This window comes from Sorex araneus, chromosome 2, assembly GCF_027595985.1.
Source record: "Sorex araneus isolate mSorAra2 chromosome 2, mSorAra2.pri, whole genome shotgun sequence".
NCBI lineage: Eukaryota > Metazoa > Chordata > Mammalia > Eulipotyphla > Soricidae > Sorex > Sorex araneus.
In genome coordinates this window covers 329,829,789-329,901,877 of record NC_073303.1, presented here as the reverse complement: position 1 = coordinate 329,901,877, position 72,089 = coordinate 329,829,789, and the positions used below count along the sequence as shown (strand labels likewise).

Here is a 72,089-nt window from a genome sequence, read left to right as displayed (position 1 = left end):
CAAAGAAACAATAAGGTTTGACAAAATATTAGTTCCAATCTAACTAGTCTTCTATGTAAACTTCTTACTACTATATCATTTGGATCCAGCCTTTTTAAAAATATATTTATTATAAAAATTGAACAATATTGGTTAAAAAATTACATCAGACAAATTAAACATTAAATATGGGATGTTGGGTAAAGTATGAGAGGGGCCTGGCCACCAGCACATACATCCCAGGTCCCTAATTCTTGTGCTTTGCCAAGAACAATTTCATAGAAAGCAATAATAATTTAAGGCAAGCACTGGGACCAAAGAGATAGTACAATGCTTACCATGCACGCAGCCAACTCAGGTTCAATCCCCAACACCACATATGGTCCCCCCAGCACTGCCAGGAGTAATCCCTGGACATAGAGCCAGAAGTAGGCCCTGAGCACTGCTGGTTTTGCCAAACAAAACCAAAAGCAAAACAAAATCGAAAGCAAACATTTATTTCCAGAGGTAGAGCAAACAAGTGTCCAGTAGGGTGGAAGTAAAGTGTTTATTTGAAAGAAAAGAGAAAGTAGCACAGACACTGGGGCAAGAAAGGAAAGGGAATGGGGGTCTCAGTGGGGGAGCTGCAACAATGTTTCTTTGTTTCACATCTTTTCATGGTTTTCCAAATGGGGGGAATATCTGAAATCTGAGGACCTGACCTTGTTTGACCACTTCCAAGGGTTCATTAATATACATTTATGAATATTTACATTTTATAGTTTGGAGTTATTATGAAAAATTCTGTCTTGAAATTTTAAATACATTTTTCCTTATGTAGTTATAGACTGTCATAGCAGCACTGGGTAGGGTTTTGTATTGAAATTTTTCCATTTTTGACAAAACGGATGGAACTCAAGGGAATTATACAAAGGAAAATTAGTCAGAGATAAACTACATATGAAATATACAGATATAAGATTGATGAAGAGACAAAAAAGACAAACAGGTGGATGCTGATAGTAGAACTAAGGTTACCTAAGAAGGGAGTAGGGGATAATAAGGTGGGGGAAGGAGAAGGCATTTCATGCCAATAAAATAAAAGAACTTGCATCATCTGCAAAAATTTCCCTCATACCAGTTTGTAGTCATTCCTTGGTTCCAACTAGTCTGAGGCAATACAGTCCTGTTACTGTCTCAATAGTTGTGCATTTTCTAGAAATTTCATGTAAGTATAATCATATAATACTTAGTTTGGGAGAGTCTGGGTTCTTTCACTGATCAACGTGTTTCTGAGATCCATCCATGCTGCACATGATTAAGCAGCATGATTCAGCAATTTGCTTCTTTTTATTACCGAGAAGTATTTCATTGGAAAATACAACATGTCTTGCTTATACATTAATGAATGGATATTTATATTTCAGTAGTTTGAGGCTATTATGAAAAAATTCTATCTAGAAATTTTAAATACATTTTTCATCTATATATTTTGCATTTTGGGTCACACGGCAATGCGCAGGGGTTACACCTGGCTCTGCACTCAGGAATTACTCCTGGCAGTGCTCAGGGACCATATGGGATGCTGGGAATTAAACCCGGGTCGGCTGCATGCAACGCAAATGCCCTACCCACTGTGCTATCTCTCCGGCCCCGGTAATTATTAAAATTTCATATGACAGATAAAATAAGCATCAAGACACAGATTAAGAATGACTGACATCTTGGGGTATGGTGCTGCCATCAGGTCAACCTATACCTGCTGGGCGAATGCATCAGCAGTATGATGCTGGCTTTCAGAATTCCAGATACCCCAAAATTGCCACTGTGACTTTGGCAGAACCCCACAACTTGGCGCCAAGTTTACCAAGAAATTAAATGGCCAAGAATTAGGTGTGTGGGAGCCACACCCACAAATCACCTCTGGCTCAGCTATCCAAGCTCATTTATTGGCCTTAGTCAGAGGCCCATATACCTTGAAAGAGATCAACTGCAGATAGGGCCAGAGGCATGGCACAATTCGGACGAGCAGTGGGCGCACCCTGCAGGGCATATACCAATAGTCTATTTCTTTGGAAAAGATGGGAACAAGGGCCATGATCCAGAGAGACACAAAAGAATCTCTGAACCGAGCAGCTCATTGCAGAGATGCCTCCGGACTTTAAGCCAAGCTGAGTTCATCAGGGTGCAGGTGTCATCCTTCCACCTGCCCCCTAAAAACCCTGGCAGCCGCCAACATCCAGAACCCAATAAGATGTGCCGGTATATGGCAAACTCCAGGCCTCAAGGGATAGGGCATGGGCCGGTCCTTCTCATCCCCCAGCCCCATGGGACCCTGGAGGTCATGCCCACAAACTGCCTCTGGCTGCTGTTTGAGCTTCTTAGCTGCCATGATCCAGAAACACACAAAGGAATCTTCGAACCAAACAGCTCGCTGCAGAGATTTCTCCAGACCCTAATTACCTAAAATTTTAGAATTCCAGGAGCACATGGCTGCTCCTGAGGCCACATGACATCTTATGCTATTCATAACAAGCAATACAAAAGAGAATATGGGGGAGATTGTCTGTCATAGAGGCAGGGGAGAGGTAGGATTAGGAGGGATACTAGGGACCTTGGTGGTGGGAGATATGCACTGGTGGAAGGTTGGGTGATTCATCATTGTAAGACTGAAATTCAAACAGGAAAGCTTTGTAACTGGATCTCACAGTGATTAGAAACTAGTAATAAAAAATAATAAAATAAAATTAATGTTCTGAATAAAAATAAAAAGTAATGCGAAGTTCATGCCAAATTCAATCAGCTTAATCAGTGGCTGAATAAATAGCAGTACTCTTACATTAAAAAAAATGACTGATATCTAATAAATAGTACTTGCCAATTGTCAGATAGTACTATGCTTATATGCATTATCTTTATTGCTCATAACAATAGGTGGTATTATTATTATTATTATACTTTTCCCACTGATTTTACATGAGAAAAATCTGATATGCTGAGAAATACAATAGGATAAAATTAGATACACAACTAAAAAGTATTAGACTGGGATTCAAAATCAGATAACCCAGAATCAGAGAGCATATCATTAACTGTTCAACAATACTCATGCATAATTAAATCATTTCTGGTTTGGAGAGTTGGGCAGAGGAACTGCTCCTAACACTGTTCAGGGGACCATGTGGTGCCAGTGACTGATCCTGGAGCAATGGATGGACTCCAGTACTTTGAGCTATCTCCTTCATCCCTACAAATCATCTCTGGTAAAATTCCATAACTTCCCTCAACTCTATTAATATTGTAAGAAACATTTTAATATCTAAGGAACACATATATCTCTAAGTATTCATTTGACAGTATTTGTTTCCTTTTTTTTCTCTTTATACTCTGGACGGACTGGAGCAATAGCACAGTGGGTAGGGCATTTGCCTTGCATGTAGACAACCCAGATTCTATTTCTCCATCCCTCTCGAAGAGCCCGGCAAGCTACCGAGAGTATCCCACCCCCATGTCAGGGCCTGGCAAGCTACCATGGCTTGTTAGGTATGCCCAAAACAGTAACAAGTCTCACAATGGAGATGTTACTGGTGCCCGCTTGAGGAAATCGATGAACAATGAGCTGATGGTGCTACAGACAGTGCTATATTCTGGACATCCTTTCTTCTTTCCCAGTCCACAATGAGGCAGGAAAAAAATGTTGAAAAAAACAAAATAAACCTTCAGACTTGGCAGTTTCAGATATAAACTTACAGAGCTAGTTTTCTCCATTCTGCTCAGTAGAAAAGCTCGAGCTAGAAAAGAGAAAAGTTTCAAAAAGCAAAGGGATAGGGTTTCTTATACTAGAAAGAAAAAGAACTTTGGAGAAGATCAAGGCAGTAGAAAGAAATGCAGGGAATAACATATTCAAAAATGAATTCAACTTTGAAAACATTAAGCTAAATGAAGTAAGTTTATCACAAAGGACCCGCACTCTGTGTATCACTGTTACAGTATCACTATCATCCTGTTGTTCATTGATTTGCTCGAGCGGGCACCAGTAACATCTCCATTGTGAAACTTGCTGTTATTGTTTTTGGCATATCAAATTCGCCACGGGTAGCTTGCCAGGCTCTGCCGTGTGGGCGAGATACTCTCAGTAGCTTGCCGGGCTCTCCAAGAGGGTCGGAGGGATTAAACCCAGGTCGGCTGCATGCAAGGCAAATGCCCTACTCGCTGTGCTATCGCTCCAGCCCTCTGTGATTTCATCATATTTGAATCCTAAGTCACATTCACAGAAAGTAGAATGAAAGTAGAAAGAAACCAAAATAGGTTTATTGCTAGTCATAAAGAAGACAAATCTCACTGACAATGAAAAGATTTCCACAGAGGAAATTTATTCAGGATTGCCAAAATGGGAAAACAGAATTTATAGTTGGGGGGCGGGGGGGAAGGAGTTACCCTGAGTGTAAAGGTATAAAGGGCTTTTTAGAGATGTGAAAGTTGTGAAGAAGTCCAGGTGTTCCCCATAAAACCTCTTTTGAGCCACCTTCCCTGATGAGCTCATTCTTGTTTACTTGATTCACTCTCATCAAACCAAATCCCTGATGTTATCAGTTCCTGATTCTGGGAACAAAGACTCAAAAGATTAAAAGTCAGGCCACCAGTGAATTGATAATAACAGGGGTGCTGTTTTAAGTAAAAGGTTAACTAGTTTAGGAGAAAAGAATGTGGCTTTCTCAAGGTTCAGGGAGGAACAAAAAAAGTGTTGTTAATGACAAGCTCTACCACCACTAATTTCTAAGATTTTCTGACCAGCAGTTGCCAGAGGTTGGGGAGGTTGGAGAAGTAAGTGGGGAAAATAAAGAATTACTATTTAATGAGAAGAACTTTTTGGTTGAGAATGATAACAAAGTTTTCAATATGGATGGTAGTAACCATACAACAGTGTAAATGTGCTATGTACCTTGGAACTGTGCATTAAAAATGGTCAATGGTTTAGCTGGAAGGCTTGGGAGATCGTTCAAAGGACTGGAATGCATATTGCAGGAGCCCGGAATACAATCCCCAGTACAAGCATGCTTCCCCGAGGGTCCCTAAGCACTACACTGGAAGAAGCCCTCCATGCACCACCAGCGTGGCCCCAAAACAAAACAAAAATTACATAAGACAGAAATTTTATCTTATGTATATTTCACTACAAGGTTTAAAAAATGAACTTCTGCTCAGTCATGACCATTTTATATGGACGACTGGCCACCTGGCAGTACTGGGACACTGCAATGTCTACCCTTATTTATGACAGATAGGTGGCCTAACCATCTTGTGTAGAAACAGGAGCATGAAAAGAGGACCAGGTTCCTCCCAAGGGGGAACTCAATAATCCCGGCAGTTGGGAATCTCTCAAGAGGGCAGCCTGCACGTACCATGGTTATACAGTTCTCTGCAACAAGCCTGCGCCATATTCTACCATGTTTGTAGATAATCCTATAAATAATCTTTTTCATCATCAATAGCAAGCAGTGAATAAACTATATTAATGCACTATCTCAAGTTTTTATTTTTCATTAATAGCATATTTATATATACAGATATAAAAGGGCAAAGGGACGACCTGATGAATTCTGGAACAAAGAGCAAGAGAAGACTACCTGTCCCCATGGGCGACAGTAAGGGCTGGAGGCTCCCTGTGGAGAAACGTTGAGGAAGATAAGTGGCGATGCCTCCTGTCTCCAGGCAGTTACTGACTCTGGAGGTGCTGTGTTGAGGGACAGAGGGGTCACAGGGGGGCCCAGCAGTTGATTCAGAGGGCCAGAGCCAGCTTAAACCTCTGGAAAAACTTAGCATTCAAGGTGGCTCCAAGGCTCCCCAGAAAGTCCCAAGTAAGGAGATCTGGGTTACCTCCAGCATAGCTCCTCCTACGCTGATCCAGAAGATGGAGGGAAAGGGCCAGGCCTCGAAGAGAGAATATGGCACCTTCTGGTTTCTTGGGAAATCTGAAACCTAGTGGCACTCAGCTTGGCTGAACTATCCCTGAAAAGACAGCTCTGAGACCAGGAGTATTTGGGAGGAAACTTCCAGGAGCCATTTGGAGATGCTTCCTGAGGAAGGCTTCTCAGTAGGCTGTATGCTTGGAAAGGACTGTAAGTATCACCAGATTCCAACAGTGGGATAAGTTCAGGAGTCTCACCTACCCTCCTGCCCAGGGCCACAGTGGAGCCAGGTGTCCATCAGTGGAAGGCAGAGGTGTGGGTAGCTTCACAGAATTCTTCCTAGGAGCCCACTAGTATTCTGCATGCATTTTTTGTTTCCAGGCTCCAAAGGTTCAGGGAGCAAGCTGTGAATTTCTTACACCCAAGATACCTTCGGTAAGTAGGTGACTGCATCCAGATGTGCAACCACATGGAGTGTCAGGAAGTAGGTGCCTCTGCACTCAATGGTTATGATGGGGAGTGGCTGTTGTGGATGACTGACCTCCTGGCTCATCTGGGTTGGGTTGCTGCTCCCCCAGAACTCCAGTATGAGAAGTCTCCATCAGCCTTCAGGTCACACAGGATGGTGTTACCAGAGTAAAAGGAGATCACAAGTGTGCAGGCTTGATGCAAGTGAAGATGGAGAATCCCATGATGTCATGTGAAAGGTACAGAAGTAGTTTGATTTCCAGTGCCATAACTCCCAGTGCTGACAGTCCCATTGGCCAGTTGGAGCGGGCCAGGTGCTGGGAAGTTGGACTGAAAACAAAGTCACATTCTGCACTCCCTTGACCTTACAGAATATGACTTAACACACTCAGGTTGTACCCCACACTATCTGGGGGGGGGGGGAGTCAATACTGAAGTCTGGAATCTTCTATCTGTGGATGTAGGCTCCACAGTATTCACTGTTGCTGACCATGGCTACTGCCAATTCCAGTTCCCCAGAAGTCAAAAAGGCAAAGGTGGGTTTCTCATCCAGAGCACCAACTTCTTGATCAGGATGATCTTTCTTCGGGATCCAGAGTGTGAGTGTCTGGGTTTGCCTGGGAGTGAAGGAATGAATCTGTGGTTCCAGCATCTTCCTTGCTGTCAGACAGAACATAGTTGAAGCCATTGTCATTGGTGACACTGAAATCTGAAAATTTCCCAGACTCCCTGCCCTGAGAGTGACACCACAAAAAGGTCTGAAAAGCGAAAGAAACTGTGTGGCGGGGACCAGGCTATGCTAGGTACCAGTCACAGTCTTTTCACCCAGAAAGTTGGTTAAAAGCCCTTGGGAGTTAGACCTGAGTATTGCAGATTGTCTGACTAACTTCAGATTCTTGTGGACAGTATGAAGGTTAAAAGCATATTATATACCAGTTTATATAATTATGAATCGTCAGGAACCAGGGCGATAGTACAGTGGGTAGGGCATTTGCCTTACATGCAGTTGATCCAGGTTTGATCCCTGGCACCCCATAGGGTCCCCCAAACCTGTCAGAGTCTTCCTTGAGTACAGAGTCAGGAATAAACCTTGGGCATTTTGGATTGCCAAAAATGACAAAAACAAAATTATATGCCTTCAATGTTACAATTTTTATTTTAGAGCTCATGTAGGTATATCTCTACAGTCTGACCTTGAATTTAATTCTCAGCAGCTGCAGTAACAGGAATCCAACAACAGCAACCTCCACATCCCAGATTGTAAAAGCCCCCTAAATGTGACCGGAACTTATGCAGGTAATATAACTATCCCCACCCTTTGCAATCTGATCAGTTATGTCTATGTAAGAGCTCGTGAAACTGAGTAAGCAGGTCAAATATGCCCTAAGCAAAATAAGAGTTTACAAGACAACCTACCTGGCCCTCTTCCTCTTCATTTTCTCTGTATGGGCAAGGCCTTTCATCTCAGCGCAATCCGAGGGGCTGGAGAGCCTTCATCCTCTCCTCTCCGAGCCCAGAAGCGAACTCATCCATGGCATCCTCATTGTCACCCTCCACATCCTCATTCCCACACCAGGTAGCAGCATCACACGCTGTCTTGCGCTGCATACTGACCAGTTCCGGGTCTTCTTTACTGTCATCCTCACGGTTCTACGGGAAGGAGAGCTGCTCCAGCACCCAGCACCCAGCTGCTCCAGCACCCACCCACCCAACATGGCTCTTCACTGCAATCCTTTGGATCTGTGCCTGTTTCCCCAGCAGCAAGACCCTGCAACTGAACCTCATATCTTCCCCTCCCCTCTAGGGCCCTGTCTTAGCCCCAGGGACTCTAGAGAGAGGCAAAGCAGGAACCACTTGTCCAAGAGCGTCCACGGAGCCCAGCTCTTCCAGGCTGCCACCCCACCTCCACATCCGCAGGCTGTTCTCCCCGGGCACCTCCAGGGCTGGGTCATGGGAGGCTTATTCCACAAATCTGCTTTCTTCCTCCCCTGGCTCAGGTATCTCCCAAACTTTAATTTACTATACTTGATAGTTTCCTGTTTCCGTTCACACTCGAACATCGCTGAATCCGACTCTGCCCTCTTCTTTCCCCTGGAGCAGAGAAAGCCACGCCGGCCTTCAGCCAGGTGCGCGCCGCCTCCCGGCAGGCCGCTCGGCTTTGAAGCACGCCCTCTAGCGCTGGGTAAAGGTTCCCGCGCCGCATTCCTCACTGGGCCTGGGGCTGCCCTAGACAGCGCCAAACTTTTTGGTCCCCTCCAGGGTCGTGGTAGGGGCAGAAGGAGCCAGAAGGTGGAAGCAACAAGTCCGATCACTACTGGACCACGGAGTCCTCTCGAGCTAACTCTTATTTTAGCTTTTCTTTTTTTACCTAGTCTTAAATGTTAGGCACATGAATATTTCCATTTATTCTCTAAGACCAAACGTCAGAAGGGTCATGAGCAGCTTCATTTTGAACTCAGTCCTTACGTCACATCTCTGTGTGTTCCCTGGACAGGCTTTTTAACTTCGCTGGTTGTGGTTTTTGTAGTTTCAGGAAGGAGTGGAACTGGGTGAGTGGTTTCTTCCTGGATACACATTAGACTCATCTGAGTAGCTTTTAAACCCTAATTATGCTCAGGCCATATTCTAGGGCAGCTAACTCAGAATCTGGGGATGGGGCATGAATGCTTTTAAAAGCTTCTAGATGATTCTAGTGTGCATAAAAAAATAATTTCTTTCAGTCCTAAAATAACAAAAGCTTCTAATGAGTTATAAATATTTTGTACAAATAGAAATTTATCTTTTCAATTACCTCCTTGAGAAGCATTTCCCCCAGTAAAAGGCTATGAACTGAGGAATATGTTGTGTAAGATTGCTATTTGGAACAATTAGATGTGGGCTATTTTTTTTTTTAATTTTTATTAAATCACCATGTGGAAAGTTACAAAGTTCTCAGGTTTATATGTCAGTTATACAATATTCAAACACCCATCCCTTCACCAGTGCCCATATTCCACCACCAGAAACCCCAGTATACCCCCCGCCCCCATCCCCTACCCCCTACTGTTTAACTAATGAATTTCACTTCATTTTTTCTTTACCTTGATTACATTCCATAATTCAACACAAAACTCACTATAGTTGACATAACTCTCTCTCTCTCTCTTTTTTTTTTCTCTTTTTCCTTTTCCCTTTTTTTTTTTCTTTTTCCCCCTCATCCCCCTTCCTGTGCCTCATAGTATGGTGTACGCCACGCCACGTCGGCCAGCGTGGGGCTTTTGCTTAGTTCACAGTCCAGAGGTGGCTGCTACATTAAAAACCTTCAATATTTTCAACAAAAACTTACTGTTATTATTTGGAGTTTCCCCCCCAAGTCAGACCTGTTCAAATGGAACCGATTCACATTGCTGAACAATTATAAATGTTAAGTCGCGAGGACGCAGCAGCGTCCGCGCGGTTTTGGATTTCTGTATAAAGTCCAGGGAGAATTCTGCCAGAAATTACATAGCCCAGCTCACAGTCCCAGTGCATTGCTGTAAGAAGTCTCTGAATTCAAAGTCTTTAGGCGCAGAGGGTCCGATTCGCGCTCATCGGCTCCGGGTTTATCTGGGCCGAGGGCGTGCCGGTTATGCCCCCTTCCCATGAGTTCCTGGGAGCCCCCAAAGTAAAATCCGAATACCTGTGGGTCTGGAATCAGAAGATGGCGCCTGCCACATGGTGCCGCCAGCCCGCCGCTTTCCATGCAGGAAGACAGGGTGGGGAGGAAAAAAAAAATCCACCCCCAGCAGCACCGAGTTGTAGCCCAGTTTGGTGTCCCAATGCATTGCTCTCGGGTGCTGCGCTGGATGCCCGAATGTGTTACATCTTTGGAGTCAAAGTCTTTTTTTTTTTTTTTTTTAATTTATTTATTTTTAATTAGAGAATCACCGTGAGGGTACAGTTACAGATTTATACACTTTTGTGCTTATACTTCCCTCATACAAAGTTTGGAACCCATCCCTTCACCAGTGCCCATTCTCCACCACCCGTAAACCCAGTGTCCCTCCCACCCTCCCCAATCCCATCTCCCCCCCACCCCACCCTGCCACTGTGGCAAGGCATTCCCTTCTGTTTTCTCTCTCTAATTAGCTGTTGTGGTTTGCAATAAAGGTGTTGAGTGGCCGCTGTGCTCAGCCTCTAGCCCTCATTCAGCCCGCAACTCCCTTCCCCCACATGGCCTTCGACTACAATGTAGTTGGTGATCGCTTCTCTGAGTTGACCTTTCCCCGGAACGTGAGGCCAGCCTCGAAGCCATGGAGTCAACCTCCTGGTACTTATTTCTACAGTTCTTGAGTGTTAGTTGGAGTCAAAGTCTTTAAGCGCCGCAGAGGGTCCGATTCGCGCTCAGCGGCTCCGGGTTTATCTGGGCCGAGGGCGTGCCGGTTACGTGTGGGCTATTTTTTAATGCATTTAAGGAATTATTTATGAAATTCAATGGTTTCTTTTGAAGGTTCACTAACGCTTATTCCACCCACCCCCCAGCCCTCTTTTGACTGATTTTGCATGGAGATGGATTATTTTTTCTTGCAATAATTAGTGATTCTCTTAATATAATACAACCAATTATAAAAATAAAACCAGCTGCTATCAGACTGGAAGTACAATATAGAGGTTAGGGTACTTTGCACCCTGCTTGCCCATCTGATCCTGGCACAACATATGATCCCCTGAGCACCATCAGGTTTGACTCCTGAGCATAGAGCCTGAAATAATCCCTGAACATGGAGACCATGGCCCCAAAACACCCCATCCCCAAATCCCCACTGTTCGTTCAGACCTGCTGTGTACTAAATACTCTATTAGTGTTTACACATATTATTTAAATTTTAAAAAATCTATAAAGCAGTTATCATTCCCAAGTTATAAATGAAAAAAAAAAGGTTTCTAAGAGTAGTATTAGACAAGTTACACAGAGCTGGGATTTGAAACCAACACTTAAGCTCCATTCTATTTACTGGACAGATAATGCCAGCCCAGTCACATCTTCCGATAGTCTATAACATGTAATTCCTGCTCTTTGAGAAACTTTGGTATATCTACACAACAGAATACTACGCAGCTGTTAGAAAAGATGAAACCATGAAATTTGCATGTAAGTGGATCAACATGCAGAGGATCATGATAAGTGAAATGAATCATAAAAAGACGCAGAATGACTGCACCCATTTGTGAAATATAAAGTAACATAATAGGAGAATAACACTTACGGACAGTAGAGATAAGGGTCAGGAGGATCGCCCCACGTGTTGGAAGCCGACCTCATGTGATGAGGGAAAAGGCAGGTGGGAGGGAGAAGAGACTACTAAGTGAATGATGGTTGGAGGGATTGCTCGTGATGGTAGATGCATGCTGAAAGTAGACTATATGTCTGCTTAATGCCTACATTAAAACCATAACACCCAAAAGGTTACCCAAAAGAGTAAGAGGGAATGTGTCACAGAGGCAGGGGGAGGGGAGGGGTAGGACTGGTGGGAGGGATACTGGGAACGTTGGTGATGGAAAAAGAGAACTGGTGGAAGGATAGGTGTAAAAAACTAAAGCTCGCCGAGGGGCGCGTGCACTCGCGGGCTCTCTGGGCAGCTCTGTCTCACCACCTACGTTCGGTACTCTGGAACCGCAGTGTTTGGACTGGATCAGGACGGCCGTTGGCCAAGGACCGGCGAGGGAAGAACGAGGACCAAGCTGGTTGCTGATTAGTTACCGCTTATTCAATCTTCCATCTTTCTTATCTCCCGCACTCACAGCTCCATCCTCTCTCTGGATCAACTGCTGCCTCTCTCCATCTCTCTCCCATTCCAAAGCCCTTCCCGACTGCCAGTAGGCAAAATACCTCTTAAGGGTTTTTTCTCCTCTCCCCATTCCAATTCCAAACACTCATTAACATCTTAATACTAGTTATTTTTTGCATGGACATAGCAAGAGATACATTGAGGTTTGCAAGGCAGCTCTCCTGACAACATCTTGCCACAGGCTCAGACCACAGCACTCAGGCCAGATTAATCACTCCTAACCCTAGCAGGGTCCAAATCTAGTTATCACTGTTTGGATCATGACAACATTTGTCCATGATCAAGCTCTTAACTTATAGTTAAGCATTAAGTACTTTGGCCAGGCCCACCTCCATGCCAGGGTAGCACACAACTAACCGCTAGCCCTGGGTCCATCTCGTCCCTCGTCAGGACCCTGCTTTTGGGGGTGCTAGGAAGTAAGGGCAGCTGAGGCTTAGGTCTAGATAACAGATGCCCAGGAGGAAAATATCATGTATTCAAATATCAAATGACTCCCAGGTTACAAAAGCATAGCATTTGCTAAGTCTTCCTGTGTCCATACAAAAAGGACATTGCTCTGAATAAACTATGCAAAGGACTCAAGGAGAAGAGAAAAACAATATTTGCAAGTCAACAGAACACTAAGAAAGGAGCTACAAATAAACAAAGAGAAACGGGAGCACTGTGACAGGAGTAACCAAATAAACCTAAATTACCTGAAGCTATGTTATCCTACAGATAGGTACTCATACATTGTTTGATTGAAACGTAATCACAAAAATTTGTAAGTCTGCAACTGTGTCTCAAGGTGATTCACACAAAAAAAATTTAAAAATCAATAAATTTTTAAAAATTTTAAAAATTGGAAAAAAAAAAGAATGATTAGACTCTGGTGTGATAGAAAGAATCATAATATGAGACTAACACCGAAGAACAGTAGAAACAGGAGGTCAACCTACCTCAAGTGCTGGGTTGAAGGCAATTAGGATAGAGAAGGGACCACTATGACAAAGATAGTTGGACATGATCACTCTGGATAAGAATTCTGTGCTGAAAATAGGTAAAGGAACAAACAGGATAACCTCTCAGTGTCTGTATTGCAAACCATAATGACCTAAGGTGTGTGTGTGGGGGGGGGGGCGGGGGGAGGGGGGTGGGGAGAGACAGACAGAGACAGAGGCAGAGGAGAGGTGCCTGCCTTAGAGGAAGGCTGGGTGCAGGGGAGTTGGAGGGTGGTGGGGTGGTGGGAGGAAAACTGGTGACAGTGATGCTGGGAAATGTACCTGGGGAAGGGATGAGTGTAGGAACATTGTATGACTGCATCCCAATCATGAACAGCTTTGTAATAATCTATCTCACGATAATTCAATAAAAAGCTTTTTTAAAAATATATATATTAAATCATTCTTTCTTGCAAAACTGCAAAAAAATAATAAAATAGTATAAACCATCTCACCACAGTAGTTGGCAATGGAGATGCTTATGAATACCTGCTGCTTGAATATATGAAAGATACGCAAGCCAACTATCTTACACTATAGGAAGAAAAGGAAATTGTTACTCTCTTTCAAGCTTAGAGGAAAAGAGACTGATCTATACCACTAATATGGGTTAACGGTTTCTGTTAAGAAGACAGTATGAGCCTGGCTCTGTGTGTGCGCCCTTCAGGACACTAGCACAACTCCAACAACTGCCGACACCCCTCAACCATTTGGAGTTTGAGCTGTCTGTCACTCAGAACCCTTATTAAATTGATGACTTCCCACGATTCACGCTATAAGATTCAGGTTCAATTGGATTGGACACGATATGTACCCAGTAATTTGTATTTTTAATGAGTATCCCACGTGATTCTTATCATCGAAGAAGTCTGAAGAATCAACCATTGTTTCTGTCCTGTTCTACAATCAGGGCAGTTATTTTCTGGTAATTTTAATTTCAAAAAAGCTTAACTTATTGGGTATATTGCACCGCAGTCTTACTATTCATTTTCCTCTGGATGACTCAAATATGAGCTGCTGTTGGAAAGGCGAGGACAGGGCCATCCCCAATTTCAGGGGAGTTCTGACCACGTTAGTCACTGAACTTTAGCACCAGGATGAGTGTTGGTGGGGCAAACTCAGTCCCGTCAGCGCGAAGGTCAGAGTTCAGGTAACCAGCACCAGTCACCAGCCTTTGGAAGGGAATGAATCAGGGAGGCTTCCTTTAACAAAGGTCTATTGTTAACGGCCATTTTAGGTAAAAGACGCTAAGGAAAAAAAAAAATAGGCTCTACTGTTGGGTGGGTGAGGGTGGGGCAAGATTTAGTAAGGTTTTGTTGCAGTTTGCCCGTTTCCCTGCTCTTCTGAATAGAAATCAGGCTCTCTTTGAAGGCAGGGTCAAGAGGGCTTGGTGGAAAAACAGGAAGCGCTTCCAGAGGGAAACTTGTCGGCCTCCCGGGACTTTATCAAAGCCATCTGAGGCTCACAAAGAGGTAGCGGCTGCTCGGCCGGGGGCTCGCACTGGGCACTCCCCTTGCGTACACAGCCAGCAAAAGGTGGGCACCGCGGCCCGCGGCCCTCCCCAGAGCTGCCACGCCCAGCCCGAGCTCGCGGGAGGCGTCGGCGCCGGCGCCGGGGCAGGGGGCGGGGCGCGGCCGTCGCCGCGATTCCCTTACAAGGCGTTTGAGCGAGCCGGCGCCGCCCTGCCCGCGCCCCGGCACGTCGGGCCCGTACCCCGGGCGGGCCCAACCATCTGCCGGCCGGAGAGGGGGGCGCGCGGCTCGGGGGGTGGGGTGCGGAGAGCACGGGCCGCGGTCCTGGGGCGCAGAGGCCCGCGCAACACTCCCCTGCGCCCCAGTGTTCCCCTGTCCGGCTGCGCCCCTGCGCACGCGGCCCACCTGGCGCCCCTCGGCCACGGCCGCGCCGCCGCCTCCCCCGTGGCCGCCCGGAGGCGGGGCCCGCGCGCGGCGGGGAACGGGCCGCCGCCGCTTCCTTCCGCTGGGCCCCGGGAGGCCGGAAGTGCTGTGTCCAGGGCGGACGGCAGCGGCTCGGGCGGCTCCCAGGACGACTCTCAGGGGCTCGGCTTCTCGCGACTGTGCCGGTGAGTGCTGCTCGGGCTCGGGCATCCGCGGGCCCGGGAGAGCGGGCGGGAGGCCCAGCCGCCTCCCCGGGTCGGAGCCCGCCGTCGGAAACGGGGCGCCCGGGCGCCGGAGGCCGGGCGACAGCCGCGTCCGCGAAACCCGAGCCGGCGGCGCTGACTCCCCGCCTAAGTTTAGTTGGCGCGTCAGCTGGTGGGCTGCCCTCCGCGCCCACCCGCCCGCAGCTGTTGCAGCAGCTGTGTGCCTGCGCCGCGGGAACAGCCGGCTCAGATGAGCAACTTCCTCAGTCACTTCTGAAATTAGAGCGGGGGGAGAGAGGACTGACGTGGACGGAGGGCGTAGGGCCTGGGCTGGAGAGCAGTTGCGGCGGGCTCCGCTTGGGCCCCGGCCGACTGCCCAGGTCTCTTAGTGGGCTGGGCAGGGGTGTGCAAAGGCCCTTGCAACACTCGGGTACATTCCGGTGCAGTTTGACCGGGACGCTGTTTGTAGATTCGAGGGCGCCCAGCATGATTGCTTCTTTAATAGAGTGACGGTTTTCTTTTCTGTGTGTTTAATCTTGTGGAAAATGTTAGATAATCCTTCGCCCGGAAAGCTTTCTAACTCCGTAAGTGAGGCTTTGCTGGTAAGCGAGCCTCGGGAACTGTCGCCTTTGTCGGATGCCAAGAACTTTTTGGGTGTGGCAGTCAAAGAGCACCGAGACTGCCTGCCACCGGAAGTTTGCGCAGAAGCTGAAAGCTTGGTGTAGTTAGAACGTGCCAACCTAAACATGTATTTTTTAAAAAGCCTGTGGTTAACTCCAATTTACATATACTTAGGGAAGAAAGAAATACTGGTTAGATGAAACTACCTTGGGAAGGAATTTGGAAAGCCCACTAAACACTGTTTGCTTGGAGAAACAGTGAAAGAGAATATATCTTAACCAAAATATTATCAATTTGAATGTTCTATTAAAAAGGCTGTCAATTATATCATAACTACAAGTGTTGGATTCAAACTAGAGAAATCTAAGGGAATGTTAGTGTAGATAAATCCCATTTTGTAATTAAAATATCTAGATTTTAAATATCTTCAGGTTACTCTTCGGGGAAAGTTTTTGAGTATTTCAATTTACCAGTTCTTTGTTGTAATTTAGTCTTTTACCTTTCCTTTTGCATAATGATTCTCTTTCTGGTTAAGTCAACCAAAAAAAAATATTCTATCTCATCTAAAATAAGAGTATCAATCTGTAAATTTAAACTCTTTATCACCAGAGGGTTTCATTATCTTATCTAAAATATTACATATTTCACAGAATCCTATTCAGCAGGTCTGCTTCAAGTTTAATAGATACATACCTGTACACGAGAGATCTTAGAATGCTTCCAGAGTAGACTCTAGATTTTAATTCAGAACCAGTAGAAATTTCAGATGCTTACACGGTTTACATAGGAATCTGGAACTTTACCCTAATTTTCTAAACTTATATTAGAAGTGTGCGTTTAGTAAAAGTTTATTAGGGGAAGAGAGTACAATCTCAATTTGAGCAAAATGAAAAGTGAGCTAGAACTATATATATAGCAAAGGGACAGTAACAGTATCATAAGTCATCTGCTTTGGGGGATCTGGACACTGTGCCTGATTTGGCTTTCTTGTTTGTCATCAGTATTGAGTTCCTCTAAAGTTTGGTAAGAAGATAATAAAGAAGCCACAATTCACAACCGTGAAGCTAAACTCCCTATCACTGAAAAGTTCCAGGTTTCTGGTGCAAGACAGACTCCTAAATCCGAATCTAATTCCATTGAACAAATAAAGGCCAGATAATAACTTGCTCAAAATGACACAATTGATTTTGGTAGAATTAAGGCTAAGGAAATTTTGTACCTTGTAAGTGGCTCAAAATTATCAAGGTCTTCACCTTTGCTACCACCACTCTAATCTTTTAGAAACATATGATGTTCTTTTCTAAACTTACTTTATTTGATAATTATGTACCACCGTTATTTTTTTCTTTGTCACGTTGTTTTAACCTGAGAGTCATATCTCTGGAATGAAACAGTAATATCTAATAAGTTAAACCAGTTATTTTATTAATGGATATCTTGACCAACTATAAAACTCACTGAAGACAGAGCACTGATTTTACATTTCTTAATAGTATTTGACAGTGGGACAATTGGTATACCTAAGGTGCTGCCTTGTCTGCAGCAGAACCCAGTTACATCCCGGAACCACATTTGTTCCCTTGAGCACTGCTAGAAGTGATCCCTGAGTACAAAGCCAGGAGTAAGCGGTAAATACCACTGAGTGTGGCTCCACCTTTCCCCCCTTTCAATATTTTTTAAAAACAAACCAGGCTGTAGCAAAGTAGAGCCCCTGCCTTAAGTGTGTGAGGTTGAGTTAGGTTCAGCTTCACATACCAGGCAGCCCCACCCATTTGTGATTTCTTGGCACACGGCAGCCAGGTGTGTGGTGAAATCAAGTGTGAGTGATATCTCACTACTTATCCCCATGGTTCTAGATCATTGCAACAATAGCAAAGGGAAAGGGGAAGGAAGAACGTTAGAGGAAGTACATCAAGATTGAAATACATGAACTAGAGTGATAGCACAGCAGGTAGTGCTTTTTTGCCTTGCACGGCGGGCCGACCCAGGTTCGATTCCTCCATCCCTCTCCAAGAGGCCGGCAAGCTACCGAGAGTATCCCGCCCGCATGGCAGAGCCTGGCAAGCTACCCGTGGCATATTTGATATGCCAAAAACAGTAATAAGTCTCATAATGGAGATGTTACTGGTGCCCGCTCGAGCAAATCTATGAACAACGGACGACAGTGCTACAGTGCTACTTTCCAACCAGTATGCATCTTCTGGTTTGGCACTTAGCCCTTCACACCTGCAGGCTAAGAGGGCTACACCTGGTGGTGACTGGGGGGATGGGGGTGAGGGATTTCCCATGGTGCTTGGGCCTCTATGTAAAGTGTACCCGCTCAAACCCTTTGAGTGGTCCCCAAACTCAGAATTTAAAGAAGCTATTGAGTCCTTCACCAGATTTAGTAGTGAGAATTTTATAGATTAAAAGATCAGTTGTCTTGGCCCGTTGTTCCTTAATTCTTTCTTTTTTTTTTTTGCTTTTTGGATCACACCTGGCGATGCACAGGAGTCATCCCTGGCTCATGCACTCAGGACTTATCCCTGCTCAAGGGACCATATGGGATGCTGGGATTCGAACCCGGGTCAGCCTCTTGCAAGGCTAACATCCTACCCGCTGTGCTATCACTCCAGCCCCTCTCATTATTTTCTTTAAAACAAAGTAACATTCTGCAGCTTTAGGGGATGGAGGTCTTGGCAAGCAGAGCAGACTATTTTGAAAGATGTACATTAGCTTGCAAAGACATAGCATGCCTAGACTGATCAGCCTCTCTTCAGGGCTCAGCTCTCACAAGTGTTGAGAGGGAAGAGAGAAGAGAGAGAATAGGAACCTTATGTACATCCTACTGTTTTTAAAACTATTCTAGATAGAGACAAAGTACAGCACAAGGGATTTACTGCCCTCAAAAGCTACTACAGAATGAAAACATGCTTTCAAGGATGGTTTAGGGAGTCTTGAGACAATTGCCTAGCACATGACCAACTATGGTTCAATCCCTAGTACCATATTATAGTCCTCAGAGCACCACCAGGAGTGACCCTGAGCCCAGAGCATTTGCTGGATGTGGCCCTACCAGCCCCATCCGCCAATAACTATAAATAACCTCTAAAAGGACGATTAGAGGAAACTAGGCAATTAGGGAGGAATGTTTATCATGGCGCCTGTGTCCTGTAGTTTTATATCTTCACAAAACATGTTCCAGTGTACCACTAAAGATGGAATATTGGATGGAATGTGTGACTATCACTTGTGGAATTTCCTGCTAAAATATGAGAACTGATTTGGCGTAAAAAAAAAATATTTTCTGGGTAGAGCTTTTCTGATTATATCAGTAATTGAATTTAGTCAGAGTAATGTGGTTTATCCCAGAAAGAATCTAAGAAATGCCATATTTAACTGATGTGACAGACATTGTATTCTAAGGTCACTTTGCAGTGCTGAGATCTAGGTAGCACTTCATTCTTTGCGGTCCACAGATTTATTTATAGAGCAAGGGCTTAGTGTTTTGCTACATCATGGCTAAATGTTGTTTTCAGAACGTAAGCTTTAAAATTGTTAGCTTGGTCAGAGAGTGAAATCAATAGCACCTATTTTAGACCTGCTTGGAAGAATATAACTCAATACAGTGTCTTAGTCTTGTGAGAAGTTTTGCAGACTACACTTCCAACGTTAGTGAGAAGGATGGTATGGTAAAATTTTACTACCTGATGAGTAATGAGATTTTTCTACTTTAAACAAAGTTTTGTAGTCTTAAAGATTGGATGTTGAAATTGTCATTTTATTATGTATTAGTCACTTTATGTTTAACTTAAAACTTAAAGAGATAAATATAGTTTACGTTTTAAGAGATAAATATAAGTTGTTAGCAATAAATTTTCTGTTCTTAAAATGTTTCTAAAGCTCTTGCAACTTAATTTCTTAAAAACCTTAAGCTAATTTTTGTAGAGGATTTGGTTATTTTAAATTATTTAACTTGACTGCACAACATTGGTTTGAACAGATTAAAAGTATAAAACAAGCATTTTAAAAACTTTTTCATTGGCTTTTCAACAGGTATGTCTCTTGAACTATTTTGGTTCCAGAAGTGAGAGTATTAAAATAAGTGTTATGTTACAAGTGGAAGAATTAAATTTGGCAGTAAAGATAAAGAGATGGACCCTGTTGTATCTATTTCTACTTTCTGTCTACTTGAAAAGGGACAACTTTAATTTATGATAGGGCTATTAAAAAATAGGTCTTACCAGATAAATTTGTGTTCCTCAACATTTTTGGCATTTGTCTATACTCTGAAGTACAGATCTAGCACTTTTTCCCCATTACCTGTGTTGGGTTTTTTTGTTTTCTTGTCTTCTGTTATATTATTGGGTAGCAGTTTGGTTATCATTTATTAAATTAGGCTGTATATACACCAGTACTTGGAACATGCAATCTGCAATATGCTCTGAGCTATGAATGTTGATTGTAGTTTGAAATTTGAAGATATTGATGGAATAGACTTATCAAATGTTAAAGTTAGTAAATGTTAAAGCTACTAAGAATGTTGGATCTTAAAGAATTTTAAGTTGATTTTCTCTATGCAGTTTGGTTCTATGAGTAATGTTATTATTAAGTGGGAAGTTCTTGCTGAGTGCTGCTATTATGAGTAGTTTTTAGACACATACCTAACTTACTTAAACATACCAGATTGATTCTGTTTTCTTGTTAACCTTTTCTCTTGAAATCCCTTTCCTAGGATTTAACCGCCACCATGTCGAGCAAAAGGGCAAAGACCAAGACCACCAAGAAGCGCCCCCAACGCGCAACATCCAATGTGTTTGCAATGTTTGACCAGTCACAGATTCAGGAGTTCAAAGAGGCCTTCAACATGATTGATCAGAACAGAGATGGTTTCATTGACAAGGAAGATTTGCATGATATGCTTGCCTCCCTGGGTAATAATCTAATTAATATATTAGAGTTTTGTGATGCCTTTTATATTGCGAAGCCAGTCTGGTGTTGTAGTTGACAAAGTCGGATTTTTAAAGAGTAAATAGGGGCCAGACTGGTAGTACAGTGGGTAGGGGTCTTGCCTTGCATGAGGCTGACCAGGATTCGATCCCCATCATCCTATATGGTTCCCCAAGCAATGCCAGGAGTATATTCCTGAGCACAGAACTAAGAGTAACCCCTAAGCAGCAGTGGGTGTGACCCAAAATAAAGAAATGAATACATAAAAAGAGTGATCCTTTGACTACCTTCAAACTTCTAAGGAGATCAAGTGGGAATTGGCAGTGGGGTGCATTCGTGAGTGCAGCAAACAATGATCTTGATTATAAAAATGTTATCTCTTGTCACCCAGTAGAATAGTATATAATCTCTAGGCTTATTGCTAAGCCTGGTTCATTGAGAATACTTATCCAAATATTTTTGCATTTGTGAATTCAAACAGCAGAACTGTGTAAACAATATTTCTTGTTAAATATGCATTGTGATGAATAATTGATGTATTTTGTGGTGCAGTTAAAATTATGACTTTTTTGTTAAGGGAAAAATCCAACCGATGAGTATCTAGATGCCATGATGAATGAGGCTCCAGGTCCCATAAATTTTACCATGTTTCTCACGATGTTTGGGGAGAAGTTAAATGGCACGGATCCAGAAGATGTTATCAGAAATGCCTTTGCCTGCTTTGATGAAGAAGCCACTGGTAAGTCAGAGACAACTTTTAATTACCAAGTGAGCTGATTTTTAGCTATAGTAACTAAATACATAATAACTAAAACTGTGACATATTACCCTTAATACCTTTTTACCTGTTTTTGAGTGTTTGTCCTCCTGCCCCCCTGCTCCCCCCATTTTTGCTTTGTTTGGACTGGTTTCTTCTATGTCATATTCTCTACTTCTAAACCTAAATACTTAATATTCAATTTAATGGGTGTATTTTAAAGTTATTTCATAAACTTACTCCTTTATTTGAATAACTTCAAAAGTATTTAATGTTAGTAAATGTGTTGAATGAATAATTTTTAGTTATTCTTAGAACAGTCTTAGAGTTGAAATTACTATAGGCTATGACACCAGCACAGTTCTTATCACATATCTCTCTGCTGTCATACAGTTTTAATCTGATATATAACCTTAACTTCCTTGCAAGCTCCTCTACTAATAATTGTGCTATTATTAGTGCCTGCCACTTCTGTTTTTCTCATTACACCATCACTTTTTTTTTTCTTTTCTTTTCTTTTTGGGTCACACCTGGCAATGCACATAGGTTACTCCTGGCGGTGCTCAGGGGACCATATGGGATGCTGGGAATCGAACCCAGGTTGGCCGCGTGCAAACAAACACCCTACCTGCTGTGCTTTCACTCCAGCCCCGCCATCACTTTCTTGAAATGGAACTCTAGTTTTAGAAGATTGGGAAGGGGCAGTCAAAGAACTTTTTTTTTCTCTTAATGACATAGAGATAGTCCCTCTAAGGATGTAAATGCAGGTTGATACAGAGAAGAGCAGGTTAATTTAAGAACACGCTGCTAACAAGGCCGGAAAGATAGTACAGTGAAGGGCTTGCTTTGCACTTGGTCAATCAAGTTTGATCCCCAGCACCATTTTGGTCCCTGGAGCACTGCTGCATGAGGCATATGTTGCTAAGTATGTGGAAACCTCATATTTCATATATTTACATATTGATAGAATGTGTTTGGTCTAGCATAGATGTTCCATCCACAATTTGCTCTCTTGTTAGCATGAATTTTGATTCCCCTTTATTCTTTAGGTACCATTCAGGAAGATTACCTGAGAGAACTGCTGACCACGATGGGAGATCGGTTTACAGATGAGGAAGTGGATGAGCTGTACAGAGAAGCACCTATTGACAAAAAGGGAAATTTTAATTACATTGAGTTCACACGCATCCTCAAACATGGAGCAAAAGACAAAGATGACTGAAAAGAACCTAACTTTCCAGCCAAAAGCTCCTTGTTGCCAATTTGGGTGTTTCTGAGATTTTTCTCTTAGAGCCTATTGCATGCCCTTAGCTTTTGCCTTTTCTTATTGTATTTATTCTCAGCCATTTTGGGCATATGCATCTCTATAATCAGACTGGAAACAGGACTTCTTGTCATTTACAGAATAGAAAATAGGGTAATTTAACTTACCATCTCCTCTCCCCCAAAATAACTGCACATAAAATCTGTACACAGAGTCAATATATTTTTTCAGAGAAGGTTATTCACTCAATTTTTTCTGAATCATAATTAAACTTTATGATAAAAACTGGCTTGTTTAAAACTTATTTATGAAAACTATCTTAGAAAAAGTCTTAAAAGTTGTCTTTAAAAAACTGTCTTTAAAAAGTCACATCTTTAAAAAAAAATTCATTCTAGAATTTATTTATATACAATAGTTTTGGTGGCTTTAAATCCTAAAGTTTATATCTGCCAACTGTCTTCCCTCTTTATCTGCTAAAAGCCTTTGTTCTCATACTTTAGAGTTAGGGTATTCCACTGAGTCTAATTTTAATTTCCCCTAACTTTTAAAATGATTTCACCTTAAAGGTTGTGTTTTTCTTCTACCGAAAGGACAGATTTATATGTTGTGTTTCAAAATGTTGAAAATACAATACAGTATTTTCTACTGTATAAACATAATACCCATATATACGCATAATTTCTCTTTTAACACAGTAGTGTACCCTGTTGAATTCTGTGTTTGTTTATACAACAATTTACCAAGAGTAAAGTATGTGCTTTGGACATTTTTTTAACCTGCCACAAGCAAAGCCACTAAAACTATATGATGTCGAAAGTGAGATAGTTATTTCAGTCCTAAAAATAACTTGTATTGCAGAAACACAAGACTCTTTAGTTGGGAGTTTTATGGGGCTTTAAAAATCTAACTCAAATACATTAAGGACACTCTTAAAATTTGGGAGGAAAGTTGGTTGAAAATAGTGATGACCTCAAAGATGAATAATTGACAATTACTGTAATCATGTTCTATGCTATTAAGAAGGCTGTCACTGGACAGATCTCTTACCTCATTCAGTAAACAATTACCGAACGCCAGAGGGCAGCAGGCCTTTGTACCAACTGGAAAGTGAACTAGATTTTAAAACCTGGTATGGCCACTTTACAGCAGTTGAAAGACTAGTTATAAGACTGGTTTTGCCCTCTTCTACATTAGAATCTTAACACCTGTCTTAATTCTTTCCCTTTTTTGTGTTGCTGAATTTTTAGTTTAATAAAAAACTTTTGGGGGCTGTGATGTTACAATCTTTCAATAAGCTATAATTGCACTTTGGATGAATCTCATTAGCTATGATACTGCCACTACGTATGGCTTGGTGTTAAAATCTTGACTGAATTCCCGTTGCAACTGAAATGATTATTTCTGAAGTGTTAAATTTTCAGTGCAAGTATTATATTTTCACTACAAAAGAAAAGTGGCCTCCTCTACTAAAATTATTCTCTTAGACAATCCCCATTTCCCGAACTTTGGAAATGATTGAAAAAAAACCTACATTAGTAATAGTGAGTGGTCTAAATATAATGTTATTAACTTATTAATGGACTGGAGTGATAGCACAGCGGGTAGGGCGTTTGCCTTGCACGTGGCCAACCCGGGTTCGATTCCTCCGTCCCTCTCCAAGAGCCCAGCAAGCTACAGAGAGTATCCCACCTGCACAGCAAAGCCTGGCAAGCACCCATGGCGTATTCAGTTTGCCAAAGACAGTAACAAATCTCACAATGGAAATGTTACTGGTGCCCATTTGAGCAAATCAGTGAACAACAGGATGACAGTGACAACTTAGTAATAGCATCGTCTGCATCAGTATGATAGTACCATTAGGTTCAGTGTGGTGTGGGGTGGGGATAGATGGGGGAAGTAAGGGGCTGGAGTGACAAGGCAGAGTGATTGGGTTCAATTAGGGGATGTTTTCTATTTGTTCATTTAAAAATGGTACATTTCCAGAGGGTGCTGAGTGATTTCTATTTTTAATTTTTTCTGTAAAAGGGATGATAGGCCAAGTAAGACTGGAACCTATGCTATAACTTTACATAGTAACCAGGTTTTGCTTAAGTAAAGATGTTTGCCAATAAAAAGCTCAAGCACGTACTCCAATAGTAGATTTGACATGCTAAAAGATATAGTTGAAACAAACTCAAAAGTTCTGATGAAAGCAATCAAATGGAGCAACACCCTCCTTTTCTTTAGCTCATTTGTCCAGCTTCTACTCACTGCCCAACTTTTGACGCAGTTGTCATTTGGACTTCTGGAGGCAAGGCTCGGGAACATTCAGGCCAGGACTGGCCTCCTGCAAGGCAAAGGCCTTATAGGCCTATTCATCTCTCTGGCCCCCTGAAGGACATGTATAGGATGTCCTATATAGGATCAACGACATAACTCAAAGGGCAGGGACTCTGGTGGGTGCCCCTACCTTGAACACCCCCCAGGAGCCGGACATCCCAGCCCCAAGCTCCAAGCAGGGTCATTTCTTAGTGCTGGACACATGCTTCCTGCCATCTAGAACTCTGAATCCCAGTATCTAAAACCTAAACCTAAAATTCAAAATTCATTCGCCACCACTTGTTGAGGAAATAAAAACTCATGTGCCCGATAAAAGGCTGCTGTTGCGCTAACGACCAGGTCCCCAGGCTAGGGACCGTTAGGGCCATAGAAGGACACCTAGGACAGCACTGGAATCCTGTCGCCGGTTCCTTGATGGACCCGAAGGAACGCAAAGCATGTGAATAAAGCTGGCTGGAGAGGACAGTAGTCAGGCCGGCCATGGAGTGGTAACGCCGGTCGTGGGTCACGGGCGCGTGGGGCTGGCGTGTGCTGGGCCCTCAGCTAAGAGCCCCCCGGCCGCGGTGTTTAGACACCAATTCCACCCGAGTCAGACCCCACCCGGCGAGCTGCGCTCCCTTTCGCCGGGCGCGCGACTTCCGTGGCGACCAGGCTCACGCCCCGCCCCGCCGCCTTCCAGCCGGGCGCCGCGGGCCGGGAACGCGGAAGGGGCTCGGGAATGCTCTGAGCCAGCGCGGGGGGGGAAGGGGGTGCGCCGGGGGCCGCCCGCGGGGGGACGAGCCGCCGCGGGGCGGGGGGGGGGGGGGGCCGTGCAGCTCGGCAGCTCAGGGGCCGATCAGTCCCGCAACTTCGGAGGACGCGGCCTCAGCCGGGCGAGGACGAGCCGCGGCGCCTCCCGCCCGCGCCTGGAGTTGGATCCTGCCGCACCTTCCGGTCCGCCTCCAGGAAGTGCCGGGCGCCGCGACGCGCGCGACCCAGTCTAGCGTTCCTCGGCGTCGCTCGGCGTCTCCTACAGGGCAGCCCGGGTTCTGGTGACTGGCGGCGGTGAGTGCGGCTCGCCCCGCGCGCGACACCCCTGGGACCACACCCGTCCCCCCTCCCCTCCCCGCCCCGCGCCCGCCCCCGGAACCCTGCAGCCCGCGACCCGGGCAGAGATGGCGAAGGGCAGGGGCACCTTTCCCAGGGGGGCGAGGGGGCGCTCAGCGCGACCGGCGTGCAGAGGCGCCGGGAAGCGCCCGGGGCTTCCGCAGCGGGGCCGGGGACACCCTGAGGAAAGAGGCGGCGGGTTCCCGGCAGCGCGGCCGCCGCCCCGTCCCGATGACTTCACCTGCCCGGGGCGTGGGAGGTGCCGCGGCTCCCAGCAGACCTGGCGCTCCGGTGCGTGCTGGTGGCCGTCCGTAAAGCGCTCGACGCGACGGAGAGCACTGGCTCGAGAGCGTGCTGCTTGCTAGGGTTTCGATGCAAATAGTGACCGCGCCTTGCTCTGCGACTTGTAAAGATGAGACTTTGGCGTTGACGGAAAGGACCGATCACAAAAGAAAGGGTACCCGAAATAATCGTGGTGCAAAGGCAGGCCTGGAATTCCCCCCCCCCCCCCAGGAGGGAGAATGCAGTGTTTTCTAGTTAATTCTGCACAAGGAAAGGAGCAAGGGCAAAGGGTGCCAAAGGCGGGGCAGGGGTGGGGGCGGGGGCAGTCTCCTGAAAGACGGAGGTGGGGAGACCCGCGGGAATGGGCAAGTTTATAGTGAACCGGTGGAGGCAGGCATGGGTAGGTAGGGAAGTAGACCTTGCAGTGAGAACGTGAAAACTTTCCGAAGGGAGAAATAAAACTATTCAGAAAACTTTGGGAAGGAGACGTAAAATATTACATGAGAAGCGCATTAGGGCGCCCCGTTGAACTCACCAAGGGAGGAACAAGAGAAACGGAGTGTTCAGAGGATTAATTTGACAGTCTTTGTTTGAGATGGATTTGTAGACGTCCTTAGGTAAGAGGAGAACTGCAGCATTTTAAATTCAAAAGCCCGTATGGATTACTGTGAGAAAACAAGCCCAGACGGGTAAGGTCATTTCTTGCCCTGGATCCTTGGAGGTGGGGGCTTCCCATGATGCTCTCGGGTTTTAGCCTGAGCACCTGGACCCACCAACTCCGCACGGCCTCTTGTTTGATCAAGCTCTGTGACTTGAAAGTACTGTGGTGACTCAGTCCTCACTAATGCTTTCAGAAGGCTGCCACTGATGAACGACAGAGCCCTGGTGAAGGTTTCTGAGGTTAAGGAAAGAAATGGGACAAAGAACTCCTAACTCAGGGGCTGGAGCGATAGCACAGTGGGTAGGGCGTTGCCTTGCACACGCCCGACCCGGGTTCGAGTCCCAGCATCCCATATGGTCCCCTGAGCACCGCCAGGAGTAATTATTGAGTGTAGAGCCAGGAATAACCCCTGTGCATGGCCAGGTGTGACCCAAAAAGCAAGGAAAAAAAAAAAGAGCTCCTAACTTGATCCTAACTTAACCTTTCTTCCAAGGTTCACAGATGCAGCTGAGAGTGACTTTATTGCCAAGAAATTTCATTAGATTCTTCCTTCCTTGTTTTATACTTACTCTGCATTGCTTGTGACCCCCTAGTGAGCTTTCCCCAGATATGTGCTAGAGAATTTCTCCTACCTGCATTCAGTATATTAGGGGCCAATGGTACCGTTTCTAAAGCCAGACTTCCTGTCAAAGCTCCACCAAATGCAAAGCCTTGCCTCAAGCCTCCCCAGCTCACAAATTATACTCCTGCTGGAGCATCTTGTCTACCATTTGAAAGTAATTTGACCAAAATTTGATTATCTTCCCTTTACTTACAAAATCACTTCCTCTTTCCCATGTTGCCTCATTGTGAGTGGTCACTCTAATCACTTTCTCACCAATTAAGAAAAACAGAGTCATTTAAGGATTAGAACTTTGAAGGAAAATCCAGTTAGGAAGCAAGAACTTAACAAACCAACACAGGACTACTGCAGTTAACTACGTTTTACCACTTAATCATTGCAGCTTTTATGCCTATTTTTTTTCTTTTTGCAAAAATGTGTGGTGTTGCCATTATGTGAACCTTAAAAAAATTTTTTTTGGTTGGGATGGGAGCAGGTTGAATCACGCCTCGCAGCTTTGAAGGGCTATACCTCCTGTGTGCTCATGAATGAGTCCTGGCAGTCCTCCGGGAAATAAAATATGATATTGATATTGCACTGCTGTCAGGCACAAGCAAGGCTGTACCTTAATCCTTGTGTTATTCCAGCCATGAGACTGGAATAAAAAAAAAAAAAAAAAAAAAAAACCTGTGCTGGTATTACTTTAAAATGAGGTGTTGGTGGCTAGACTGATAGCACAACAGATAGGGTGCTTGCCTTGCAGGAGGCCGACCAGGTTTAATTCCCAGCACTGCATCTGGTCCCATGAGCCTTGGCAGGAGTGATCTCTGAGCAAAGTCAGGAGTAAGCTCTAAGTGCCACCGGTGTGGGTCAAAAATCTAAATAAAACAAAGTATGAATTTTCTGATAAAAAATGGCACCAAATGAAATAGATTTTTTAAAATAAAAGAAGAAGAACCCACAGAAGGACCTGAGAGCTAGATCAGTGGGCTGGAGCTGCATGCTATGCATGCAGGTAGCCCAGGTTCTTCCCTTAGTACTGGCGGTCTTGTCCCCTGACCATATGAGCAACTCCAGGACAGAGTCAGAAGTAGTCCTTGACCATGCTGACTGCTAGGTGTGGCCAGAAGCCCACTCTTCAAACAGATGAATCCCACAGAACCAAAGAGAAGATTCTTTATCTGATACAAACTAGACTGAAGCTTTTTGTGATTCTTTTTAAATTCGTGGTTTATAATTCTGAAATACAGGGGTCAGAGAGAGAGTACAATGGGTAAGGTATTTAGCTTGCATACAGCCAACCTGGGTTCAATCCCCAGAACCCCATATGGTTCCTCAGGCACCACCAGGTGCGGCCCAGAAACAAAAACAATAATTCTGAAATAAAGCTATCTCCCTCTTTTTAAAGAGGTCTGGGAAACACAGCCTTATGAGGTATATGTTCCTAAATCACCAGATATCCTAAAACTTAACATCTTAAACCAATCAACAGTTTCCAAGGGCCAGGAGCAGCAATTCCAGGATCATATAGCTGGATGGTTCAGACTTGGTGTCCCTCCTGAATTTGAAGATGATGTCAGCCGATTTTGCAAGTCATGTGAAAGAGTGATTGACATTAACTGGAGAATTAGGCCCTAGTGGGCTTCCATGTGGTACACTCCATAGCATGGCATACTGTTCTCATGACTTGGCACTGTTTTCCCCTGATTAAGAACAAGGCAGAAGCTGGGATGTCTTATTCTGACTGAGTCACATTCCATCATTTTTTGCACTGCCCTGGTTATAAAAGTATAAAAATATGAATATGTACTTCAGAATAAGGATTACTTTAAGATAATTGAGACGCTAACACAAGAATAAGCTCTCTTGCCCGTCCTCTGTTGCCTAAAAGCAGACAAAAATTTTATAGTGGTCTTCTTCCTTATCAGAAGGACAAGAATTGCTATCAGTAGGCCAGGGATTCTTTTTTAAAAAAATATTTATTTTTTTTAATTGAATCATAGTGAGATACACAGTTACAAAGTTGTTAATGATTGGGTTTCAGCAGTCATGCAATGTTCATGTAATGTTCCAACACCCATTCCTTCATCAGTATATTATTTCCCACCACTAATGTCCTTGGTTTCCCTCCTGCCCCCACTTCCCCTCACACAGCTCTATAGCAGGCACTTCTCTCCCTCCCTCCCTCTCTCTCTCTCCTTCTCCCTCCCTCTCTCCCCTCTTTCCCCTCTCTCTCTTCCTTTCCCTCGCTTTCCTCCCTTCCTCCCCTTCCTTTCTCCTCCTCCCTCTCTCTCTTTCTCTTCCTCTTTCCTACCCACTCCCTCTTCCCTTTTGGCCATTATGGTTTGTAATACAGATACTGAAAGGTTATCAGGTATATTCCTTTACCTACATTCAACACTCAGTTCCTGTTCAAAGTGATCATTTCCAGTTTTTACTGTCAAACTGGTCTGTTAATCCTAACTGCCCTTCGTCCCCCCTTGTCTTGTGGCAAACTTCCAACAATTGACCCGTCCTCCTGGCCCCTGTTTTCCCTGGGGGCCAGGAATTTTTAAGTTTTTCCCACTAGCTACCCCTTTTTGCCTGAGAATTTTTATGTGACCTCTGAATATAATTTTATTTAAAAATTTTTTTTAAGATGTTGGCATTTTCTCTGGCATCAGAACTCACAGGCTATAGGCAGCTACATCTACATAGTAAGTTTTAATCTTATTTGTACTGCCTTTCTTGATAATCTCCCATAACTGGCCTCCCCCTCATATACACACACTTAGTCTTTTATCTTCAGCTGAAGATGGTTGTTTTTGGTTTTTTTTTCTCTGTGCCAGAGATCAAACCAAGGTTGGTTGCAGGGAAAGCAAGTGCCATAACCCTTGTACTATCTTCTTGGCCCCCTTAGGATGACTTTTATTCTTATTCTTTTATCTCATATTTGTTAGCTAGTAGCTCAGAAGTATAAAAAGGAGAATTGTTTTTCTTTCTCACAAGCCAGTCAATATCCCAGTGTAGTATTTAGGAGTCTCCCTCATCAGTGTGTGAAGTCTTCAAGATTTGGAAGCCTTTCATTTTTGTCTTTTCATTGGGACAAGAGCTACAGCCAAGGGCTAGCCCTCTTATTGAAGAAAAGTGGGTAAAATACAGCAGATTGGCTCAAGATTTGGGCAGGGTTTGGCAGGTTGCAGTGGAGAAAAGAAGACCAGATTGTAAATTGTAAGTGGGAAGTGAGAAAATGCAGACAGCCAAGATTACTTATCTCAGAGGTAAATAGAAAGAATGGTATTTGTGAGGGAGGGAGGAAAGAGCAGTTCTTTTGTACTTTATTGTTTGATACAGCTGTGCTTTTCATATGTATCACTGTCATCCCCTAGTTCATTTGCTATACTATCATTTACCTTGCATGCATTTGACTGAGGTTCAATCCATGTTACCCCATATTGGTCTCATGAGCCTTACCAGTAGTGTGCTCTGAGCGCAAAAACAAAAAAAATTAACATTTTGGAGATGAGAGATACAGTACAGGAGTTAAAGCACTTACCTGCTATCCTTGGACGCTGGTTTGACTTCATGGCATCACATTTGGTCCTTAGAGCACCATTAAAGGTCTCTCTTGAATACAGCCAAGAAGAGCCCCAAAGAACCCCCAAACCATTTTATAGATTCATAATAAACAGGCAGAAAACTGATAATCCTAGATACGCATGTTGTTACATGAGTATAAACAAACACAAACATACATAAAATCACAAATTTTGTAGCCTGTGTGCACTCACCCTCCCCCCACCACACACACACTTCCTCCCTCTAGATAGTTACTCATTTTTTTTAGTATCAGGTTATATTATAAATGGGATCTTAAGTAAACTTCGGTATGTTTGTCTTTTATTTTACTGAGACTTTTATCCATATTTTATCTAGCAAGAAATCATTTTTGTTACCACGTAGTATTTCAATTCTTATACTGAATCAGGACACCGCTCCTGGCACACATGATTTAATTGTCTCCAATTCAGGGCTGTTAAGATCATACTATTGGCAAGCATTTTTGTAATTGTTCTTCTATTCACACTTGTATGCAGCTAATTTAGTGAAGCTAAGCTCTTCCCCTCCCCCAAAAAAATAGAAGAAGGAAAAAAAGTATCAAAACAGGCAGTGTTGGCAGGTTTGTGGTGAGAAAGGAAACCTCACCTTTTGTTGGTGGGGATATTGTCTGTTTCATTCTCTATGGAAAACAATATGGAGATATATCGCAAAAAAAAAAATAGGAATTGAATTCCCATACAACTCTAATACTGCTTCTGGCATCTATCTTCAAAACACAAAACATTAATTCAAGAAGATAAATACACACCTGTGTTCATCCCCACACTTACAATATACAATAGTGTAGATATGCAATGCAGATCTATATCAAATTCCCAACTATGATGAATGGATCAAGAGGTTGTGATATGTATGAACAACGAGATACTATGCAATTCTTTAAAAAAAGAACAAAAATTTTTTTTGTGGCAGTTTGCCACAACATGGATGAAACTAGAGTGCCAGGGACCAGCCCTGAGTGAACAGACCTGAAGCAGGGGCTCCGCAAGGATCAAGGAAGAGACTGAAATAAGAGAAAAGGCCTGGGATGGGGGGCTAACAGCCTCATGAACTGAGAGCCCCAACTGACCTCAGCTTGCTTAGTAAACATTAAAACAACAAACATTCTTTAGTTGGATTAGACTTTTACGTATCCGAGGGTGTTGATCAACTATAAATATTAACAGGTTTAGTTAAGCATAAACTATATAAATATGGGCATAGTTGAACATAAACTGATGTAAAGCGCTTCCTTCAGGAGAAATTCTTCTAGAAGATCTGCCCGGGTGGTACTCCATGTTGGTGCTCCAGCATTCTGGACTCTGGTCCCCAACACTAGAGGATATGCTGGGTGAAATCAGAAAGAAAAGGATAGTTAAAGAATGATCTCACTCATAGCGGGACCTAAGGATACACAGCAAGGTGGCAACAAAGGGCCAGTCCCAACCCAATGAGAGAACTGATTGATACAGTTGAGTTAGTGGGAGGTTGAGGGGCTTTAAAAAGTAGGGTCTTGGAGGGAGGTGAGTACACTGGGGATTGTATTGTATTGGAGTTATGTGCATGGAAGCCACCTATAACGGTATTGTAAATCACAGAATCTATCAAAAAAATTTTTAAAGTGATATATAAAAAATTATATGTATGTATGTAAAAATAATAGCAATAATTGCCAGTGTTACCACAGATACTGAGTACAAATATGGTGACTCTGCTATCCAAAACTAAGTTCAGGTGTCTCTAATCTGTGTTGCTGCCAGTAGTTTCTAGTTGTTACACAGCCAGGTGTGTGTAAGCACCACTAAAGATGCGTGAACATCTTTGACACACAAAGCAGTACAACCCCTGGAGAGTATCATGTGAGCGTCACAGCAGCTTCTGGTAAGCACATGTGCAAGCCTCACAATTTAAGGAGTACAACCTTGACAAGCATCACAGCCAGAGGTAGAGACACAACAGCCAGGCATCTGCATGACCCCCACGTCAATACAGTAGGGGTGAGAGAGAGATACTAATTTTTTAAGAATGAGATCCATTCTGTTCCAAAAGGCATAATTTTATCTGTAATAGCAGAATCATATTAAATATTTATACATTGTGTACCACAGTTTTGTTTTTAAACACCTCTCTCTTTTTCTAACCCTCTTTATTGTTGCAATGACCAGGAAATAAATACCTGACTGTGGTGCTCACATAACTTTTTTTCAGACATTTTGCTGGCTGTCAAGAGCATCCTTTCTTTAGTTGCAGTGTTTGTACACGTCTTGCTAGGTCATTCACAGTGCCTGGGATCTAGACAGAGCTGTCATGCACAAACAGCAAGGCCATCGGGACTGTACTCAGTTTTGTGGTACGCCAGGGATCAAACCACCAGAGCCTCTTTATTCAGTCATGTGTTCATGGACATTTAGGGTAATGCCAGGTTTTTGGCGCCTGGAACGATAGCACAGCGGGTAGGGCATTTGCCTTGCATGCAGCCAACCCAGGTTCAATTCACAGCATCCCATATGGTCCCCCGAGCACCATCAGGAGTAATTTCTGAGTACTGAACCAGAAGTAACCCCTGTGCATCGCCGGGTGTGACCCGAAAAGAAAAAAAAAATACCAGGTTTTTGCTATTGTGAATAATGCTGCTGTGAACATATGAGTGCAAACATTCTTTCATGTTTTCATATCCTTAAGCTATATGCTTCAGTGATCCTAGTATTTTAAGATTTCTCAACTCTTTTCCAGAAAGGCTTCGCCAATTTGTATTACCACCAATAACTACCACATCTTAGGGTGATAGAATCCTAGAGCATTTCTCATGAGAAGTAGTGTTAAATCCTCAGAATGTGAAGAGTTAAAGCATAGCTAGCTTTGCTAGAAAACCACATTCATTCTTATTTATCCTTCAGTATTAGTACTGTTGTCCGTTGTTCATTGATTTGCTCGAGCAGGCACCGGTAACGTCTCCATTGTGAGACTTGTTACTGTTTTTGGCATATCAGATATGCCACGGGTAGCTTGCCAGGCTCTGCCGTGCGGGCAGGATACTCTGTAGCTTGCCGGGCTCTCCAAGAGGGATGGAGGAATCGAACCCGGCTCGGCTGCGTCCAAGGCAAATGCCCTACCCACTGTCCTATCGCTCCAGTCCATCCTTCGATATTGTCAAGATTAAATGGTATGCTAAGTTAGAGGATGAGGAAAATTAACATTTAGGTCAACTATGTGGGAAAAGGAAATGTTAGAGTAAGGATAGGAGTTTCGTTAGAGAAATATGGGTATACATAAATTACACCACTGGCCAAACTTCAAAACTTCTCTTGCACTCCTGTTAAAATTAAATGAAGGGAAGTGGTGGACCATGAGGTTTTGTTTTGGGGGGCAACCTGGCCGTGCTCAGGGCTTCTGACTTTGCTCAAGTATCACTTCTGGGGCTGGGGGGACTATAGGGATGACATTGGATAGCAAGCACCTTACCTACTGTATTTCCAGCCCTCATCTCCATCACCGTTCAGACTATGGTTTTGGTTTCTTTTGGTGAAAGGACCAAAATTAAAATCAGCTAAGAGGCACATGTGACAGAGTCCAAAAGAGTTCCAAACGCAGAACTCCATCTGTCCTTTCCCAGGAAAGTCTGAGACAGCATTGACTCTGGCAAGAAGTGTAAAAAATATCCATGGATTTTTGCCAACCAGTGAAATTCAATTCCTAACTATGCATAATTTTTATTAGGACTTCATCAAAAAGATTCCCTCTACTGAGCTACGTTGACTTCATTCTCTGGAGTCAAACTGATAATGATACGGCTCAGAGCCCTTTTATAAGTCACTTTCTTTAACTTTCTGGTGTTCTGTTGTGATCCAAGACTTCAGATACTGGGTAAAACATTCCAGGAACAGAGATTACTTTCTAGGAGAGAAAGGCAAAAGCCTTATCTTTCTTTGCATAACATTTACTAAACTTTAGTAATTCTTCATTAATTAAGGGGCCTCCCCATTGTTCTTTAACCTGTGCATTTGTGAAGATTGAGTAAAATTGGATTAAAAAATTGCTTTGTTTGTGTTCTCAAGATTATTTGTGGCTAGCAATGTGGACTGAGATTTGAATTCAGGATTTTATAACTTTCAAAGTAAGTAGCATTGTTTTGTTGCAGAGGTCAAACAGAGCGAGCAGTACTCGGGGGCCTAACAGTGCTAGAGATAAAACCCAGGGCCTCACATATGCAAGTGACTCTACCACTTGTGTCACATCCCCAGTCTGCCAATAGCATTTTTGTTTTGTGTTAATTTAAAACTTCAGATACAAAACCAAAACTGAAATTAATTCTATTAGGCATTTAAGTGATTGATGGTTTTAATAACCTCCAGTGCAGCATAGCCAAGTATATGTAACCTAGCAGTACATTAGTCATGACGGCAATGAAAGGAAGTAGAATTAATCAGTTTACTAGTTGGTGGCTTTCAGTAGAGTATTGGAGATACCTAACTTCAAAGTCATAGATAATTGAGGACAAATTGAGAAGATAGGAAAGTAGAGCTAATTGAGTAGTAGGCATTCCAAGTATTTTCAAGAGAAAGGGAGAAGGAAAAGGTAGGTTTGATCATTTTTTTAAAAATAAAGTCTTTCTTTCGAACACATGCTACAGAACAAGTTTACTAGTCATTGTATGTGTTACCTCATGTAATTTTCACCAAAGTAGATAATTGTGTTGTGTTTTGCCATGAGAAAAAAAGAAGAAAAAACACGATTCAGAGAGGCTACACAATCTTGCCAGTTAAACAATTATAAATGGGATACTTCTAATAAAAGTATATGCTAAATTTAGAGTCACTGTTACATATTTCAAAATTAATTTCTGTTTAATAAAAATGGGCTTTAGGGGCCGAAACGTAGTACAGCAGGTAGGGCATTTGCCTTGCACACAGCCAACACAGTTTGATCATCAGCACCACATATGGAACCCTAAGCATTCCTAGGAGTGATTCCTGAGCATCCCTGGAGTGTGGCCCTCAAACCAAAAATATATAGACAATGTTTTAATTTTTCCTGTGTGTCTTATGCATTTTCATCTCCTCCCCTTAATTCTAGACTTAAAGCAGCCATCATGTCGAGCAAAAAAGCAAAGACCAAGACCACCAAGAAGCGCCCCCAACGCGCAACATCCAATGTGTTCGCGATGTTTGACCAGTCACAGATTCAAGAGTTCAAAGAGGCCTTCAACATGATTGATCAGAACAGAGATGGTTTCATTGACAAGGAAGATTTGCATGATATGCTTGCTTCACTAGGTAGATTTTTATATTTCTGTATTTCTATATTTAGATTTTGATATAATAACACTTATGAATTGTTTCCTAGTATGATATACGTATATTACTCTCTTTACATTAAAGGCTCTTTTAAGAGATGATCTAATGTGGGAAGAGGCCTTGACAGGCACTGTGGCCAGCCAGGATTCTGTTTCCATTAGCTAAATATAATAAGTCTGCTAGATGAAAATCTAAGCGATAGCTTGATTGAAAATTATCAGAATGTCACACAAAGAGCACAGCTAGTAGGGGCCAGAGCAATAGTACAGTGGGTAAGGCTTTTGCTTTGCATGCAGCCAACCTGGGTTTGATACTTCACATCCCATATGGGCCCCCAAGCATTGCCAGGAGTAATTCCTCAGTGCAGAGTCAGGAATAACTCCTGAGCATGGTTGGGTGTGACCCAAAAAGCCCCCCCTCAACTCCCCCCAAATAAAAAAACCACAACTAACGATATAATATAGCTTATGTTAGAGGTTCAGGATAGTTTATAATTAAAGGAAAGAAAATATTAAGATTACAAGATTCAAAGCAAACTATAGTCTTTTTAAATTTTATTTTTATAAAGTTGTTAACAATAGTTCATTACGTTCCGTATTCAAACACCAAACCACCACCGTTGCACCTTCCCACAGCCCTAAGAAGATAGTTCATGAAGATTGTTGTATTTCATCCTGGAGCCATTAAGCCCTTGTATAAGAGATTACAAATATAACAAACTACACTCTTGTTATTTTGGTCAAGTGGATGTTGTTATTCCTTGTATGGAACTTTTATTGTCTGTTTTTTCTACCTTTTTTTTTTTAATCATCATGAGATACAGTTACAAGATTTTATGTTTGAGATTCAGCCATACAATGATCCATCCCTCCACCAATGCACACCTTCCACCACCAGTGTCCCCAGTATATCCTTCCTCCCCATCCCAGTCCTCATCCTGCCTCCATGGCAGACCATTTCCCCAATACTCTCTCTCTACTTTTGGGCATTATGTTTTGCTTGAGTTTTCCCACCACCATTCAAGCTTGCCTGCTTGCCAGGGGCAGATGCTAGATCATTTATTATCCATTGCTCATTTTGAATATCATGGGTGCTACAGCAGCACACTTCTGGAATCCTACACTATAAATGGTTGGGTTCTGGAGACATTTCTTTAGGGCCCTAATCTATTTGGGATTCAATTGGGCATCTCTGGGCCACAGCTGTTGGTACACTAAGATGGCACCTAGAAGCACATTGTGGGTGTGACAGCCAGGCCAACAGGCGGGCGGGGAGCCAGGGAAGGACAGCCCAGCGCCTCTGCCACCATGCAGCATGGAGGTTTAGTCCTGGAACCTGCATACCTGGGCCTTGCTTGTGGAAGCTCTTGGTCGCCAGGAGTATGCAGGGAGTAGGCAGGGAGAGAACACCTGCTCCACCTGGGGTGCCCCAGTGAAATTGGCTGGGTATGGGGCCCAGAGAGATCTCCAGCTCTGTGGTGTCTTCCTGGACTCACTGCTGTGTCTCTGGCTTTTGATCTCTTTCGAGATTTCTTTATGGGTGTCTGAAGCAAGGCCAGTAATAGAGTTTACAGGGTGATGCTGGAGTTGGTTTCTGGGGGTGACTGCCAGTGCTTCCATGTGTATTGAAATGAGCGGGGAGGTAGCATATCCCAACTTCGTGAAAGCCTGGAGATTTCAGTCACAAAACTCGCAAACCTGAATTTTCAGCAGATTATATCTTGGTGAGGTCTGTCCTGAGACGGTAGAGTCAGGTCGAGGGTATGGTGGCAAGTTTGGAATGTGGAAGCAAGCAGCTGCTGGGAGCTCCTTGGGTGGGCACAGGCCAACCTGCCCCCTCCAATTTACCCCAGTCTGTTCAACCATGCGCTGGTCTGAGATTAACTGGTTTTTGATCTCTTTCGAGATTTATCTATGGGTTTCTAAAATGAGGCCAAGAAATGAGCTTGTATGGCTGAGTTGGAGGTGGTTTGTGGGCATGACTCCCACATACCTAACTTTTGGCCATTTAATTTTCTGGTAAACTTGTTCCCAAGTTGTTGGGGTCCAGCCAAAGGCACAGTGGCAATTTTGAGGTGTCAGGATGCCTGAAGGCACCAACAGGCTGCTGATGCACTCACTTCGCAGGTAAGGCTGACCTGTTGGCGGCACCATGCCCCCCTTTTTTTTTCTTAAAAAGAAGAAAGGGGGGGTGGGCTGGAGCAAAAGTACAGCGGGTAGGGCATTTGCCTTACACACAGCCAACCTGGGTTCGGTTTCCAAAATCCCATATGGTCCCCCAAGGACCTCCAGGAGTAATTCCTAAGTGCATGAACCAGGAGTGACCCCAGAGCATCGGCGGATGTGATTCAAAAAGCAAAAAAAAAAAAAAAGAAGAAGAAAGGGGTGGAAGATCAATGGGTTCTTCCCCAGTCAGCATTGCTTTTTCAGTTGGGAAGAAAGAAATGGTAAGCATCTGAGTTTGGGATAGGCAAGAAGTGGACTCTGGTTAGGAATGGCCTACAGTTAGGCTTCACCCCCAGATGTTCTTGTGCTTGACTGTTGGGCAGAAAGGACAATTCAGGGGCAGAGGGCTGAGAGCTTACTACTTTTTTTCATTCATTTTCATTTCATTTCAATAAACACAAAGTGAGTGGTTTGCTTTGTTCCTCTTTTCCTTTTTCACCTAACATTTTGAAATTTTTAAATCTATTTTTTTAAAAAAGGCTGAAAGGACAATATAATGAACATGAATACATTCCTTGCCAAAGTTCTTCCAATTCATTCAACTGTTAATTTTTGCAACATATTTTTCCCCTCTAAACATGATGGGGGCCACTCTGTACAGTGCTAGAGTGCCCTTATGGCCAGGATTGATTCCAGGCACACTCATACATTTACAGAGCACGTGGAGGGCACCTGAGCCACAGTCCCACTCCTCAACATTTCTTTTTATAGAATGAGAATAAAATCATGACATGAGAGTAGAATCAACTAATCCAGTTAGTTGATTTACACGGAGGTTGTATCCAAGTGTTTTTCACACTCAAAATGACTAAGTATGCCTGTTTTTTTGTTTTGGGCACCCTCACCCCCACCGTACTATTCTAGCTCTGTGTTCAGGGACTCAGTTCTGGGGGAACCTACATGTACTGCAAGTAGCCTGTTGTGCTCTCTCTTTCTCTGGGCCTAAGTAAGTATATTCTTTTGAGCATATTGCTACCGGAAAAGACCACTGAAAAAAATTAAGGTTGTTGATGATGTTCTGAAAATTGAACACTCATGGCTATATCCTTCTCATTAAAGATGCATAATAAGCTTTTGGGCTGGAGCGATAGCACAGTGGGTAGGGCGTTTGCCTTGCACGTGGCCGACCCGGGTTCGATTCCCAGCATCCCATATGGTCCCCTGAGCACCGCCAGGGAGTGATTCCTGAGTGCAGAGCCAGGAGTAACCCCTGTGCACCGCCAGGTGTGACCCAAAAAGCAAACAAAACGAAACAAAACAAGATGCATAATAAGCTTTTATTGAATGAATGGTAATAGACTCATGAACTTACAAAGAGGCAGACTTCAATTTTGAACAACGCTGTGCCTTGATAGGTGTTATCCTTTCAAATCAGCAAATTATTTTGTGCATCGTGAATGGTCCATAGGTGATAAACCTAACCCAGTTCATTCTAAATTGGTGTGTATATTCTGCAGGGAGCCTGTTCAGAACTCTGATCCACATTCACAGTACCCCAATATCTTTTTTTGCATTTATATTTTCTTGACACCTTTAGGTTACACTTTTTCCAAGAAAAATCGCTGCAAGTCCCAAGAACAGATGACTGGTTAAAGAAACTCTGGTACATCTACACAGTGGAATACTATGCAGCTGTTAGAAACGATGAAGTCATGAAATTTGCATATAAGTGGATCAACATGGAGAGTATCATGTTAAGTGAGTCAGAAAGAGAGGGACAGACATAGAATGACTGCACTCATTTGTGAATATAAAGTAACATAATGGAAGACTAACACCTGAGGATAGTAGAGATAAAGACCAGAAGGATTCCTCCATGGCTTGAAAGCCGGCCTCACATGATGAGAGATAGAGAAGGGAACACCAAGCAAAGGACACTTGGAGGGCTCGCTCAGGATGGGAGATGTGTGCTGAAAGACCAAACATGATGGCCCCTTATTAGCTGTATTGCAAACCATAACACTGAAAAGGAGAGAGAGAGTAAAAGGGAGTGTGCCTGCTTGGGGGGTGCGGGATGGGGTGCGGGTGGCAGAAGGGATATTGGGAACATTGGTGGTGGAGAATGGGCACTGGTGGAGGGATGGGTACTCAACCATTGTATGACTGAAATGTAATCACAAAAGTGTGTAAGTCTGTAATTGTATCTCACAAAGATATAAAATTAAAGAAAAAAGAAAAATCACTGCAAGAAAGTAGGTTAAATATAAAAGTAGGGGCTGGAGACATAGTACAGGGAATCAGGCCTTTGTCCCTTTATTCACTGACCCTACCTAGTTCGATAATCTCAAACTGGATTGACTCCTAGCACTCCATATTGTCCAGAAGTCATGACTTTTTTTTTTTTTCCTTTTGGGTCACACCCAGTGATGTACAGGGGTTATTCCTGGCTCTGCACTCAGGAATTACTCCTGGCGGTGCTCAGAGGACCATATGGGATGCTGGGAATTGAACCCTGGTCGGCCTTGTGCAAGGCAAACACCCTACCCGCTGTGCTATTGCTCCAGCCCCTCCAGAAGTCATTCTTGAGACAGCTAAGAATAACTTTTCAGCACCACTGGATGTGATTTTTCTTTTTTAAAAAAAAAAAAAAAGTTGAAAGTATCTCTTCCTACATTTCACTTAGCAACTCAAGATTTATTTTTGGTTAATTTCTGTATTGATAATATTGTTGAGTGATGTAGTGAGTGAGGATTAAAGTGCACCAAAACAGATGCCAACTTGGCTCATATTTTGCTTAAATTTCCAGGATTAAAATTAAAATATGGTACATAATTCTGGATTTTACCATTTTTTTTAACTTTTAAACAACTTCTTTTTTAGGATTTCACCATTGTTAGCATTTAGTTATTTATAATATCAAGAGGCTTCCTTACATAAGAATACCTAACTTGCATATGTGCTTTCCACGTAGAATCCTATGAACTTTTATTGTCAAATTTACCCAGGTTATTTTACAGATTAAAAAAAGGTAAACCTTGGGGCTGGAGCTATAGCACAGCCGTTTGCCTTGCATGTGGTCAACCCGGGTTCAATTCCCAGCATCCCATATGGTCCCCCAAGCACCGCCAGTAGTAATTCCTGAGTGCAAGAGCCAGGAGTAACCCCTGTGCATCACCAGGTGTGACCCAAAAAGGAAAAAAAAAAAGGTAAACCTAGACAGCTACCACTCTCCTCCAGTCACACAGCCAGTGGCAGAATGAGATTTGAACCTGCTGTTTCAAACCCTTGGTTCACTGCTGCTTTCCCACACCAGGAGGTCTCATAGTGCCTGGGAAAAGACAACAGGAACCCTGTGTTACTCCTACCTCATGTAGCCATTATTACACTGGGATTTCTCTCACCTTCCGGAGAGTGGTCAGAGGATTGCCCTCCCCATTGTACTTATGTTCTTCTTTTTTTTTAATCTTTGAGTGTGTACTTTTTTTTAAAAAATTTATTTTTTAATTGAGTCACCATGAGATGCACTGTTGTATTGCTGTTTATGATTAGGTTTCAGTCATACAATGATCCAACACCCATCCCTCCACCAGTGTCCATTTCCTACCACCAATGACCCCCGTTTCCCTCCTGCCACCCCACTCTATGGCTCTATAGCAGGTACTTTCCTTCTCTGCCTTTTGGGAGAAGTGTTCTTGGCTGAAACTGAGATCAAGATTTCCCGTTATACATAATACTAAATAAGACTGCAGTGCTTTGTTATAGTAAACAGTGTTTGGGTTATGTCTGGGAGTGAAATTGTTTATAACTGTATTCAAAATGAGCTCCTAATTTCTAAACCAATCTAATAGTTTAAACTTAAATGACCAATTTATAGATGACATTCAAAAAACCGTTTTCCGATCACATCAGAGCTGCTCACAGCTAAGTGCTTAGGGGCCATAGACGCCACTTTTTAAACCTGGACCACTGCATGCAGAATATGTATTCCAGCCCTATGAACTGTCTCCAGCCCAGTAATTGTTTTAAAAATTATTTTTTTGTATGCTGCCTCTCTTTTGATGAATTTTTAATTAAGGTATCATAGCCCGGAAACATGTTTACTATTGAAAAATGAATATTGAGACATTTAAATAGCTGGTTTTAAAATTTTTACTACTTCAGAGTGGTGGGAGGGAAACTGGGAACATTGATGGTGGGGAATGTACACTGGTAAAGGGACAGGTGTTGAAACGTTGTATGACTGAAACTCAATCATCAACTGTATAACTGTTTAACTGTGGTCTCATGGTAATTCAATAAATAAAATTATAAAATTAAAAAAATTAAAATACTCAAAATAAAATTCTTACTAGTCTACTGGAACAATAATGAAAAACTACAGAAAGTTACTAGTAAATGAAACCAATATATGCCACCTAAGCCTGAGAAGCAATTTTATGATTATGTATCAAAGGGTTTTTTTTTTTTGTTAAAAATGTCTTTTATACGGGTTATTAATGTAAGCTAATTGAAATACTAATTTCATCTGATAATACAACTTTCTGGGGCATTACAGTAACAAAATGATTCTTTCTTTTTTTTTTTTTTCTTTTTTGGGTCACACCTGGCGATGCACAGGGGTTACTCCTGGCTCTGCACTCAGGAATTACTCCTGGCGGTGCTCAGAGTAATATGGGATGCTGGGATTTGAACCCGGGTCAGCTTCGTGCAAGGCAAACGCCCTACCTGCTGTGCTATCACTCCAGCCCCCAAAATGATTATTTCTTAAAGAGGCAAAGTTGTGGCTCTGTGTAGAGCACAGGCTTTGCATGCCTGAGGCCCCAGGTTCTACTCCTGGCACTAACAAAAATGTTATAATTATTTATTAAAATTAGTTCTCTTCCCTAAATGTAAAAATTTTAAATCTTATAGGGAAAAATCCGACTGATGCATACCTCGATGCCATGATGAATGAGGCTCCAGGACCCATAAATTTCACCATGTTCCTCACGATGTTTGGGGAGAAGTTAAATGGCACAGATCCAGAAGATGTCATCAGAAATGCTTTTGCTTGCTTTGATGAAGAAGCAACTGGTAAGTCCTCTGTTTATGTTCAATCTCGTGAACACTATATGATACTCTTTTTAGGAAATGAGGATTAGCAAGATAAAACTTCATTTTTAAAAGTAAACTCATTTACATTGAGGTTGTACAACCCCAAATGACAAATACAGATATGTATGTAAAAATACTACTCCCCCACAAAAAAAAAGTTACCCAATTTATATTGTTAATTTTTTAATTTGGTTCCTTCCTAAATTCTTGAAAACCAAAATGAGAATTATAACAGTATCTTTGTATATAGTCAAACTACTTTATAGACCTTAATTTTGCCCAAAAGCGTAGTTAGCAAACATAAGCATTTATAATCTTTGTTATTTTAAATTGTCACAGCTTTGTAAAAAACTTTTTAAAACTTTTTTATTGAATCACTGTGAGATATACCCTTACAAAGCTGTTCATGTTTAGATTTCAGTCATACAGTATTCCAACACCCATCCCTCCACCAGTGTACATTTCCCGGCACCAGTGTCCCCAGTTCCCTCCCATCATCCCCCATGCCTAATCTAATCTAGTATAAAAATGATCCTTTAAAGTGACTGAAATTGGTGGTTCCCTTCTCTCTACTGCCTTCCAGGAAGCATCCAAGAAGATTACCTGAGAGAACTGCTGACCACGATGGGAGATCGGTTTACAGATGAGGAAGTGGATGAGCTGTACAGAGAAGCACCTATTGACAAAAAGGGAAATTTTAATTACATTGAATTCACACGCATCCTCAAACATGGAGCAAAAGACAAAGATGATTGAGAGAATCTTTACTGTGTCTTCCTCTGTTTTATTTCCCAGACACTTTTCCCCCACCTTCACAGATCTGTTGCATGCAACTTAGTTCTATAGCTTTGCCTCTCTTTTCGGTGTATTTATTCTAGACCTTTCTGCCACTTAGGACTTGTGTAATCATATGGCAATTGGGGACAAGTTTGTAAATTGTATTGGAAAAGAGATTGCAAATAAAAATCAACCAATGTGAAAGCCCAGGAAAATATATTTGGTATTTCTGGTTTTGCTGGATTTTTTAATTTTTATATAATAAAATGCTATTTTCAAATAAAGATATGCTGACTCAAATGGAATATAATGGAAAGTTAAATAAGTGGTAGTTGGGAGTAAGCCTTTATTCAATTTTCAACAAAACTCAGCTCATGACAAAACTAAATTTTTATATATGTGGGATGGTATTTTTTAAACCAAGTCTGAGTTAACATGTTGTAATGGCTAATTATGCCTTGGCTTTTTCACATCTCTCGTAAGTCATTTTTAAACTATTGAAATATATAGAATCTATCTAAAATGAGTCTTAGAAAAATGAATCTAAAAAAGAATTTAAAATGAATCCAAAATTTTATATTAATCTGCTTCTAAGAAGATGAGACAAAATTCTGAAGAAATTGTCATCAAATCTATCCTGTTCAAATATTACAGTTTCTCAGCCTTGAGAGGATGAATTTTATTAGTCATGCATTTTGTTTGGTAGTGGGGTGGGTGTGAGTGAGTTCCAAATAGTTGAGCAGTTGATCAGAAACACTATTAATCAGAGTTGAGATTTCAACCACAAGTTTTTGCTGCTAAAAAACCATACTAAGGGCTGCCGAGATGTGACCCCGGGGCCGCACGCGTGTGCGGCTCCTCCACAGCTGCACCCGCATGAATCCAGACCCAGCTGAACCAACTACAACATGGACTGCTCTTGCAGATTGTTTCCAGCCAGAGAACTAAACTGCGACCCCATGCCCAACCGGGAGGGGAAAGGTATTTCTCTCGCCTGTCCCTTCCCGGGGATGAAGGGCGTGGGGGCCGCCATATTATGACGACCACAGACGGGATTTTACGACAAAAACTGCAGCAAAAGGGCGCGAGGGTGCTCTTGGGAAGGTGGGAGGCACCGGCCCCTCCCACCGCTGCCGAGATGTGATCCCGGGGGCCGCACGCATGTGCGGCTCCTCCGCAGCTGCACCCGAGTGAATCCAGACCCAGATGAACCAACTACAACATGGACTGCTCCTAGCAGATTGTTTCCTGCCAGAGAACTAAGCTGCGACCCCATGCCCGCCCAGGAGGGGAAAGGTATTTCTCTCTCTCGCCTGTCCCTTCCCGGGGATGAAGGGCGTGGGGACCGCCATGTTATGACGACCACAGATGGGGTTTACAAGCTTGCAATGATCGAATATCCGGAAGAAATCTCCCTGGACTTAGTTGTTAAAGTACAGAAATACAAAACCGCGCGGCCGCAGTAGCGGCCTCATTTCTTTAGTAGACCTCATTTAGTAGAAATTAGTAGACCTCATTTCTCTTCACAACAGGTCTGACTCTAGTGGGGTGCTCCTAATAATAATGGTGAGGTTTGTGTTGAAATATTGAATGTAACTAAAGTAAATAGAAAGTAAAGTGAAATTTATCAGTTACAAGGCGGGGGTTGCGGGGGTGGGCGGGATGGGAGGTGTACTGTGTTTTTTTTTTTTTTTTGTCTTCGGTTGTGGGATATGGGCACTGGTGAAGGGATGTTTTTTTCAGCATTGTATGACTAAGACTTAAGCCTGAAAGCATTGTAATTTTCCACATGGTGATTCAATAAAATAAAATTTAAAAAAACACCATACTAAGGGAGCAAAAAATGGCTAGAAGCAACATCACTGTATCACTGTCATCCCATTGTTCATCCATTTGCTCGAGTGGACGACAGTAATGTCTCCATTTGTCCCTGTTGTGTGCTAGTATAGACTGATGGTGTATTGGGGGCTCTTTGTTTCTCTGCTGAAGGGAATTTATCAGAGCAGTGATATGTGAAGTTTGGGGTAGAGTAATGAGGCAAGGGAGTGGGGGAGAGAGACAATGGTGGAGGGAAGTAAAGGATCTGGTGCTAGAATGTATGCATAAAACCCTACTATTGGGGGCTGGAATGATAGTACAGAGGGTAAAGTGCTTGCCTTGCACATGGCCTACCCGGGTTTGACCCCTGCCACCCCATGTAGTCCCTCCAAGCCTGCCAGGAATGATCCTTGCACACAGAGCCAGTATTAAACCCTGAGCAAAGCCAAACAAACAAAAACAAAAAAAACCCACCATTGACAATATTGTAAAATTATAAGTCACAGTGACTGAAATATGATTTAACAATAAAAAGCCCCAAATGCCTGGAAGGTCAACACATCTCCATAACTTTTAACTTTTAACATAATTCTGTCATTATTGCCATAATTTGGATAAAGCAAGTTTATTTGAACATAATGTCACAGAATTCTGTGTAGGTTAAAAACAAGCCAAAAAAGCAGTATGCCTGAAGACAATTCATGTGGCATAGGTTGACAGCACCCTCGAAATCAAGCAATATTAAAAGAAAATTTCAAAGGAAAAAGTCCATGGATATAGATTCCCAATGTTAGTCAACACAAATTCCTCTTTTGAAATTCTATTAGAAGGGGGTATGATACCACCAACAGGTCAACTTGTACCTGCAGGGTCAGTGCATCAGCAGCCTGATGCTGTCTTTAGGCATCCTGACACCCTTAAATTGCCACTGTGCCTTTGACCAGACCACAACAACTTGGGACCAAGTTTACCAAGGAATTAAACAGCCAAAAATTAGGTATGTAGGAGCCATGCCCACAAACCACTTACAGCTCAGCTATACAAGCTCATGTCTTGGCTTTATTTCAGAGACCCATAGATAAATCTCGAAAGAGATCCAAAGCCACAATTAATCTTAGACCTGTGCATGGCTAAACAGACTAGGGTAAATCAGAAAGGGGGCAGGTTGGCCTGGTGGCCCGCCCAAGCAGAGCCCCCAGCAGCCACTTGCTTCCACATTCCAAAATCACCACCATACCCTCGGCCTGACTCCACCATCTCAGGATGGAACTCACCAAGATGTAATTTGCTGAAAATTTGGGTATGCAGGTTTTGTGACTGATATCTCCAGTCTTTCTCGGGGTCAGGATGGGCTACTTCACCCCACTTTCCTGTACTTCCAGAAGCCTCAGCAGTCAGATCCATACCCCAAAGCTGCCACAAAATTGAAAATCTACTCAAGCCTTACAGTCCCGATAAAAATACCAAATGCCCTGAACAAACACCATGACCTCTTAGCACCAGTATTGCAAACCATAATGCACAAAAGGAAAAGGAGAGAGAGAGCAAGAAGGAAGGTGCCTTCCATAGAGGGAGGCTGGAGGTAGGGGATGAGGGGTTGGGGGACGGTGGTGGGGAAACGGGACATTAGTGGTGGGAAATGTATACTGGTGGAGGGATGGGTGCTGGATCATTGTATGACTGAAACCCAATTATGAACAGTTTTGTAATGGTCTATCTCACGGATATCCAATTAAAACATTTAAAACAAAATAATGTGGAGTTCATGCCTAGTTCAATCAACTTAATCAATGGCTGAATAAATAGCAGTACTACATTAAAACCAGGCTCAAAGGTCCAAGAGCACATGCTTTGCTTTCATACTATTACTTTTTTTTAAACCTGTTTATCATTATTACCCACTGTTTAATAGTGCTTTAAAGCTTAGTATAGCAAGCAAGTACTAACTTGCTATCACTTTATGGAGTGAGAGACTGGGGCACTCCCTTTCTGTTACAAAATGAAAGTTTCTGTACTTCATCCCCATTTGTCCTCATGGTAGCCTCTAGTACACTCCAATTCATAAGTTGTTTACATGTTTTATTTCATACTGCCCAAGAGGTAAGTGGATTCCAGAAAAGCCAAAGCACCTGTCCAAAGTCCCACAATGAAAAGAATCTATCATACTTTCAAGCTTATATGTAGGGCCTGATGTAGGGCCCCCTTATATACCTTCAAGTTTAAGATCACTAGACAGATACTGAATGAGGTGAGTCGTCACTATGTTCAAGGAAAGGGGAAAGTAGAATGTACCAGTCTTGATAATGAGATCAGAGATTGTTCTAAGTGTTGGAGGATGTGGGGGCACGGAGAGAAAAACATGCTGTGCTCCTGGAGTTCACATTTTGTAGCTTGAGTGGGAATAACCTATCCCAAATAAGGACTAGAGAGCCAAGCATGAGCAAAGGGTGGCAAAAGCCTCTGAGATGCGAGCCCAGGCTAAGGTCTAAATAACAAAGTCAGGGTGAGACTTGTCACTGAAGAGGTGTTTCTCCTTCTAAGCCCTGTATGGCAGGGTCACTGGGAGAGCACCCGGTGGGAAGGACCCCAGGATGATATGTGTTGCACAATTAGCTTTAGGGGCAAGAAATGAGTTGTTTTAAAAAGAAAAACAAAAAGCCTCAACATTGCTTGCTACATGGAGTCACTCACTGTCACTGTCATCCTGTTGCTCGTCGATTTGTTCGTGCGGGCACCAGTGTGAGACTTAATGTTACTGTTTTTGGCATACCGAATACACCACGTGTAGCTTGCCAGGCTCTGTCCTGCGGGCGCGATACTCTCGGTAGCCTGCCAGGCTCTCCACTGCAAGGAGCAAGAGGAGAAACAAGAATGCTGTCAGGATATTCTCTCAGTTGTCCAGGCAAGCCCCCTTGGGAGATGGTGGAGAAGGTTATAAAATATCTCCCTCTGTGTCCTCTCCAAATCTGCTTTACATTATTCAATCTCATTTATTCTACTGCTTGGCTTAAAGCTAGATTTAGAAGATTAGTGGGTGGAGACAGGGAGATTTTCAATATTCAAAACAATAGAAAAATTTTAATTTCTTGAAAATTCTGTTACCCTGATGTAGGATCAGTAGTATTATCAATAGAGTAATTATAAGGCACCTAGGCAACAAATGTGACAACTCTAAGAATAACATTGTAATGTTGTCCTAAATTGACAATTGATCCCTTCAGAACTGGCGATAAAGTACAGAGCCTTAGCATCATAGAATAGGTTTAAAAGGGGCTGGAGCGATAGCACAGTGGGTAGGGCGTTTGCTTGCACATGGCTGACCTGAGTTTGATTCCCAGCATCCCATATGGTCCCCCGAGCACTGCCAGGAGTAATTCCTGAGTGCATGAGCCAGGAGTAACTCCTGTGCATTGCTCGGTGTGACCCAAAAGGCAAAAAAAAAAAAAAAAAAATAGGTTTAAAGGCATCTGCATTTGATCCTCAAAGCTCTAGGAGATGGATAAGTTGTTAAATATTACCCACTAGGTAAGAATACCAAGTTACAAAAATTGCTGGCTTAGTCAACTTTGTATAAGTAGGCAACATCCAAGCCAGTACTAGCTTCCAAGCTTTGAGAGTGGGATTAGATAAATCTCACTAAATCTATAACTCCCTAACTAAATAATATTTGTAGTATAACTATTTTTTCCTGATTTCTAAATTTCTGTATACTATAGATCCTAGTTTTTTTTAAAAAGACTGATGCAACTCCGTATAGAGAAAGTTGGAAACAGTAAAGTTTCTCAACATACAATGACCAAAAAATAATTAAAAATTAGCTGTGCAAGCCAAAGTATTTTTTGGCAGTGCTTGGCTGTGTTTGCATTTCTCTGGTGAAAAGGGGTCACAAATGGAAAAGTCTAAGAAGCCCTGATATCACCTGGTTTAAAAGACATTAATATTTACAAAGGTGGAAATATATTTTACTTATTTGGCTGGAGCGATAGCACAGCAGCTGGGCTTTCGCCTTTCACGCGGCCGATCTGAGTTTGATTCCTCCGCCCCTCTAGGAGAGCCCGGCAAGCTACCGAGAGTATGGAGCCCGCACGGCAGAACAAGGCAAGCTACCCATGCATATTGGATATGCCAAAAACAGTAACAATAAGTCTCTCAATGAGTGACGTTACTGGTGCCCGCTCGAACAAATCGATGAGTAACGGGATGACAGTAACAGTATATTTTATTTATATTTAATGTATCCTCTATCCTGATAAAATGCAAGAAATCAGTGTTTTTTTTAGTAGAAATGCAATTGAATATTTGATAATACATTTTCTGAATTAGGTTTTTGTTAACATTTTAATGTTTTTGAAAACAAAAGTCTTACAATCAATATTGTTTAGTCTGAAAAGTAATTGCAGTAATGTTGCATCTCAAGATTAGTACATAGAGGGGCAAGAGAGATAGTATAGCAGTTAAGGTACTTGCCTTGCACAAAGGGTACCTGGGTTCAATCCCAGGCACCCTATATGGTCCCCTGAGCCCTCCAGGAGTGATCCTGGAGGGCAAAGCCAGGAGTAAGTCCTGAGCACAGCTGGTGTGGCCCCCCCAAAACCAGAAAGGCAGAGATGAGTAGTAGGTTTTAAACAAGACAGTCACGAAAATATGTTTTCTCATGTGAATAGGCCCCATAGAAAATTCATCTGGAAAACCTGAGGGAGGTTATAAAAATTTATCATGTGATTAAATTCTGAGGAAAGGGCTTGGGGTAGAAATTTGGGGACTTTGCATGCATTGCACTGTCTTTTTAATCTTTAGTGAAAGTTTGACACAGATGTCATTTGAGAAACAAAAACTAAACATGTCACTAGATGGCACTATTATTCTTACTTCTACACTTAGAAACCTCATACTTCAAGAACTTGAGTGATGATAAAGCCAAAAAATCCCAAGGAAAGAATTTGTCCCAATAATAAAACTTTGTCAGACTTTTTTTTTAAGTAAGAATTGAAAACAAAGTGTATAACATGAAGTGTTCACATTATTTCATGAACCCATAATTAGGTTTTCTAAGTCTTCTGTATTTCACTCCATCATTCTTTCACTTCCTTAGATCTGTTCAGTGTTTGGAAGGGGCCTGGATCTTGATGATACTCTGGCTACTTTCACAATGAAGCATGACTTTTGTTGAAAAGAAGATCGTGAACTTTACACTCACTCACTGGCTGGATTTCTCTGGTGCCAGTCATTTATTACTATTATCACTTTTATTTAGAGATAAGAAACTCAGGCACAGATCCAGTGGATGTGTTTGAAAATGCTTTGTAAAATCATGTTCTGTGTATGAAGATTATTAATGTATCAAAAATAATGAGAACTGTGTGTGTGTGTGTGTGTGTGTGTGTGTGTGTGTGTGTGTGTGTGTGATTTTTGGACCCTACCAAGAGTGCTCGAGAGCTATTCCTGACTCTGCGGGATCACCCTTGGCAGTGCAGAGAACCATGTGGTGCCAGGGATAGAACTAGGCCTCCCTCTTGCAAAGCATATGGTTAGTCCATTAACCCTGTCTCTCCAGCTATTTATATTAGGGTTCATTGACCCTATTCAAAATAATATATTCTGTTAAATTGCACCATTTAAGCTTATGAAGATAAACATCAATAGATATGAACTGAAGAGACCATTTCTTTTATTTCTTTTTGTTTGGGGGACCACACCCATTGGTACTCAGGACTCACTCCTGGCTCTGCGCTCAGGGATCACTTCTCATGGTGCTTAGGAGGACCATATGTGATGCTGGGGATCAAACCAGAATTGGGCTGTGTGCACTGTCCAACCTTACCTCCTGTACTGTCTCTCTAGCCCCGACACAGCTTCTTAAAGAAACTGTTCCTAGGACCAAAGCAATTGTACAATGAACTGTAAACATGCTTTGCACATAGGAAACACCTGGTTCGAATCCCCAAGTTGCACCACCAGGAGTGATCTGACCCCAAGCACTGAGCCAGGAGTAGCCCTTGAGAAAAACGGAAACAAACTTATAAAAAGAACTATTCCCTGCATTTACCTACCTCTTGGAAATAGAATAAACAGGGATGTAGATAGATCTAAGTGTTTTGTTAGAAAGGTACTAGAAATTTTGGGAGAGTATATGTGTGGGTGTGTTTAAACATTAAAAACAAAGCAAAACAAAACAACTGTGTCAACTCTCTGGCAGGAAACCCATCTAATCTGTTACCTCTCCTGCCGTTGATTTGCACCCAGAGCATAATACTTCCTTTCAGACGCTCATTCTGAATGAACATGATGACAACGCACATTTCCTCTTGGATGTTGCTAACTAACACAGTGCAAAAACCTTCTCATATTTTATTAAGCCGGGCATAATTTGACAATAGCTCATTTAAGAGTGTATATTCATTGTATGGTCCTTGCTATATTCTTATGGTTATGGAGGGCATCCCAAAGCAATATTCAGATGTGGGAACACTCCCAGCAATTCTCAGCTGACTAGAACAGGGTTCCAATGTAAGGCCTAAGGGTGCAGTATTGCTTGTGCCACATGGAGCAGGGGTGCTCAGGGACCTCCAGGGTAATACCCAGCATTGCTTGGGTACCTCTAGGAACTTCTAGCCTATACCCAGTGATGCTCTGGGGACCACTGATACTGGGATTGAACCAGAGTTGGTACATTCGAGACACAACCATAAGTTTATAGTATCTCTCTGGCCCCTTGCTATCTTTTTAAAAAATATAAATTAGTATTACATTATTTTCTTTAAATTTAAATTTCAGCACTGTCCCAGCAAGCCACTGAGAGTATCCCACCCACACAGCAGAGCCTGGCAAGCTACCCATGGCGTAATTGATATGCCAAAAACAGTAACAACAAGTCTCACAATGGAGATGTTACTGTTGCCGCTCGAGCAAATCGATGAACAACTGGACAGGATGATGACAGTAATAATTTACAGTATTGCTCTTAGTAGGGTGGTATGAGTACAATGTTTCAATGCCACACTCTCTACCAGAGCATCCACTTGCCTCCGCATTGACTCAGGGTACCCTCCCAAACACCCAGTCAGTTCTGTAGACCAGTTCTCAGATTCTGTTGCCTTTGGTCATGTGTTATTCCCTTACTATGTTTGTTTACAGCTCACATATGAAAAAGACTCTTCTGTGTCTGTCCCTCTCTTTCTGACTGACCCTTGCTATTTTTTATGTGGAATCTATATTTTAATTTGTTATTTATTTGTAGTTTGGAGGCTGCACCCAGTGGAACTCAGGGACTGCTCTGACTTGGTACTTGGGGTTACTCCTAACAGTCTTCCAAAGACCTGGAGGAGCCAGGGATTGAACCCAGGCTTCCTGCTGGAAAAGTACCTGCTAGTTCTATTGAGCTGTCTCTCCGGCCATCATCTATTATTTGTTATACTGAAGTGGAAATTATATCTGAGTACTGTGGCTGATTCATAGACTCTAACCCTACTCTCTAAAAGGGTTGTACTGCCTACCACTTTGAACACTACACTAAAGACTAATTTTGTCCTTTTATCAGAACCCCAAACAGACATGTGATGGAGCTATGGAGAATATCTTAGTTCAATGAAACGGTGAAAGGCAATGTTTAGCTCACTCTGACAATGATGTGTGTTCTTTTAGCACTACTGCTGTTTGCTTCATATCAACTATATAGCCAAGAACTCAAGCAAACACACGGGGAAAAAAAGATTTTAAAACTTATCTAAGATTTTCTGCCTATTTTAAAGACAGGTAACAATATTTAAGATGTTATCTGTCTCTGGTACCTACCAGATCACAAACAACGGAGAGCTGAGTCCAGTGGCTGAAAGACATCTTGAGATACCAACACTGACTTCTCAAACTTGAAGACTGAGATCCTCAAAGTCTCTCCACTTTCTCTTGAGGTACCGCAGTATTCCATCAGGAGGTATCGGCGGTCAGGAAGGAATGGGTCTCCTAAGTCCGGTTCATGCTTGTCTCCCTCGCTTCCTCCTTCTCATCCAGCCTATCAGGCAACAATGCCTGCTAAGCCCTTCCAGAGCTTTCCTTTGCTTTTAAGTCATCCTGAACTTCAGTATAACCCTTCCTCCTTCCCCATACATTGTCTTTATACCTTTGGCCCCAAATCTTGAATGTAAATACTGAGAAAAGATAGGTGTCTCTAAATTAAGAAGCAATTAGGGAACAATGCTTATGTTCATGGGAATAAACAGAGCAATCTCAGAAAGCAATCAGGTTGAAAAATTTCAATCAGTGATTCCGAGGATCTCTTTGCCAGCAGAGTCATTGATATCACAGTCTCACCCCGGTCCCAGGTTTTAGTTCTCAGTTCTGAGATGGGAATAGGATTGGGGGTGATCAACACACTTCTTTTTGAATGATATCATGGTAGCACTGTAGCACTGTAGCACTGTCGTCCCGTTGTTCATCGATTTGCTCGAGCTGGTACCAGTAATGTCTCCATTGTGAGACTTGTTACTGTTTTTGGCAGATATCATAGTAAAAACAAACAAACAAACAAAAAAAAACACCCAATGGGGCTGGAGTGATAGCACAGCGGGGAGGGTGTTTGCCTTGCACTCGGCCAACCCGGGTTCGATTCCCAACAACCCATATGATTCCCTGAGCACCACCAGGGGTGGTTCCTGAGTGCAGAGGCAGGAGGAATCCCTGTGCATTGCCAGGTGTGACCCAAAAAGCAAAAAAACAAAACAAACAAACAAAAAAACCCAAAACTGTGTTTTATTATATTTTCTTGTTTTGGGGTCATATCCAGCAGAGCTCAGGGCTTAATCCTGGCTCTGGGCTCAGAGATCATTTCTGGTGGGGCTTTGGGATGTAGATACAGTGCTAGGGATCCAAACTGGGTGAGCTGCATGCAAGGTGAGTCCTTTTTCTGCTGTACCATCTCTCCAGCCCCGCAAATAACATTCACCCCTACTTTATTTGTTGTGGTGGTCACCATTGTTGTTTACATAGGGCCATAAATCCCAATCTTGGGGGCCACCGGGACTGCACTTGGCAGTGCCCATGGGGTGGGCAGTGCCAGGATCGAACTCGGGGCTAGCACTTACAGACCAGGCTGTGTGCGTTACCACTTGAGCTATTTTCCTGTCCCTTCTACTTTATTTGTGAACCTGGTTCTTTCTTTCTTTCTCTGTTAAAAGACAAAAAGAATTTATTACCCCAGTCTTTTCACATAACATCAACCCAACAAGAGCAGGAAACTCCCATTATCTAAGGGACTTTCCTGCAGAGCAGGCAGTTAATAACAGAAGTTGATAGACTGACTGGAAGTAAATCCATCTGGCGCTCCCTGGAGGAAGGGTAAAGGCAGACCCCTTTTCACTCCCAGGTGCTTACACTGTGGAGATGCACAAGTCCAGGCTGATCCCTTAGGCTGACACTAAGTGAGTAGAGCAAAATGGATGCAGTCTGTAGGCAAGCCATTCTAAAGAAATGAAGAATAAGAATTTCCTCTCCCTCCACAATACTGGATGTCATTGCAGGTCTGCCTAAGAGAGAGTTGGAGATATGACCAGACTACACCCACGCATATGTCATATCGTGTATAGGCAATGACCCGGAATCCATGCCCAAGGCATTGAAATATAACCAAGGGGAAGGAACTTAGGGATAAAGCCAGATGGGTAGATCCTGAAGGAATGAAGTGCAAGCAGATGCCACAGACATCTGTGGGACAACTCTGATAGCTGGTGAAAATTTTAGGAGCCCTAAAAAACCAGCATGGAACACAAATGTCAACATGGAGGAGGTAGGATTATTTACTCCAAGGCTTTAGTAGCTGAGTAACTAGTACTGTAGAGAGAAGTTGAGGTTAAAGAAGAAAGATTTTGGACAGAAGATGATAACTTTTGAGTTGTTTGATTATTAGGTGATTGATGACCACCTAATCCACATTGACTTTAGGAAGCATCAATGTCAGTGGTTTTCCACTGTTTCCACAGGCAGTTGGAAATGATTGGTTTAGGTAATGCAAGAGGTAAGAATCTTGAGATAAGTGTCTCAAGAAAGAAAAAGTCATATGCTCATTGCTTCAGTGAAACAAAATAGGTATTAATTTACTATGACTAGTGGAAATAACTGGTGATCTTAGTGAGGTTGTGAAGTGTTAAAAGAAAACAAATAACAATCATTGAAGAAGTAAGAAGGGATAAGGAGATGGTTGTCAGAGATGAATTTGAGACAATGGTTACCTTCAAGTAGAAAGACAAAGTACTCCTGTTTGCTGGGGTCAGTGAAGAATATCTTCCCAGGATGCTGGACTTTGTGCTAAAACTGGGGCAAATCAAAATAGGTCGGTCATCCTTTTTCCAAGATCAATCATAGGCAGACTCTCATTAAGCTTACAAAATTAGTTCGTAGGATGAGACAAAATGGAGATGTTTGAGAGTCAGAAATATAGTACAGTGGGTAGGGCACTTGCCTTGCAAGCAGCTAACCTGAGTTTGATCCCTGACACTCCATATGTTCCCTGAGCCCACCAAAACTAATCCCAGAGCACAGAGGCAGGAGTAAGCTCTGAGCATTGTTGGTGTGGTCCTCTAATTTTTCTATTTCTGAAAAGGAGATGTTTGAATCACATTTATTGACTATCTTTAAAATTACATCGCAAGATGTGAGCCGGAGTTATAGTACATTGGGTAAGGTGTTTGCCCTGAGCACCACTGGGTGTGGCCCCCAAACAAACAAGCAAGCAAACAAACAAACAAACAAATGTTTAAATACACAGCAAGAAGCAAAATAGGACAGAGGATGTAGTTTGTCACAGTGAGGAGAGGGGCCAAGTCAAGTGGGTCTTCCTGAAGAATACCTTTGTCCACCATCTCTCACTCCCTCACTTTCTTGTTTCTCAGCTGGGTGTGGGCACAAGAGTTAGCGTTAAGATTAAAACAGGGACTCAGAGACTGAGGGTGCTGAGAACCAACACTAACTTTCTCTTCCAAAGAGACAGAGGGACAAGACGGCTGACAACAGCTGGAACTCACCAAGACCCAGCAGAGGAATATGGGATTGGTTTGTATCTCTGGCATAGGTCACATGAGGCCAAAAGTTTATGATGTATAATCTGTGGTTTATTAATATATTTGTTTACTCAATCCTCCTATACCTTCCTGTCTACCGGTAGTATTCCTGTTTGTTTCTTTCCTTTAAATTCACCAACCATATGCTCTCTGTATGCTGTTTATGCTTAATTTAGCAGATTTTGAACATATTTGCTCTCATTCTGCCACATATTTTATGATTTACACCTGTTGTGTTACTGTTTGTTTCACTAGCTATTGGTGGAGATTTTAATATTATTAAATAATATAACAAAATTATAATACAGAAGTGACAAAAATACCAGTAGATGGTCTTGACTAAAATAAAAAAAAAACATTAAGAAAGGGAATTTGTGAAGGATTTATAAAGTCATGAGGAAAAAAATTGTTTCTATTAACTGAGATTCTGAGTCAAAACAGAAGATTTAAACTAGAGACCCAAGAAGTTACTTGATAAACTATATTCCTTGGGACAGCATAAGAAGCTGAACTTCATCAGATGAGAATTGGTGTGAGAGCTCACCCTCTTGTACTAAAATGGAGGAAGAATAGTGGGTGAGGAGGCAAATATGTTTCCAAAAATAAATGGATTTATGTTGTAGGTCTTCTTTTTCTCTGTGAAATCACTGTATCACTGTCATCCTGTTATTCATCAATTTGCTCGAGTGGGTACCAGTAACATCTCCATTGTGAGACTTGTTACTGTTTTTGGCATATCAAATATGCCATAGGGAGCTTGCCAGGCTCTGCCGTGTGGGCGGGATACTCTTCGTAGTTTTAAAAATTACTTTTAGAGGGGGCCGGTGCTCGGCTCCGGCCGGCCGGGTTTTCGGCCCGGGTGCCCATGCCTCTGCAGAGCCGGTGGATGTGGAACGAGCGGGAACCAGAGACAGCTTTAGGAATTGGGGTTCCAGCAAGTGCTTGCACCCATGTATGGAGACTGTGAACTAACTTTGGCTACATGCTGTTCCAGGAAGGGAAATGATTCATTTTCCAACTTAAATCTCCGCGGACTTAATTACTATAATACAGAAATTGTAAACCGCGCGGCCGCTACCTCAGCCACGTGACATTTTATCTCTTCATTCTCATCAGTGGAAAACTTATTATCAAATATTTCCCTGTTAATAGAGCTGTATTCTTAGGGGATAAATTCCAACAAAAATAGTGAGTCTGTTTTGAAACTCTAACAACAATAGTGAGTTATGTGTTGAAATCTGGAATGTAATCAAGGTAAAGAGAAAAGGAAGTGAAATTATCACTCACGTACGGGGTGGGTTGGGGGGTGAGGGGTGGGATGTATACTTTTTTTGTTGTTGTTGTTTGTTTTGTTTTTGCTTTTGTTTTTGTTTTTATTGGTGGTGGAATATGGGCACTGGTGAAGGGATGGGTGTTTGAGCATTGTGTAACTGAGATATAAGCCTGAGAACTTTGTAACTTTCCACTTGGTGATTCAATAAAATAAATTTAAAAAAAAATAAAAAGAAAAAAAATTACTTTTAGAGGCCAGAAAGATAGTACAGTGGGTAGGGCATTTGCCTTGCACACGGCCAACCAGAGTTCAATCCCCAGCATCCCATATGATCCCTTGAACACTACTAGGAGTAATTTCTCAGTACAGAGTCAAAAGTGACCCCTGAGCATCGCAGGTGTGCAACCCCCCCCCCCCAAATATTTAACTTTTAGCACCACAGATAGAATGATAAATCTTACAATGTATCATTTGGCTATACTGAGCTACTTTTCCCAGAATTTTTTATTTTAAATAAGGATCACACCCAGCAGTACCCAGTGGTCTTCAAAGCCACATCTGGCAGTGCTGAGGGGCGGCATGGAGAAGCAGGTGCCAGATGATGCCAGGGATAAATTTCAGAGCCTTACATATTAGGCATATGCTTTTTACCAACAGAATTTCATTGCTTCTGTTTCTGTAGGAGGGGAATACTATAAGATTCAAAAAGCAAAAGACCAGCTTTCCTTTGGGTCTAACTGACACCAAGCTCCCATGTCAAGTGAGAAGAGTATAGCCTGACATTTTGTATCTTACATAAGCTCTTGCCATGTGTTAATGTGTCTCATGGGCACAGAGCAGAGTAGGACTGCTCTCATCATCCCATTGATCGTCGAATTTCTCGAGCGGTTTCAGTAATGTCTCCATTCGTCCAAGCCCTGAGATTTTAGAAGCCTCTCTCTCCTCATTCTTCCAACGATGCCATACTGGAGGCTCTTTCAGGGTCAGGGGAATGAGACCCATCATTGTTACTGGTTTTGGCATATTAATACACCATGGGGACCTTGCGAGGCAGGAAACTCCCAGTAGTTTGCCAGGTTCTCCCAGAGGGAGAAGTAGGCTATAAGATACTGCAGCCGCGTGCTTCCGGGAGCTTGCTTTTAAGTCTCTGGATGCTGGCCGTTGACAGGATTACTGGGCGCCGGGGGCAGTCCCTGGGTATTACCGCCTAGTTACTGGGAAATGGGAAATCTGGGCGGAGGAGGCCTAGTCCTGATCCGAGCAGTCTTGGAGTCTCAGCCAGAGACTGAGACCCAGGTCTCAGTCCTGGGTCCCACACACCTGGGTTCCTCTGCTGTTCCTTCATGCATGAGGCTCATCCAAACGTGTAAAGAGGGGCCTTGAGCATAGCTGTGGCTAGGCTCCGGAGGTCTTCAGCCACCGGGGGCTCTGCTCAGGGCAGGGAGGGAAGCTGGAGCCCATCCTCTCCAAGGAGGCCCCAGGGAAGACAGCCAGGCGCATGGGCAAGAGACTCTCCACGCAGAGAGTCTCACAGAGGACTGCTCTACCTTCCATAAATCCTCGCTCAGCTACTCAACCCTGAATCAGATTTAAAGGTGTTCCATGAAGAAGGCTCCTTACCACCAACATAAGCAGCATGAGCTGACTAGGGTTTCAACATGTCCTTTTGGATTCTAACTGGTTCTGTGGTTTCTGGCTTGTTCTCAATCTTCACAGTAACATCCATCTTCCTTTCCTGTCTACCACCTGGATGCCAAGGTCTGATGTCAGGTGAGCAGATATTGCTGAACCATTTCCAACAAATGTATATAGTCAAATCTCTATGATAGCTTCTTGGACCATTCTTGAGTTTATATGAGTGACATGACTTGTGATGCAAAAGACCAGTCATATGAGTAGAGGATTGGGGTTGAGACACATCGTACAGACCAGACTCCCACCTTCTGGGAGGTAAGGAGACTGCAGATTGAATTAATTCTATTGAGCAATGATTCAGTCAGCCATGTCTCTATAATGAAATGCCAAAAGAAACTTTGGACATGGAAGCTCAGGTGAACTTCCTGGTAGTAACATCCCGGTAGGTCAGGAGGGTCCTAAGACCATATACCCTAAGAACATGGGAGTTTCCTGTTGGTGGCACTCTTAAAATTAGTTCTATTTGTTCATTTGACTGGTCCTGATTTATGCCCTGAATTGTAATTTAAGTTGAGATTTTCTGAGTCTGTGAGTCATTCTAGCAAATGATTGAAGAAGGACAGCAGAACCAAGGAACTTATAACCAAGTTGGTCAAAGGCATGGGTGGTTTGGGAATCTTGGATTTGAGATTCTTGTGGTAGGCAGAGTCTCTTGCCCCTGTGCCTGGTGGTCTTCAACAGGGTCCCTCAGAGAAGTGTGGGTTGAGTTTCCTTCCCGACCCTGAGCAGAGCCCCAGCAGTGGAAGACAGTCATAGCCATACTCAAGGCCACTCTCCACATGTTTGGATGAACCTCACGCATGAAGGAACTGGCAGAGGTACCCAGGTATGCGGGACCCGGGGCTGAGATTTCCAAGCCTGCTCAGAGGGGACTGGGCCTCCTCTACCCAGATCCCCCATTTTCCAGTAGCTTGGCAGCTACACCCACAAATTGCCCCTGGTGCCATGTAATCCTATCAATGGCCAAGATCCAGAGACTATAAAACAAAACTCCCAAAAGCGCGTCTCTTATAGCCTAGTTCTCCCTCTCGGAGAAACTGGCAAGGTACCGAGAGCATCCTGCCCGAAAGGTAGAGCCTGGCAAGCTCTTTGTGGCATATTGATGTGCCAAGTATAGTGATAATGATGGGTTTCATTCCCCTTACCCTGAAAGAGCCTCCAATGCGGCACCACTGGGAAGAATGAGTAAAGAGAGGCTGCTAAAATCTCAGGGCTAGGATGAATGAAAACGTTACTGGTGTCTGCTCGAGCAAATTGATGATCAACAGAATGACAGTGATACAGTGGTAGGTTATGTGCTTACACTGTAAGATGTGACCCCATAGTAGATATTTGGTGCTATAAATGTATTGCAAAGATATAATATAATGGATCCCCTCTTCAAGGTGGGCATTACCTATCTACAACAATAATAATCTGGTGGACAATCTTATTTCATCAATAATGCTTACCCCAGCACAGAAAAACTTTGCGATTTTTTTGAGTTAGGACTACCCTTGGTGATAGCTAATGTCAGCTCAGTGTTTGGGGGTCACTCCTGGCTGTGTTTGGGAGATCATGTGGTGCCAGGGATGAACCTAGAGGTCCTGCAAGCATTCATTCCAGCCCATTGAACTATTTTCCTAGTCCATCACAAGATTATTTGGAGCAAATTCCTGGTGGATCACATAATCTATTAAATCATATTTCCTTTATATTATATAACATAAGTTTTATTATAGCACTGTAGCACTGTTGTCCCATTGTTCATTGATTTGCTTGAGCAGGCACCAGTAACGTCTCCATTGTGAGACTTGTTACTGTTTTTGGCATATTGCCCACATGGCAGAGCCTGGCAAGCTACTTATGGGGTATTCCATAAGTTTTATTATAACTATACTAAATGAATTGTTTCACCTTTCACTGTCATCCCGTTTCTCATTGATTTGTTTGAGCGGGCACCAGTAACATCTCTCATTGAGAGACTTATTGTTACTATTTTTGGCATATCCGATATGCCAAATGAATTATTATATGAATTATATTACATATAATATAAAGTATACTAAAGCATATATCTAAAAAGTCTCCCTCTTTATTTAACTATAATAGTATTATTTTCTTTTAAAAAATTGTCTGAATTCTTATTATCATCACATATTAATATTCCACCAGTATTCAATATTCACATTTCTAATGATTGTCTCAAGTATTTTTTATAGCTTGATTATTCAAATCAGGATCCAAACAAGCACCCACATTGTGTCTTTTTTTTGCGGGGGGGAGTCACACCCGGCAATGCACAGGGGTTACTCCTGGATCATGCACTCAGGAATTACTCCTGGTGATGCTTGGGGGACAATTTGGGATGCTGGGAATCGAACCCGGGTCAGCCGTGTGCAAGGCAAATGCCCTACCTGCTGTGCTATTGCTCTAGCCCCCCACATTGTGTCTTGTTGATAGATCTCTTAATCTTTCTTTCATCTATTTCCTCTTCTTTTTTCTTGCAATTCACTTGTTGAAGATTCTGTGTCCTTATCCTTATAAATTTAAGGCACACACAAATCACCTACAAATCCTTTTAAAAAGAAATTCTGCTTTAGGAAAAAGGTCTGGTCACACAATGGAATCTCAAACCCGAGCAACTTGCTGCAAAGATGGTCCTGGACCTTGCAATAGGTTATTTCCACTGGGCTGCTCCAGACAGGGCAGGTGCTGATCCTCCGCCTGCCCTCTAGGAGCCCCTGTGGTCGCCATATTCTAGAAGTCAGTAACAAGCTCCAGGTACGAGTTGCAGTGGTGGCAAATGCCAAGCCTCAGGGGAAGGGAGGAGTGGGCTCTTCTCCTTCCCCCATCCTAATGAGACTCAGAGATGACGCCACATCCAGCCACCATCTACTTAAGCTCTCACACAGCCATGATCCAAACATACACAAACGAATTTTGGACCCGAGCAACTTGCTGCAGCGATCTCAAAAGAGAACGAGGACTTCTCCAAGGGCAGAGAGAGAAAGCCCCTATACACATCCCAGCATTAGACATGAAAGTATGAAAGTACACATCTCAAGAGGGGAGATACGGGAGACACGTGCTCAGGTGACACATGTGCTCGGCCACGTGGGCACGAGCAGCACATGAACTCCTCGGGCAGCATATGTGCGCCCTTCCTTTGTTCAAGGTGTCTTTTATAGACTCTTCTCAGGTTGTCTTGAACCGGAAGTTGTGGAGTCTTCTCGGACCTGAATCACATTTTAATCAGATTAAGGGAGAGGCCCGAGGGTTTGAGGAACTTCAGTGGGTGGGGTCCAACCTCCTCAAGGTCTGCTGAAGGTTGTATCAGGTCTGTTTTCTTTTTCTTTTTTTTGGGGGGGTCACACCCAGCGATGCTCAGGGGTTACTCCTGGCTCTGCACTCAAGAATTGCTCCTGGCAGTGCTTGGGGGACCATATGGGATGCCGGGGATCGAGCCCAGTTCGGCCGCGTGCAAGGCAAATGCCCTACCTGCTGTTGCATCGCTTCGGCCCCAGGTCTGTTTTCTTGTATCCACAGGATGGATCAGTTTTAGGATTTTCCTCCCAGAAGTTCTGTTGACATAAGTTTGATTGCCGAGGGCCTCTCCATGTCTACCTGCCTACATCAGAATGAAGTTGACCAGTGAGCTCCATCTGTTGTCCCCATTTCCACAGGGCCCAGAGATTCCAGAGCACTTCCCATCTGGCAGGTGCTAGGTCATCTGGCCAAGTGTTATTTCACACAAGACTGAGACATTAAAGACAATGGCTAAGCACTCTCATCAGATTTCCCTATAATCTAAGCTCTGGGGGAGGAGTCTGATGTTTATATTTTTACATACCAATTAAACTGGATTTTCAGATTAATTTCATGTCTGAGTGTCACAGGTTCTAAGGAATGGACAAGAAAAATGAAGATAAAGTTTGTAAAGTATTTAATCTTCAATACTTTTTTTAGTCATAAAGCCAAAATTCACCAAAAGGAGGTAAAGGCAGAGGGACTTTGGAACATGATGGTCAGCGCTTCCTGGGCCACTCTGACCCGTGTGTCCTTGACCTTTCTCCTGAGCTGTCTCACACAGCTCTCAATTGCAGTAACTGCGGTCTTGGTGAAAGTTATTTTTATATGGGCTTTGGTCATTCACAAGGTCAACACAGCTTTCAAGGATTTGAGGCATGTAAATGTAAATGTTGCTAAAACATTTACATTATTTCCTCTTTACAGCCACACCTGCCAAACGCACACATTGCTTTGGACTTCACAGATAAAACTCCAGCTCCCTGACTCCAGTACTCATCATTTCCTTCAGACGCTGCCTGTTGCTTCTTTACTTTCAGCACATCTGACTCTCCTCGAAGGTTAGCCTGTTGTAGAGTAAGTGCTTATTGCTATTCCTTAGCCTTCTGGGAAGCCATGTGGCACTTTCCCTGCATTAGAGAGCTTTAAGGTTGTATGAGGAATTGACTGTGATCCTCAAACAAACATGTAAACAAAAAAGAGAAGACTGTGTCTTCCAGGGAAGAAGACAGTACAGTGGTTAAGGTACTTGCCTTGCATTTAACCCACTTAGTTGAAATTTCTGGTACCATGTATGGCCCCTGGACCTGCCAGGAGTCACTCTTGAGCACAAAACCAAGAATAATTCCTGAGTGTCACTGGGTGTGATTCAAGGCCTCTCCTCTAGCAAAAAAAAAAAAAAGAAAAACCTTTTGGGTATTGATTTTGTAAACTGCCACTTTACTACACAAATCTATTGTTTCAGGGATATTCTTGGTAGAGGTTTTAAGGTTCTCTAAGTATAGTATCATGTCATTTGCAAAGAGTGAGAGCTTGACTTCTTCCTTCCCTATCTGGATGCCTTAATATCTTATTCTTCCCTAACTGCTATGGCAAGTATTTCCAGTACTATATTGAATAGAAGTTTCGAGAGTGGGCATCCTTGTCTTGTCCCTGATAGAGGGAAGGTTTTTAGTTATTGAGAATAATGCTTGTCGTAGGCTTGTGGTATATGGCTTTGACTATATTGAGGAAAGTTCCTTCACTTCCCTTTTTTTGAGAGTTTTCATCATAAACAGGGGCTGGATCTTGTCAAAAGCTTTCTCTCCATCTATTGATATGTAGCACTGTAGCACTGTCGCACTGTCGTCTGTTATTCATCGATTTGCTTGAGTGGGCACTAATAACGTCTCCATTGTGAGACTTGTTGTTATTGTTTTAGGCATATCGAATATGTCACAGGGATCTTACCAGGGTCTGCCATGTGGGCGGGATACTCTTTGTAGCTTTCTGGGCTCTCTGAGAGGGACGAAGGAATCGAACCCAGTCAGCTGTGTGCAAGGCAAATGCCCTACCCACTGTACTATCACTCCAGTTTTATTGATATGATTATATTATTTTAATCTTTTATTTTATTGATATGATGAATTATGTTGATTGATTTGCAAAATGTTAAACCATCCTTGGATCCCCAGGATGAATCCCACTTGGTCATGAGTGTATGATTTTTTTGATGACTTGTTGGATTCTATTTGTTAATATTTTGTTGAGGATCTTTGCTTCTGTGTTCATCAGGGATATTGGCCCATAATTTTCTATTCTTGTAGTGTCTCTGTCTGCTTTTGGTTTCAGGATGATATGTGCCTCATAGAAACTGTTTGGGATAGTTTCTGTTTTTTCAATTTCCTGGAAAAGCAATAGGTCCTCTTTAAAGGTTTGGAAGAGTTCACTAGTGAATCGATCTGGACCTGGGCTTTTGTTTTGGGGAAGACTTTTGATTATCGTTTCAATTTCCTTGGTAGTAATAGATCTATTCAGGTATTACAAATCTTAATTGGTTCAGCCTTGGAAGTTTATAGGAATGCAGGAATTTATCCATTTCTTCTAAGTTCTCTTGTTTCATGGCATACAGACTCTCAAAGTGATCTCTGATGGTCTTTTGAATTGCTGTGGTTTCTGTTTTGATGTCACCCTTTTCATTTCGATTCAGTTTATTAGGGTTCTCTCTCCCTCTCTTTCTTTGTGAATCTTTCTAGTGGTTTATCAATTTTGTTTATTTTTTTTAAAGAACCAATTTTTTGGTTTTATTGATCTTTTGGATTTTTTTTTTTTTTTTTGGAATCCAGCTCATTGATTTCTGCTCGAAGTTTTATTATTTCTTTCCTCCTGCCTGGTTTGGGCTCCTTTTTTGGTCATTTTCTAAAATCTTAAGCTGTAAAGTCAAGTTCTTACGTGGGCCTTCCTTCCTGATAAACACTTGCAGAGCTATAAACTTTCCCCTTAAGTTTTAGCTGTGTCCCACAAATTCTGGTAGCTTATGTCCTCCTTCTCATTTGTTTCCAGGATTCTTTTTATTCCTTCCTTGATTTCCTCTTTAGCCCACTGGTTGTTCAGCATTGAGCTGTTTAATTTCCAGGTATTTTATTTGATTTTCCATTTATGTGTGTGATTAACTTCTATCTTTAATGCATCATGGTTTGAAAAGATAACTGATGCAATTTCTATCATTGATTCTATTAAGGTATGTTTGTGGCCAAGCATGTGGTCTTAGAAAATGTTCCTGTGCATCGGAGAAGAATGTGTATTTGGCTTTTGGAGGACAAAATGTCCTGTATATATCTATTAGCGCTCTCTCTTCCATTTCTTCCTTCAGAGCCAAAATCAATACCCAAACTCCCTGGCTTTCCTACATGCAAATAATGAAAGAGAAGAAAGTGATATTAAAAAATCAATCTCTTTCACAATCATGGCTGGAGCGATAGCACAGTGGTTGGGTGTTCGCCTTTCACGCCGCCGACCCGAGTTTGATTCCTCCACCCTATCAGAGAGCCCAGCAAGCTACTGAGAGTATCGAGCCCACTCGGCAGAGACTGGCAAGCTACCCGTGCGTATGGATATGCCAAAAACAGTAACAATAATGAGAGATGTTACTGGTGCCCGCTCAAACAAATTGATGAGCAACGGAATGACAGTGATTCACAATAATGCCTCAAAAAAATCATATATCTTGGAATTAGCTTAATTAAGGAGGTAAAGAACCTATACAAATAAAACTACACAATACTACTTTAAGCTCCTTAGTTGGAAGCCTGTCTCATGAGCTGGGGGAGAAGGCAGCTAGAATGGAGAGGGGATCATTAAGTCAATGATGGTTAGAGGAATTGTTCGGGATGGGAGATGTGTGCTGAAAGTAGATAAAGGACCAAATGTGATAGCCTCTCAGTATCTATATTGCAAACCATAATGCCCAAAAGTAGAAAGAGAGTATGGGGGAAATTGTTTGTCATAAAGGCAGGAGGAGGGTTGGAAAGCAGGGGTTTATATTGGGGACATTGGTAGTGGAGAACGTGTACTGGTGGAGGGATAAATGTTCAATCATTGTATGACTGAAACTCAAACATAAAGTTTTGTAACTGTATCTCAAAGTGATTCAATAAAAATAAATAAATAAGTAAATAAAGACAAAAAATCTGGAGACACACTCCCTGCTCATGGATTGGGAGAATTAACATTGTCAAAATGGCAATACTTCCTAAAGCATTATTCAGATTCAATCTGGTCCTTATAGGGATACACATGACATTTTTCTAAGAAATTGGTCAAAAACTCCTGAAGTTTTTGATATAGAACAATAAACCCCCATGAATAGCTAGAGCAATTCTTAGAAAAAAGAAGATGGGAGGCATCACCTTTACCAAATTCAAACTGTACTACAAATCAGTAGTAATTAAAACAGTATGATATTGGAATAAAGACAGATCCTCAGACTCATGGAATAGGGTTGAATATCTTGACACACACCCTCAACTATATTATCATTTAATCTTTGATAAGGGAGCAAGAAGTATGAAATGGAGCAAGGAAAGCTTCTTTAACAAGTGGTGCTGGCAAACCTGGACAGCTACATGCAAAAACCTGTACTCAGACCTCTATCTAATGCCGTGTACAAAAGTCAGACCAAAGCGGATTAAAGACCTCAACAGGGAGCTGGAGCGATAGCACAGCGGGTAGGGCTTGCACGCGGCCGACCCGGGTTTGATTCCCAGCATCCCATATGGTCCCCTGAGCACTGCCAGGAGTAATTCCTGAGTGCAAAGCCAGGAGTAACCCCCATGCATCACCAGGTGTGACACTGTCACTGTCATCCCGTTGCTCAATCGACTTATTCAAGCAGGCACTAATAATGTCTCTCAGTGTGACTTATTGTTACTGTTTTTGGCATATCGAATACGCCACGGGTAGTTTGCCAGGCTCTGCTGTGCGGGTGCGATACTCTCGGTAGCTTGCCAGGCTCTCCGAGAGGGGTGGAGGAATCAAACATGGGTCGGCCACGTGAAAGGCAAATGCCCTAACGCTGTGCTATCGCTCCAGCCCCAGGTGTGACACAAAAAGAAAAAAAAAAAAAAGGCTTCAACATCAGGCCAGAATGCATAAGGAACATGGAAGAAAATGTAGGCAAAACTCTCCACATATTGAAACTAAAGGTATCTTCAAAGATGAAATGCTATTGACTAAGGAGGTGGAAGCAAAGAAAACAAATGGGACTACATTAAATTAAGAAGCTTCTGCACCTCAAAAGAAACAAGGATCACGATATAAAGACATCATTTGGAACGGGAAAGATTGTTCACCCAATGCTTTTCTGATAAGGAGTTAATATCAAAGATATATAAAGCACTTGAAAAACTTCATAGAAAAAAACATCCAACCCCATCAAAAAAAGTGGGAAGAAATGAACAGAAACTTCCTTAAAGAAGAAATTCAAATGACCAAAAGGCACATGAAAAAAGTTTTTCATTACTAATCATCAGGGGGATGTAAATAAAAACAACAATAAGATATCATTTCACACCACAGAGATTGGCACACATCCAAAAGAACAAGAACAACCAGTGCTGGTGTGGATGTATGGAGAAAGAGACTCTCCTTCATTATTGATGAAAATGAAACTGGTCTAGACTTTTAGAAAACAATATGGACATACCTCAAAAAACTAGAAATTGAGCTCCCATTTGACCCAGCAATACCACTTCTGGGAATATACCCTGAGGGCCTAAAAACACACAGCAGAAACTCCATCTGCACTCATATGTTAATTGCAGCACTATTCACAATAGCCAGAATCTGGAAACAACCTGAGTGCCCAAGAACAGACAAATGGATTAAAAAAAAAAAAAAAAAAGTATGGCACATCTACACAATGGAATACTATGCAGCTATTAGGAAAAATAAACTCATGAAATTTGTCTATAAATGGATGGACATGGAAAGTATCACGCTAAATAAAATGAGTCAGAAGGAGAGGGACAGATATAGAATGACTGCATTCATTTGTAGTATATAAAAAAATATGGAGTAGAATACTAATATCCGTGGCCAGGGAAAACAGGGCTAGGAGGACTGGTCAATGTGTGTGGGGAGTGGAGGGTAGGTAAGACAAAGAAGAGACCAGTATGACATTAAGAACTGAGTATTAAGAGTAGGTAAAGAGGGGGCTGGAGCGATAGCACAGCGGGGAGGGCGTTTGCCTTGCACGCGGCCAACCCGGGTTCGATCCCCGGCATCCCATATGGTCCCCCAAGCACTGCCAGGAGCAATTCCTGAGTGCAAAGCCAGGAGTAACGAGTAACCCCTGAGCATCGCTGGGTGTGACCCAAAAAGCAAAAAAAAAGAGTAGGTAAAGAAATATTCCTGATAACCTTTCAATATCTGTATTGCAAACTACAAAACCCAATCAGAGAGAGAGAGAGAGACAGAGAGACAGAGAGACAGAGAGACAGAGACAGAGAGAGTGACCAAGAGAGAAACAGAGAGAGAAGAAAAGCACCACCTGCCATAGAGGCGGGCTGGGGGAGGAGTGTGATGGGTGGGAAACTGGGGCTTGGGGCTGGGAAATGTACAGAGGTGGAGGGATGGGAATTGGAACACTGTATGACTGAAACCTAATCATGAACGGCTTTGTAAGGGTCTATCTCATAGTGATTTGATTAAAAAAAAAAAGTTTAAAAAGAAAAAAGAGAAAAACCTGCATCTTCTGTCATAGCTAATATGTATTCTGCACTGTTAAGGTCTCTACTGTGCCTTGTCAACATCTCAAGCTCAAGTTTCTTATGTGGCAGGATAGTCATGCTAGCTCCAACCATCACATCTGCTGTGTAGCCTGAAAGTAAGAAGAAAAGGAAACAAAAATTTCACTCCACTTAATTCTTTGCCACAAGCTGGACGCGGTACTTCAGCTTACGTCTCATTGCCCAGACCTTAATGGTTATGGGTCCCATGCAGCTAAAGTGGGTTTCAGAAAAGTCATTATTTTTTTTTTTTTAATTCGTGTGGATCTTATTCTTTTGTGGTGCTTTGAAAGTTCTGTGCTTTGTCCCCCACACAATGGCTGGAATGGGGATCAAACTCAGGGCCTCAAAAACACTAGACAGGTGCTCTCCCCTTTGAGCCGTCACCATTTCCCCTGGTAAGGATTTTCTTTTGTAAATTTAACTCAGGAAGAAGGAGGAACAGAGCAGAGTGTGGAGTTAGTCACTGGAGTCTGCAGGGAGGAGGTGAGGTGTGGGGGACAGAGCAGCCACCGCTGACCTTGAGTTGTTAGGACTGGTGGACCCTGTCATTGCTCTTTCACTGTATTTGAATTAAAACTACGGCACCAAAATTCATTACACTTTATTTGCAGAGCATATTTACTCTCAGATTGTAGCTGCTCTCCAATTAAGAGTAGAACCACGAAGTCTTTGTTTCAGACCAAGGGAGGTGGGGCGGAGGGGTATGTGTGGGGGGGAAACGTGGGTATTTCTTTCCGCCTCTTCACCTCTCCTTCACCTGCTCCGTCCGCTCCCTGGCAGCCACGCCACGCCCCCAGCTGGAGGGAGGGAAAGATAAAGGAAGGTTTTGATCATCTGCGGTGGAGAAGGAGGGGCTTCAAACCTAGTTTTCTGTGTCTTTCTTCTCTTTTGTTCACTCCATTTGATTTTAGGGGTGATTCGGCGGTGGCGGTTTAGCTCTACAGGTTTTTCATTTTATTCCACGTCCTTTTCAAATTTCTGTAGCTGGAGACGAAATAAGTCATTGTGAACTCAGTGATGAATTTATCAGAATAAGAGAAACTCGTCTCGTTAAGGGCTCATAATGCCCATAATTTTATGGGCATTCTGTCTGTGCAGACTGACATGGAATGATCCGTCTAAAGATTTACAATTACGTTTTTTCCTTAGGAAACTAATTACCAGATCATTTATCAAATTAAAAATTAATTCAGCAGCCATAATACTCTCCTTCCTTGTGCTGTCGGCTATTTTTCAACTCCTAACTCTCTTGGTGATGGTTACCCAAAAGTATTTTCACTCAGTAAATAAAGACATTTTATGACATTTTAAAAAAGACCTTCAGGGAAAGTTTGAAAATGATCTTAATGATGGATTTTATTGCATGGTACTCGTCTTTTATTATTTTCCATCTTAAACAGCAGTCCACCGAAATGTCAGACTGGTCTCTTTGCCTGTCTTATTTAAAAGATCTGATTACAGTGACTAATGATAAATAAAATTATCATAACTAACATTTATTGAACCCTAAGCAATATTTCCCTCGCTTAATTAAGCACAAATCAGTGT

The 72,089-nt window shown here is 42.7% G+C and overlaps 2 protein-coding genes across 2 annotated transcripts; both read left to right on the top strand.

The window, feature by feature from the left end:
• Nucleotides 1-14,869: 14,869 nt before the first annotated feature.
• Nucleotides 14,870-23,079, top strand: LOC101537980 (myosin regulatory light polypeptide 9). Its single transcript, XM_055129089.1, has 4 exons — nt 14,870-15,202; nt 20,556-20,754; nt 21,348-21,509; nt 22,577-23,079. The coding sequence occupies exons 2-4, from the start codon at nt 20,571-20,573 to the stop codon at nt 22,747-22,749; spliced, it is 519 nt and encodes a 172-aa protein (XP_054985064.1). The 5' UTR covers nt 14,870-15,202; nt 20,556-20,570; the 3' UTR covers nt 22,750-23,079.
• A 2,834-nt stretch (nt 23,080-25,913) lies between these two features.
• Nucleotides 25,914-44,935, top strand: LOC101537367 (myosin regulatory light chain 12B). Its single transcript, XM_055128791.1, has 4 exons — nt 25,914-26,154; nt 36,393-36,592; nt 43,690-43,851; nt 44,456-44,935. Exons 2-4 carry the CDS (start codon nt 36,409-36,411, stop codon nt 44,626-44,628), a joined length of 519 nt encoding a protein of 172 aa, XP_054984766.1. The 5' UTR covers nt 25,914-26,154; nt 36,393-36,408; the 3' UTR covers nt 44,629-44,935.
• Nucleotides 44,936-72,089: the final 27,154 nt, after the last annotated feature.

Bases quoted from the DNA above. Each gene is read 5' to 3' on its own strand.
- LOC101537980 (XM_055129089.1), top strand. From the start codon at position 20,571: ATGTCGAGCAAAAGGGCAAAGACCAAGACCACCAAGAAGCGCCCCCAA. The intron at 20,755-21,347 runs GTAATAATCTAA...TTTTTTGTTAAG, and splicing joins TGATATGCTTGCCTCCCTGG to GGAAAAATCCAACCGATGAG. The intron at 21,510-22,576 runs GTAAGTCAGAGA...TTTATTCTTTAG, and splicing joins CTTTGATGAAGAAGCCACTG to GTACCATTCAGGAAGATTAC.
- LOC101537367 (XM_055128791.1), top strand. From the start codon at position 36,409: ATGTCGAGCAAAAAAGCAAAGACCAAGACCACCAAGAAGCGCCCCCAA. The intron at 36,593-43,689 runs GTAGATTTTTAT...TAAATCTTATAG, and splicing joins TGATATGCTTGCTTCACTAG to GGAAAAATCCGACTGATGCA. The intron at 43,852-44,455 runs GTAAGTCCTCTG...ACTGCCTTCCAG, and splicing joins CTTTGATGAAGAAGCAACTG to GAAGCATCCAAGAAGATTAC.